The sequence below is a fragment of the Humulus lupulus genome, chromosome 8 (genome assembly GCF_963169125.1).
Source record: "Humulus lupulus chromosome 8, drHumLupu1.1, whole genome shotgun sequence".
In the NCBI taxonomy this organism is placed as follows: domain Eukaryota; kingdom Viridiplantae; phylum Streptophyta; class Magnoliopsida; order Rosales; family Cannabaceae; genus Humulus; species Humulus lupulus.
This window is the reverse complement of record NC_084800.1, coordinates 74,260,682-74,332,770: the sequence shown is the minus strand read 5'-3', so window position 1 is coordinate 74,332,770 and position 72,089 is coordinate 74,260,682. Positions and strand designations below refer to the sequence as shown.

Genomic DNA, 72,089 nt, shown 5'->3' with positions numbered 1-72,089 from the left:
TGGTGGTGGCAATAGTGCGGATAATCAATTTGATGACCTTAATCGAGAGGTTGAAGCTGAGTTATACCCTGGTTGTACATGGTTGTCTTCCTTGAACTTCTTGGCGAAGATGATGCACATGAAGGTTATGAATAAATGGACAAATAGTTAATTTGATGAACTTTTGAAGTTTATGAAATTTGCATTCCCAAAGGAGAATAAGATTCCGACTTCATTCTATGAGTCTAAGAAAAAAATGAGGAAGTTAGGGTTAGGTTATCAATCAATCCATGCTTGCAAGTACGACTGTTCTTTGTTTTGGAAGGAGAATTCCAAAAAACAGAGTTGTCCTGTATGTGGTGAGAGCCGATGGGTTGACAAAGACACAAAGGGGAAAAAAGTCACCCACAAAGTGTTGCGGTACTTCCCTTTGGCTCCTAGGCCGAAACGTCTTCATGGTTCAAGGCATACAACAAATGATATGACCTAGCATAGTACGGGACGGTCGAAAGAAGATGGTGTGATGCACCATCCTGTTGATGGGGGTGCTTGGAAACAATTTGATTCCAGATATCCTGATTTTTCCAAAGAACCCAGAAACATTCGATCGGGTTTGGCTGCTGATGGTTTTAATCCATTTGGTAACACTAGTCTATCTTACAGGATGTGACTGGTAATATTCTGCACGTACAATATGCCTCCTTGGTTGTGCATGAAAGAGTCATCATTCATGTTGACCTTATTGATTCCTGGTTCGAAATCATTTGGGAAGGACATGGATGTCTTTTTGAGGCATGTGGTAGACGAATTGAAGGAGTTGTGGGATGAAGGAGTTCAAACCAGAGACGTTGCAATGAACAATGTATTCAAAATGCGTGCAACACTATTATGGACTATCACTGATTTTCTAGCCTGTAGTAGTTTGTCTAGTTGGAGTGGCCAAGGATATATGGTATGTCCTTCATGCAACGAAGACACTCCTTCATGTCGGGTAATTGGCAAGACCACTTATGTTAGTCATAGAAGATTCTTATCTTCTACGCATAAGTGGAGGAAGAGTTGCTTGTTTGACGGGAATTATGAAAAAAGACGTCCTCCAACTCGAAAAATTAACGCATGTTCCAGATCGTTTTCCGGGTAAACATGCCGGTTTCAGGGGTGTGAAAAGAAAGCGAGATCCAAAAGAGCTCAATTGGAGTAAAAATAGTATTTTCTTTGAACTTGAGTACTGGTCCAAATTTGAACTGAAGCACAACTTAGATGTGATGCATGTAGAGAAAAATGTTTGCGACAATTTACTCGGTACTTTTCTTATGAATGAGAAATCTAATGACACCACCAATGCACGAGTAGACTTGAATAATTGAGGTATCCGAGAAGAGTTTCTCCTTAAGGAAGACGGTACGAAGTTGATCAAACCACATCCTATGTACTCTTTCACACCAGATGATTGACGCTTTTTTTGTTAGTTCGTAAAAGGAGTTAGATTTCCTAATGGATTCGGTTCAAATTTCTCTAAGAAAGTAACTCACAATGATGGCAACATTGTTGGATTGAAATCTCATGATTGTCACATTCTTATGCAACGTCTGTTGCTGGTAGAAGTTCGAGGCTACTTGGATAAGTCTATTTCGAAAACAATCATTGAGCTTTGCAAATTCTTTAAGCAAATTTGTGCTCGTATATTGGTTGTTAAGGACATGGAGAATGCAAAAGATCAAGTGATACAAATTTTGTGCAAGTTGGAGTTAATTTTTCCTCCAGCCTTTTTTGACATAATGATTCATTTAATTCTTCATTTACCGCAAGAAGCTATCCTCGAAGGACAAGTTTACAGGAGGTCGATGTATTCGTTTGAGCGATATATGAAGAATTTGAAAAAATATGTCACGAATAAGGCGCGCCCTGAAGGTTCTACAACGGAGGGTTATGTTGCCGATGAAGCTTTGACTTTTTGTTCACAATATCTTCAGGGCATACAGATTAAATTTAATCGTCCGGAAAGAAATGCGGACATTGTTATTTCTAAAAGACAGTTGTCAGTTTTTGAATCACAATGTCGTCCAAGTAGCAAAAAGAAAATCATATCCCTTGACTATCTTCATCGGAAAGAAGCAGAGTGGTTTGTACTCAACAATTGCCCTGAAATCCAGCCATATATGGAGTAAGTAGCTCAACACATATATGAATTCATTAAATTTAATTCATGGAAAACTGTTATCTTACTTTAATCCTTGAGCTATACAGTGAATGCATTCGAGAAAATTCAAACATAAATCTTCAAAAAAATTTCCCTATCTGGTTTAAATTGAAGGTAAATTATTAAAACTGTAGAATTCTTACGAAATTTGTAACGATTAATATTATCTCATTGTGTTTTTTTTTTGTGGCATACTCTATAGATGGGTCGTTTGTGGCAAGTATAGTCAACTGAGTGTACTGATGAATTATTTGCTTTAGCAAACAAGTCCAATCAGAATGCATACTCCTACGCGGCTTGCATTGTTAACAGTGTGAAGTTTTTGGTCCATAGTCGTGACGAAAGACGTACCACTCAAAATAGTGGACTTTTGGTACTAGGAACTGATGGTCTCACTTTCTATGAACAACTTGAGGAGATTGTAGAGTTATGTTATTCCCATGGTTACTCATTAGTATTGTTTCACTACAACAATTTCTACTTTTGATGGCTCCCTATGATGTCATACACCTATGGTGTAAGACATTAAAAACTAGGAGAGATTTTTAAAGTCTTATGAGGGGAGTCATTGAAAGTTTTTATTTATGAGCACAATTTTAAGTCATTAAAACTATAGGGAGACATTAAAAGTAGGTGTATGGCACGTCTTTTGGGGGAAGATGTTAGGGAGACGTTAAATGTGTATAAAAAAACAAAATAAGCTCTATCTAGACGTTTCTTTTTCTATACATATAGCTAGTATTATCATTATTATTAAAATTTAAAAAAATGACAATACATTTCTCTCTCTTCTTTGAAACACGTTATACTCTCTCACACACACATTAATTTTGTATTTTTTTAAAAATAAAATAAATCAATAAAAATTAAACAAAACCCTAACATATCTGTCACTTTCTCTCTTACCCTACCTGTCGCCCCTCTCTCTTTATTTTTTTTTCTCTTATTCCTTCATCTTCTCTATCTCTTTCTTTCTCTTCTTTTCTCTTATTCTTTCTTCTTCTCTCTTTCTCTCTAACCCTACCAGCTGCCCCTTTCTCCTTCTTTTTTTTTCTTTTTATTTTTTGGTAAATCAGAAATTCATTAATACCAACAGAACCTTACAATTTAAAGGCACCTAAAAACAGGCCCAAATATGACAACTTTTACAATATAAGTCTTTATATTTACAAAGCTTCAAACCATTCCCATTCTATACATTTGACTTTCCCTGGTTTAATGCTGTATATTCTACTCTTAACATCATGTATAATAGTCTGCATTACTAAATCCACTCTCTTGACCTATTGAAACCACAGCACTTCATTTCGGGTTTTCCAAACCTGGTACACACCAGCAGCAACAAAGGCAGCAAGGACTTGCTTCTTGAACCTGCTTACTTTAGCCTTCGAAATCCATCTTAGCAAGGGATAAATGGCCTCTGTTTTAACTCTCCATCCCAGCTTCTCTTTGAGACTTTTTATACACCTGTTACTGAAAGGGCACTTAAAAAATAAGTGCTCAATATTCTCTTCACTTTGCCCACATAATAAACAGCTGCTATCAGGAATCACTCGAATTTTATGAAGTCTCTGCTTTGCTTTCAATCTATCCAGCCTGGTCAACCACAGTATGACACTGTGGTTTGGAACGTTAAGTCTCCCCCAAATCTCATTGCTCCATGAAACCCGAGTTTGAGGAGGACACAGCAGCAAGTACCCCTTTTTTATACTGTAATCAAGTTGAGTAAATTGGCCAGCATTAATAAAACTTTTAAATTTCTCTTTGACAGCCACAATCTTCTTCCAATACCAACTGCTTTGCATCGGGGCAGTGTATGCCCACCAATCCTCATCTTTAATGTACACATTGTGCACCCATTTTACCCAAAGGTTGTCTTTCTTACTAGCCACGACCTAAATGTATTTCCCAATGGCAACAATATTCCAATTCATAATGTTCCTAAATCCCATTCCTCCTTCACTTTTTGGTTTACAAAGAGTGTCCCAAGCCACATTTCCCGGGCCCATATAATCCCAAGCACCCTTCCAAAGAAAGGCTCTACAAATAGAGTTAATGCTCTTCAAAATCTTCTTAGGAATTATCATGATCTGAGACCAGTATGTATGAATTGAAACCAGCACTGAGTTAATCAATGTTATTCTTCCACCATAGGACAGATTATGAGTACTCCATATTCGGATTCGAACAACCATTTTCTCCAAGATACTTTCACAATCCTTGGCTGAAATTCTCTTGGCACATATGGGGATCCCCAAGTATTTGAAAGGCAGCTCACTTCTACTGAAACCAGAAGCTTCTAAGACTCTTTGCACCTCCTGCTCTGCCATACCACTGTAGTATACAGCAGATTTAGCCTCATTTGGGTTAAGACCAGATGTTCTGGAAAAAAGCTTCAGACCTTGTAACATATAGTATATGGATTTAAAGTCCCCATGACAAAATAGAAGCACATCGTCTGCAAAACTCAGATGGTTTAACTGCAAACCTTCACAGCGTTCATGAAACTTAAAAACTGCTTTCTGCCCTATTTTCCTCATGATGCGAGAGAGATACTCCATTCCCAACACAAATAGAAGGGCAGAAAATTATCTGAACTTTCTTTGAGTTGACTTCTTCTTTGCCTGTTTTTTCTGGGCTTTACAATTATACTCTCTCTCAGCTCGGAGAGCTGGTGCCATGGCAAAGGGAGTGAAGATGCAGGGGAAGGCTAAAGCATCGGTGTAGAAGAAGAAGAAAAAGGGCCCTACCTCATCTGATGGGGTTCGGAAAACTAGGTCCATGACGGAATTGCGGGGAGTTGAACCAATAGAGTTTTTGGAAGGGGAATTAGAACCAGAAGCAGATCTGGAAATCGATCCGCTTACAATGCGTGATTTACTCCAAGCACACGAAGAAGCGATAAAAGCGGTTTCTCCAAGATCTTCGCTGGAACTGCTGCAGAGGAGAGAGGAGGTGAGGAAGGATTTCTCGACATTCCTGCAAGCTTCTCAGAAGTGTTTTGGGGAAATTGCATCAGGTAAAAATCATATTCCTCCAATCTTGCGATCTGACCATTTGGTGCAAAATTTGAATGTAAAATTTCAAAGGGATAAGGAGCAGGAGGGATATCAAAATTGGATTGGAAGATATTGAAGATGAAATAGAGTTTTGGAGCTATTCTATTGTCTGTTATGTGCTAGGAGCTAATCCTCTGTTGTCGGTTCTGGAGGGATTTGCTCGACGAGTCTGGAAGACTAAGGGTGTGGATAAGGTGGGTATCTTGAATCATGGAGTGTTTATCATTAGATTTGATTCCATAATTTCCAGAGATGAAGTTTTACAGGGAGGGTATGTTTTCTTTGATAAAAAACCTGTTCTTATGAAGCCTTGGGATTTTGTAACAGATTTTAGGAAGGAAGATGCGAGGGTAGTCCCTACTTGGATTCAGTTGACTGGTCTGGAATTGAAATATTGGGGTGAGAGGTCTTTTTTCAAGATTGTGAGCCAAATTGGGAAACCTCTTCAGGTGGATGAGATAACAAAAAACAGGGACAGGCTGAACTATCCTCGAATCCTCATAGAAGTTTCTCTTACACAGGACTTTCCTTATGAGGTCTCTTTCACTAATGAATTTGATCAGAAGGTCATTCTTTATGTTTTTTATGAGTGGAAACCAGTTCTTTGTGGACATTGCAAAGGATATGGGCACATCACTGAGAATTGTAGGAAAAAAGATGGCCAGAAGAAAGAATGGGTGATTAAAAAGGATAACAATATGGCACAAGAATTGGAGAAGGAAAAAGGTGTAATGGTGGATGAGGAGGGATTTCAGCAAGTAACTAGAAGTGGAAAATTGAAGATGGCAGCCGCTCCTCCTACTATAGTTGCTAATAGTTATGATGTTCTTAGTTATGAAGCTGGAGAATGTTCGAAGGTTGGGGATGTTGGTTTTTATTGATCAAATCAGAGATTATGCGCAGCGGAACAACAATCAAATTGTCAGATTAATCTCATAAGATTTCTAGATCTACTTCTTCACACTCATATATATATTGAATCAAGGTCAAGAATAGAAACATTACCTCAGGTCCTTCCTTGCTGCTATCTTTTCGAATGGCTGAATCCTTGAGATCTCACACCAAGATCTTCCAAAATGTTCTCAGTCACCCAAAGAACGAGTGTGGGCTCGCTATACAAATAATAGGCAATAACTATTTATCAGATATTCTCAACACATGAAATCTGATAAATTTTGGACCTAGGTTTTGTGAAGAACAATGACCTTTGTTTTTGTCACTGTTCTCTTTTCTCTGAGAGAATCCTAGATATTTTTCTATCCCTGAAAACTTACGTTCTGTGAAAACTGATATCCCATATTTAATAATATCCAATATATTAAAATATTTGTTATTTTAAACAAATTCAAAATAACTGATCAGTTATCAGATTTTTGTTTAAATAATAATATTTTAATCATATTAAAATATCTCATTATTTATTTAATATTTAAATAACTAAAATTGTGGAATCAAGAGACCAAGTCTCTCTCTTATGCGTGTAGCACAGTGCATGTGCACTGTGCCACACGTGTACCACATGCATGTGCAGGCATGTGATTTTTCCCAATTTTATTATTATTTAAATACCAAAAAATCCCAAAAAATAAATTAATTCAAAATTAATTATATTTTTGTTAAATCAAATAATTAATTAATTCTTAATTAATTAATTACACATAATTAATCAATAATTATGTTTGATACATAGAAAAATATTTTACTTATCACATAAGTCATTTTTGCCCATTTTTGTATTTGCCTTTGACAGTGATTATTTGAGCCATTTCGGGGACCATGGACCTATAACATTAAGCTCCAATAAATTGAAACTAAATAATTAAACTCTTTAATTATAATAGTTAATTTATTAATTCTGATATTACTCCACTATAACTTCAGAATTGCACTCTTTATGTTATAGATATACTTTTACAGAAATCTTTTTCTTAAGTCGTCCATTGATATAACCATCTTACAATAGTTCAACCCTCTAATTAATTAGTTCATAAATTAGAATGGAAGAATTACCATTTAACCTTTCTAATTTACTTCTTATTCCTTAAGTACCATTAATTCACTAGTGAATAATTAATCTATAATCTAATTATAGATTTGAGCTCAAAATCACTCAGTTCCAGAATTAATCCTTAAGGGAACTAATATACGATCCGTTAGGAAAGATTAGATTCCGTATTGTTGATACATGTTCCCAGCCATCCATGATATTAAATCTCCAAAACAAAAGTCATTAGCCTCATTCTTTGAAGAGACCTTAACGAATGAATCAAAAGATTTAATAAACATGAACAGGAGTTCATGCACACTCAGGATTCAGGTTGATCTATAAATGATCATCAGTTATGATATGAATTACAAGTCTTTATTGTTAAATGGTTTTTGGATAAAGACTTTAATTCACATCAGTCCTTGTCATATATAATCATATTATATAAAGCACCTTTACCGAGATGTCTTTCCACATCAATAATCCGAATCTAGATTATTTGTATCATTATGATACTCAGTAAACCGTACTTACAACTCCAATTAAAGGATACCATAACTTTAATTTGTTGTTGTTGACTATTTTTATTCATTCATGTGATCTTAATTCTCTCGTACTAATACAAGATCACACCCTCAATAATGAATATGGAATTTTTATGATATTTACAAAATTATTCAAACAATAATTAAACAATCTAAATACGACAATAATAATAAACCATTGTATTTATTTATTCACAGAAAAAACAAATGTCTTTACATGCTTTTAGGACACACTCCTAACAGGGGAAGCATTGGATATCACAGGGGGAGGGGGGGAGCCTCCGCCTCCTAATGGATAGGATTATTTGTTGGAATGTCAGGGGGATCAACAATCCTAACAAGCAAAATGAGGTTAAGAAATTAATCTCTGCTAAAAGGATAGGATTGGTTGGTCTCCTTGAGACAAGGGTCAAGGCTTCGAACTTAGGGGCCTTGTACCTTAGAATGTTTGTGGGTTGGTGTTTTACAGCAAATAATGCGTGGTATAGTGGAGGGAGAATTATTTTAAGTTGGAATCCAAGGATGTTTGATGTGAATATTTTGTTTTGTTCGAGTCAGATTATTCATTTGCTTGTTAAGCCGATGAATGGTGGTGGTTTTCTAGTAACCTTTGTTTATGGTTTTAATACGGAGAAGGAGCGTAAGGTGTTATGGACGGACTTAAAAGTTGTTAATACCACAGAACCGTGGGTAATATTAGGTGATTTTAACGAGATTTTGAATTCTGAAGAGCGTATTGGGGCTCGGGTGAAGTTTCAAAAACCTGTTGACTTTAAAGATTATGTGGAGCATCGTCATTTAGAAGATGTTAAGTACATGGGCAATTATTATACTTGGAGTAATAAGCAGCAAGGGGATAATCGTATTTACTCCAAAATTGACCGAGTGCTTGCTAATCAAAAGTGGCTCGATTGTTACACAGAAGCTGAAGTGTTTTTTCTGAATGAAGAATTATTTGATCACTCTCCTGCTTTGCTTTCGATCTTTCAGGGAAGGAATTATGGGAAGAAGTCGTTTAAGTTTTTTAGAATGTGGAATCAAGCTGAAGATTTTAAAAAGAAGCTGGCAAGTGTTTAGAGTAGAGAAATTCAGGGGACAGTTATGTTTCAGCTAGTTTCCAAGTTAAAGCAAGTGAAAATGATGCTTAAAGAATTGAATAATAAAGACTTCCATGACATTCCTAGTGCTGAATTGCGTTTGAGGTTGAACTTTCAGGACTCTCAAGTAGCTTTGCAGCGAGATCCTTTGAATAAGGATTTAATTCAGAGAGAGAAGGAGGCTAGAGATCAGTATGTGGCAGCAAAAAAAGCTTACCAATCGTTTTTACAGCAAAAGGAAAAAGTTCATTGGCTTAAGGAGGGTGATGAAAACTCTACTTTCTTTCATGCAAGCATCCGAGAAAGAAGAGCTCAAAACAGAATTTATTCAATAACAGATGCTTCTGGGAGGTGGCTAGATCAACCTGAACAGGTTCAAGAAGCCTTTCTTAATTTTTATGGCGGGCTGCTGGCAACTAAAATGAGCAACATAATATCATGGGAGATTTATAGCCCATAATATCATGTTTTGTCAGGACCTTGTTAGGCATTATGGGAGGAAGCATACAAAGGCCAATTGCATAATCAAGCTTGATTTACAAAAGGCCTATGACACTATAGAATGGGAATTCCTGGAAGAAATGCTTGCTGCTTTTCAGTTCCCTACAAAATTCACAAACTTGATTATGCAATGTGTGACTACACCAAAATTTTCCTTGATGTTTAATGGATCATTACATGGCTTCTTCTCTTTTTTTTCTTTTATTCTCTCATTTTCTCTATCTATCTCTTTCTTTTTTTTTCTTTCTTTCTCTTCTTCTTTCTTCTCTCTTTCTCTCTAACCCTAATAATCACCCCATCCCTCACATATTTCCCCATCAGTGACAACACCCATTCGACCCTAACCAAAGTGACAGGTCCAAAGGCGACGACACATTCTCACCATCCCTGACATCCTTCTCTTGTTCACAGTAAACTCTCTCTTTCTCTTTCTCTATCTCTACATCTCTTCAATGCTCTTTCTCTTATTATCTTTGTTTTGATATAGGGGTAGCGAGTTTGGGAATGGGGTGGTGGTACAACAGAGTCATGGTTGTGGTGGTGGTACCGACTATTTTATTTAATTTTATTATTTGTTGAGTTCTTGCTGTGTCAATTTTACATCTTTATTGGTGGTAATATGTGTATATATATATATTTTGAACATATTTGGATTGTAACAATCTGTACTTGAATAAAGATTTCCATTTTTTTATATGTGGAATTTTAGATTCAATTCATATTGGTTTACACATTATAAAATAACTAACAAATCGATAATAATAATTCAATTTAATTTATTCATTAATATATTAAAAATATTAATTAATTAATTTTTGATTTAAAAAATAAATAAAAAACCCTACGATGACTCGCAGGGGGAGACATTAAATACATTAAACGTCTCCCCCTAGAAGATGTCGTAGGGTATCTTTTTACACCCTACGACATCTTCTAGGGGGAGACGTTGAATGTATTCAAAGTCTCCCCTTAGAAGTCATCGCAGGGTCACATAAAATGGCTCCCTGAACAACGTCTCCCACTAGGGAAGACATTAAATATCTACAATGTCTTCCACATGTAGTAATAAAACTCATTATTTGTTGTAGTGTTTCGATGCAAATGGTTCAACTCCGATGCAAGCAAGGGTCGAAATATGTGTAACGACTCAACTAATCTAAGACTTAGACCATTAAAACTACTAGACATAACTACTACTTTGAAGAGACATACATAAGAAATAATCATAACTTTATTGAAACTTTAAAATAATATTTGTAATACATAAATGAGCTCATTGTTTTAAAATAAAACATATCTTTAAATGAAACTGTTTACAAAGTTAAATGCGAAAAAAATACATAAAAAAAACGTTGTCCTTGAATCGACACGCGGCCCATCCACTCCATTCACCTTAACACACACGCCAAGCTTCCAAGAATCCTTCCGCCTTTGTATCTATTTTCCTGCATCAAACTAAAAGTAAAGGAGTGAGCCTAATGCCCAGCAAGGAAAATCTACTAACATATATATAACATAAAACGTAAACATAAGACTATAACAAAACATATACTATAAAACATATATCATAATTATAACTCACGTACATGGTAAACATTGGGGTTTACTAGCTAAGCAACTATAAGCCTCAAAATACATTGAGGTTTCCTAGCTAAGCAATTATAAGCCCCAAGAAACATAAAAGTATTGGGGTTTGCTATTTAAGCAACTATAAGCCCCAAAAACATATATATCATAACATATAATAACATATCATAACATAACATATTTTAGCATAATCATAACATATAAGCATATAATAACTATCATATTTTCCTTACAAAAACCAGGATAATTGAGAACAAATACGGGACTTGGAACACTCCTAAAACCAACAATAAGAATGGTGAGTATTTCTAAAGAGTAAAGAATAAATGTGGAAACTTATCAAGAAAGATCTTTAAGTTTCAAGAGCCTAATCAAAAACCAATATCAAAAGTTAGGATCTGAATAAAGGACTAAAGAAAACTAAAGAGTTTTAAAGGATTGAACTTAAAGAATAAGAGTACCTTAGTTGACCTTATGGATTGGTCTAACTCCAATATCGAAATACACTAAACCTTACTTCCCAAGTATTTTATAAAGCTTAAGAATGGCAAAGCTTTTTCCCAACCCAAGTGTTTATCACTCTATGGTAGTACTAGCACCTTGGAGTCTGATCATAGCTGAAGAGTGAGTGGAAGGGTTGGGTACTAGGTCCTATTTATAGAGTTCTAGGAATAAAATATCTTCTTTTTGGCTTGAATAAAATAATGAAGATTAAATGAAAATATTTGAATATTCGTCAGTCAAAGGCTTATGACTCGGTCAAAACATTCAGAGGTAAGTCTAAGTAGCCAAGGCTTGATTTTAAAATTAAAAACAAATTTTTAAAAAAAATATAACTTAGGGCGATATATCGCCCCTATGTGGTGATATATCGGCTCTGCCTCCGTTCGTACGTTCGTGCAACGTCGACGTATTTTCTGTATCCTTCTTCAGGAAACATATCGGCGCCAATGCTGCGATATATCGGCATGCGTGAATATTTTAAACACGTAATTGCACTTTTTCAGCATAATTAAGGTTGGATAATTGCTTTGACTGAGTCAAACTATGACCCTAATAGTTTATGGTGAAGACTAAAGCTTATATTTCCTTATTTTATCATGAAAATACTAATTCCTTAATAGCCGTGCTTATGACAAGTGTCATATTCTTATTGGCTCCATCTAAACCTTAGGTTATAATAAGAAATATATTTAGGACCAAAAATATTAATCAAACCTTATGTTATAATTAATATTCTTAAACTATAGGTTAAACTTATAAAATTCATAACTATTACTAGGAGTTTCCAACTAAGTCCCGATTTGAACCAAAATCCACGAAATCTAAAATACTACAACTACTACTATCTATCTAACTAAATAAACATCCTGGGACTCTACAATATGACTGAGAATAACATAACTAGTATCATGATTAATTCTGAATGGTACAAGAACGATCAGTTTATTCTCGCCACTCAAGCAAAAAAAGTTTTCTACTTGGAACATCCTTCAAGAAACAAAAATTGGAATGTAGTAGAATAAGTCAATCATCGAAAGATCTGGGATCATCCAAGAATCGATGATGATAACGAGGTTGATGTCGTACACGATAGCACTTCATCAAATTTTGTATTCACTGTGGAATTAGGAGAGTTCAAGATTATTCATTTGGATCGACCTGGTCACACCAGCATAATTGGAGAAACGTCTCGATCTGTTCTGGATGTGGATGATGATTTCATCAATGACGATGATGATGACGAAATTAGTGAAGATGATTTAGAAAGTACAGATGATGATGTAGGAATCGACATTGATGAGGAATAATATTTTCTTATGCACATTCATATTTGTATGTTTAATGTGTATGTTTAATGATGTAGGAATCGAAATTATTTAAGTTATGTAATTAACCTCCAACTATAACTGAATTTAAGTAAATAATTATTTAAACTGCAAAGATATGTCTGCTACTGATGCTCATTCTCATGGCGGTGATGGAGCGGATCCTCCTCCTCCAGATCCCACGTGAGTTCCTACTTCCTGTGAGACAGGTAATATACTATAATTAGTCTATCTTTTATCAATAAATGACAAATTGTTATTATTTTATTCAATTTAATTGTATTGTTTAATTAGCATATGCAGCAGCTGCCGCAAAAAGAAGAGGTAGGTCTCGATCCAAAAATTTGCAGCAGCTCGTCAACGACAATAAATGTACGTTGACTCTACAATTTGATCGGAATGAGGGAACCTACAAAGCAGTTGGTGATTTTGGGACATTGTTCACACGACTTATTGGCAACCTTATTGGTGACCATGTCTCGTTATATTATGACTCGTGGCAGAGTGTTCCGAATGAGCACAAGATTGGTATGATACAAAAACTTGAGGTAAATTTATCTACTTATTCACATGTAATGTTTTTTTTATAATTTAAAAAATCTCACCATTTTTTTAAGGAATTTTTCACTCTTCCCCGAGCTCTCCCTGAGGGGCGACTGATAGAGACTGGGATTAAGCGAGAGTTTCAAGATCGCTACAAGGATAGAAAATGTCGCAAGAAAAGACACTTCGATGAACATGGAGGGTATGATGATATCGAGATAGCCAGAAAGAATCCCCCGGAGGACATTGACAATGAGAGTTGGCAGAAGTTGGTTGACCTTTTCACCACTCCATAGTTCATGGCACGCTCAAAGGCAAATGCTGCCACCAGAGCAAAACAGAAGTATCCAAGTCTTCATGAATCGACATCTTATGCTTCTGCTCGATATAAGAAGGTAAATAAAAATATATAGATAATTTGAAATATTTTAAGTTATCTTAATAATAATTTCAATATTTAACTGAGATTTTGTTAATTTTTGTTTTCTAAAGGTGAATCTTCAGATCAAGGAACTGCCCAGCATTATTGATACGTTCCATGGCATGCACAATCATCCGACACGAGGATGGGTGAACACGAATGCTAAGGATGCATAGGTAAGTAACTTTCTAAGTTTTGTATCTATGTATATTATTTAATTATATTATGTAATAATTATCTTGTTTCTAAACTGCAGGATGCCTTGCAGCAAGAAGTCCAGACACAATCCCAATCTCAATCTCAATCTGAATTTGAAGCAGGAAATGCCACTATCAATGAGACACAACTCATCTCAAAGGTACTTGGTCAACGACGTGGCCACAACCGAGGTATTGGATGGAAGTTGAAGGGCACTAGTACCTTTGCCTCAAGCGCCATCAGATCCTCTTCACAATCAGAGGCATCACCGTTTCCTTCCACCACAGTTGTCCCTCCAACGATACCACCTGAGGTTTTCCAATCCATGATTCAACACTTCAGTCAAGCCTTTATGACCCAGAACAACAACTTCCAGCAAATGCAACAATATTTGGAAACAACAAATCCAAGCATCCAACCTCCACAATTTCAGCCTGTCAACTTGCACATGAACATGATACAATCCATGATGGCAAGCTTTCAATCACAACAACCACCACAGCCATCACAACAACAACCACCACAACTGCCCGACGATAATGACTTTGGAATTGATTTTGATGACATTTAGTTTTGTTATATTACTATTTTTAAAATGTTAATATTTTGGGGTTTTCTTTTTTATTTTGGAGACAATACTACTTACGTTTTCTTATCTTACATTTTGGAGACTATGGATATTGTTAAATTAGTTTTATTATTTAATTAAACAATTGGTTTTATTATTTAATTAAATAAGTTGGTTTTATTTATTTAATCAATATTTCATATTTTATTAAATAAATTTTAATCAATATAATTAATTAAATATATATATTTTAAATTGTATACCTACAGTGACGTCATGTCATCGCCGTAGGGTGAACGCTGAATAAAAAATTATGAGTTTCCGTGACACTATAGTGACGTCATGTCGTCGCTGTAGGCATATAAACCAACGCACTCTGCAGCGACGACATGTCATCGCTGTGGATGATGCGGTTGACGGACCTACAGCGACGACATGTCGTCACTGTAGAAATTTTTGAAATTCAAATTGTGCAACCACCAATAGCGACAACATGTCGGCGCAATATCCCAGTCCAACCGAAAAAAATATTTCCTACTGCGACCGACATGTCGTCGCTGTAGTAAAACACTATTGCGACGACTGCGTTTTGTCGTCGTCGTAGATTGCTACACATACAAACCTACAGTGACGCCGTTTTGGCGACGTTATGTCGTCGCTGTATACCTATAGCGAAAATTTCTTGGTCTACAGTGACGACAAAAGTCATCACTGTAGGCTCTTTTTCTTGTAGTGATAGTAGTCTAGTTGAAGTAGAAGTGTGGACATTCTAGTTAACTGAAGCCTTTGATGATGAGACCCAGTCCAACTAGGTTAATATAAGCTAAGTCTCTTCCCTAACTCTATATATATGAATAGTCTCAACGCCATTCTGTAATCTGATAATCTGCTTCAGCAATAGAGGTCCTAGGGAAGAAGACTTAGTTAGTTAGTATTGCACTAACAATTCACGTTTTTCTCATGGCTGAATCAAGTATGTTTTATGTATTATTTAATTATTTATTGTGTTCTAAGTTGTATGCAAAATTATTAATAAGATGTTGTATGAATATAAAACAAAACTTACACATGTAAGTTGTTGAAAGTGATTATTGTGAAATTCAGGCTTGGAAGGCGTGTCTCTACCTCTCTTATAGAGAGAGATGTGAAAGGCTTCACACGTTTGCCATTATTGGGAAACGTGGGATATGTATAGTAAAAAATGTAATTAATAAAATGGATTATTCCTTTTTAGACCCTGTGTTTTGTAAAATGGTCCAAATAGGCCCCTAAACAAAAAATTGAGTATAATAACACAGTTCTTAGGCAGAATGACTATATTTTTATTCTGAGTTGTTAGTTTGATGAACTATTTGTGATTTTAGTTAAAAAAAAAAAATTTGATCAAAATTGAGTTTAGGTGTCTATTTGAACTATTTCAGAAAACACAGGGTCCAAAAAGTAATTTGTCAAAACACAGGGTCTAAACAGGTAATGAGACAAAACACAAGGTCTAAAGATGTATAAACACTTAATAAAAAGTCAAACATATATGAAATTCCCCCTCTTCTCTCATATTACATTTTGCCACTTTTTATATTAAAAAATAAAGCCCATGTATCTCTCTCGATCTCCTCTCATATCACGTTTCCCATTTTTTATATGAAAAAAATAATAATTAAAATAAAAACAAACCCTAAACTTTCTTTCATAACCTCCCTCTCTCCTCTATGAGTCATGCCTTCATCTTTTTCTCTCAAAGTTTTTCATAACTTCTCCTTCTCTAGTTTCTTCAGTCTATTCCGTCCTTTCTATCTCTTTGTTTCCCTTTTATTCTCTCTATGTTTCGTTTGCACACTACTACACAAAAGACTTTTCTCTGCAGTTTTTTTACTTAATATACTACAATTTTTTGGAGTATTGTAAAATACACTGTATTCGACCGCAGAGAAAAGTACTACGAAAACCGCACAGAAAAGCCACATATTTCTCTGTGGTTGTGTTGAAAAATCGTAAAGAAAGATTTCTTTTCTCTGCGGTTGTGTTAAATAAACCGTAGAGAAAGAACACCTTTCTCCGCGGTTTTTTCAACACAACCGCGGATGAAGGTTTTCTTTCTTTTTGGTTTTATAATACAACCGCAGAGAAGTTTTTTTTTTTTTTTAAATAATTACTAATTATATATATTCAATAATTCAATTCTGATTATATATAATGTTTTTTCAATAATTCAATTCCAATTATATACAATTATTCAATTCCGATTATATATATATATTCAATATTATATAATAATAACCTAATTTAATAAATTATTATCTAATTAAAAAATTCATTATGTAAATAATAAAAAAAATTATGCAAAAAATAATATTATAATATAAAAAATTAAGTAAAATACAATATATTTTAAAGATATAACATAACTAACATTAACATTATTAAAATACAAATAAATTAGGTAAATAATATAAAAGAAAACCAAAATCCGAAAAATTAAAAAAAATCAAGTTTTAGTGATCAATACCTATTTCGAACAATAAAAAAGTCTTCTAATCTTCTACAAACATTAAAAAACATTATAAAAAAGCTTGAAAACCACCCTATATACATACATTAAAATCGCATTAAACTCACTCAATATTTCTTAATTTTTTCCCTAAAACTTCAAAATAAATAAATATTATGTATATTTACATGATTTAAAGTGTTAATATGCAAGAAAATGACCAAAAAAAAAAAACAATGAAAATAATGAAAATGGACCTTACCGTGGCTGGGGACGAAGGCTGCACCTTTCCATTCTTCGCTTCCGTGAAATGAAAAATGAAGAGGGAAATGAGGCTCAGGTTCATTTTGTAGGGTAAGTGAGACTTTTCTCTGCGGTTTTTTCTATATAACCGCAGAGAAAAGTAGTCAATTTTTCTATGCGGGCTTTTCTGTAAAACCGCGGAGAAAAGTCTCCGCCTGCCCAATCTTCGAACTTTAGACTGTGTTTTTTTTTTTAAAAAACCGCAATAAAATGGTATTTCAGACTCATAGGAATCTTTTCTCTGCACTTTTTATATAAAAATTTGCAGGAAAAAAAAGTAAAACTACTAAACTACTACATGATAAACCAAGTTAATAATTGTCTAATAAATAAAAAAAACCAATAGAGCACTGCATCTAAACAAGCATGCCAAAGCTTGATAAAAATGATTGATCCTCCACAACTATCAAATAGGACTTGGACTCAGACTCGGAACTGCGATTTCATAATCCTAAAAAAGAATCAATAATAAAGATATTAGTTAAACTACTAATAAAATCAAATTTATAATTAAGCTAATAATAAGAAAGAAATATTATAACCTGGCAATATTTATGAAAGACTGATATGTTTTCACCCGTCATCATAGCTATTATTGCTATGGCAAATAGAAATATGATGATTGAAAGTATAGAGTAATGTTCCAAATACTTGTACTTAAGTGTATTTTTTTAAAAACATTTTTTTTCCATTGTAAAATGGAAGGTGTAAATAACCTTTTATTATCTCGAAAGATATCACTAATAATTGTTATATATATTTTTCCAAATGTTTGCAACATTTTTCATTTGTATTAATATTGCAAGTAAGACACCTGCACAATCAGCTGCAAGCATTGATAATACTGACATACTAATATGTCAGGTCTAGTTAGTATAATGGTAAAAAGACAGCTTCTATAGTTTGAAAAAGTCTTTCTATATCTAGTATTTTTTCTTCTAATTCATCAATTCGACTCATTTCCTTATTAAGTATTTCAATTAAGTTTTCTACCTGAAAAATAAAATAAAAAATAAAGGTAAGTAAATTATTTTAAAATATATCTAAAACTAATTTAATTAATACTTATATATATATATTAGTTCACAAGTGCCCATATATATATATATTTGTTTTTGTAATATATCTAAAACTAATTTAATCAATGCATAACTTTATCCAACAATGATTTCTTTATTTTATTGTGAATATCAACAAACTATTAGAGATTGTTGTTATATATATTTACTTGCCAATCACTTATTTGTTTATATATTTTTTTCTTATATATTAATATGAAAGTAATAGTTTAAATTTCTTTGAAAATATATTAAAATCTTACAACTCTTTTGCTTTGTTTATTTAACATTGATTAGACTACTTTAATTTTTTCCATACCCATTAAAATTATCATTTTAATATTGAGGGGCAGTTGAATTTTGATGAGCTTGAGTGTTACTCTCGTAGCCAATGGAAAACAGTTCTTGTAAATAGATATGTAAATAGATAAGTAATGATGTATTTATATATATATATATATATATTTATATATCAATGCAGAATCAATTCATTGACAACACTACTACAGAAAATGTTTTTCTCTGCGGTTTTTGGGAGTATTGTAAAGCGTAGTGTATTCGACCGCAGAGAAAAGTACTACGAAAACTGCAGAGAAAAGCCACATCTTTCTCTGTAGTTGTGTTTAAAAAACCGCGGAGAAAGATTACTTTTCTCTACGGTTGTGTTAAATAATCCGCAGAGAAAGAACACCTTTCTCCGTGGTTTTTTCAACACAACTGCAAAGAAATGATTTCTTTCTCTGCAGTTTTTTTAATACAACCGTAGAGAAATTTTATTTTATTTTTTAAAAATTAAGTACTCATTATATATATTCAATAATTCAATTCTGATTATATATAATTTAATTCAATTCCGATTATATACAATTTTTTTCAATTATTCGATTCCGATTATATATATTCAATGTTATATAAAAATAACCTAAGTTAATAAATTATTATCTAATTAAAAAATTCATTATATAAATAATAAAAAAAATTATGTAAAAAATAATATTATAATATAAAAAATTAAGTAAAATACAATACATTTTAAAGATATAACATAATTAATATTAACATTATTAAAATACAAATAAATTAGGTAAATAATATAAAAAATACCCAAAATCCAAAATATTAAAATAATCAAGTTTTAGTGATCAATACCTATTTTGAAATTAAAATCTCATTAAACCCACTCAATATTTCTTTATTTTTTCCCTAAAACTTCAAAATAAATCAATATTATGTATATTTACATGATTTAAAGCGTTAATATGCAAGAAAATGACAAACAAAAAAAATACAATGAAAAATAGTAAAAATGGACCTTACCGTGGCTGGGGACGAAGGCTGCGTCGTTCCTTTCTTCGTCTCTGTGAAATGAAAAATGAAGAGGGAAATTAGGCTCGGGTTCATCTTGTAGGGTAATTTGGACTTTTCTCTGCGGTTTTTTCTATAGAACCGCGGAGAAAAGTCTCTGCCTCCCAATCTTCGAACTTTTGACTGCGTTTTTTTTTTTTTTTTTTAAAACTGCAATAAAATGGTATTTCAGACTCATAGGAACCTTTTCTCTGCGCTATTTATTTAAAGTTGAAAGAAAAAGTGCAGAGAAAGCTTATATTTGTAGTAGTGGCAGGTTGTAGTGGAGCTAGGCTTGCGACGAGGATGGTCGCGGGGGATGCTGCAAGATCTGTGGTTTGGCTTCTCTTGATTTTGAGTATGATTTTGTGATTATAGGTATTTGTTGTTATTCATGTTTATGAAGAACATATATTAAAACCTTTATATAAGAATAACTTTGAGACCAAACTAATTGTATTCTAATTGAGAGACTATAGCTTAATAGAGGTATTTGTACAAAAAAAATTCCAAATACCCAAAAGTATCAACTTTAACAACGATAATAACAAAAACATCCTAATAACTATTACATATTTAAAAGTAATTCAAGTAATTTAAATGTGGAATAAATCTTTGATTTTCTCCTTTGAGTAAAAATAAATAACATAATATACATATTTATTTGACTGTATACATAATTATATTACTATATAGAGGTCTACTTTCTTAATACGGGACTTAAAAACGTAAAACTAATTACATTTCAGAGATTATTCTTATTTATAATTGGCCCAAATTGGGATCAAATTTTTTTATAATAAAGTAAAGGTTATTCTTATATAGAGTATTCTTATATAGATGTTTTACTATATATAGATTGTTCATGTATAGATTTAATTTTCTATGTTTTCAAAATATTATTTATTATTTGTTGTTTATGTTCTACAAAAAAGGAAAATGATTTATATGTTTTAATAGAACTATTGGGTATGTAATTACTTCATCGATTCTTGAAAATATAAGAACAAAAATTGTATTTGATCTTCTTGAAAAGAGAAAAATTGAAATGAATTAATTGCATTTGGTCTTGAAAGAGAGATTTGTTTGGTTGACTACTTTTTATTTTAACATATTTAATTTTATATCAAATAACAAATATAAATTGAAAAAAAAACACATTCCATATCTCTTTATGTGAGATATTGTAGTCTCACATACTACATCTCTTGCAATAACGTCTCTCAATAAAAATGATCTAGAAGACTTTCTATGACTCTTTAAGGAAGTCATAGAATCCATATTTTATTGTAGTGTACTCTCATTAAATTGCTTGATCGTTCATTTCTGTGGTTGAAGAAAATTTATGTCATTAAAGAAATATATATATATTTCTGATACAAGAGAATAAGAGAAAAACACCTAAATAATATATACAAAATAATAATTATAATATTTGTAAAAATGTTTTCTTTAAAGTGTTTATATATATGTGATAGAATAATTGGTTAGTTAAAACGTGTATTTGGAAGAAAAATAATAGTTACATAAAATCTATAGTTTATATACAAGATAAAAGTCAAATATATATTTCGAAAAAACAATAATTAAGACCAAGTAATGTATATATATATATATATATATATAAAGTACCAAAAATAGTTACTGAGAAGTTTCCTTTAAATAAAAAAGATGGAGAAAAAATTTATTTTGTTTTTTTCAATTGGTAATTTTTTTCTTTGAAAAAAAAATATAAATTTGTATTCTTTAATAAACATATAATTAAAAACTAAATTTCAAATATAAAACATATTACAAGGTATCCAATAATACTTTACCATATGAAGATATCAATTTATAATATATGTACAGAAAAAAAAAACTACAACGAAAGTTCTTTGTACTATATATACGACCATCATCACTAATTAAACGTACCAATGCTTTAGTACTTGTATGCATGCATGGTGACTATTATTTTGAGTACGTTACGCATGAACATACTACTAGTAGTCACATTTTATATTAATATAATGATTAGTATTAATAACAAAAAAAAATATATTCTATAGTGAAATACTACAAAAAAAAATATATCATCTCAAAGGCCGCGTTAAATTTTATTTATTTATATTAAATGTTATATACTAGTAACTAGTTTATTGAAAATGAGAACGTTAAAATAATTACACTATATTTAAAAAAAATACAATTCAACTATTTTTTTTCCCTTCCATTTTACGGTTTTGCCTAATTTAATTGACGTTTTGAAAATTTTTCAATATATACTGTTTTTTTTTTTGGAGTGATTGAACATATCGATCAACTATTTTCTTGAAAAGAAAATTGAAACATCATCAACTGTGTCTGACAAATGGTGAGACATCAATTGTCTTTCTAAAAGATAAAATAAAACATCAGTTGTTTAAAGAGCAAGTGGTAAAATTGAAAATCCAAAAAGAAATTATTGATGTAGTAATTCAAAAATAAAAACTATAAATAGTAGGGATTTTTACATTTCTCATTACATTATATTTTTATTTTACTATATTAATACTGAAAATTTTTATTACATTTTAACATATAAATCGTACCCTTTTTCAAAAATTATATATAATGTTTCCTTATTTAACTTATTTAATGAATATTTTTTATTTCACTTGTTAATATTTTTTAAATGGATAACTGTTTTATTTTTAGTAACTTCCTAATATAGATGGTGAGAAGATATTTGAATTTTAATATCCCTTAATTTTCTGCATCTATACTTTTCAAAATTCTATTAAGTTTTTTTTTTAAAAAAAAAAAAGAAGAATGCTCTCTAGTTTCCTAAGAAGAAGAAGAAGAATGCTCTCTAGTTTCCTAATGGTGAGTACTCGGATTGGAGGGGATACCATTCTTCTCAGTCGCCGACTATGGATGAGATTGAGAGCAGATGGAGCTCACCGGAACCATGACTTCATGGCCCAAATCTGAACACCATGGGTGGAGGTGAGTCTCATCGCCGCCACCACCGCATTCCTCAAGTTTCGTGCATCAAATCTAGTACCCCACGCCCCATGCTTGCTATGGCCTGATGGAGCCACCATGGTTGTCTAAATTAAAGGTATGATTTTTATTTAAACCAACACATATATGCCAAAAACTAAATAAATAAGACCGTGACCCTTTCACATTGTCATTCATTATTTTCTAATGTTAGCTTATTTCAAGACTGTATGTTTTATTGATCATTGATTATTGTTCATTGTTATAAATGTTTTTTTTTCTAAACAAATATGTTTATTATTATTTTTAACGTGACTGTTTGTTTATTTTTATAAACTGAATAGTATATTTTTATTTAAAATTTAATATATTGGTTATTATTAGTAGAAATTTTGTTTATTTTTATGTTTTTGCTCATGATGTCATTTTTAATTTTTGGGATTGTTTTGTATGTTATTTTTTTTTTCCTTTTTATGAATATAAGTTATGCTTATATTTATTTTTATGAATATTTCTTGCTATGAATATACAGCTAAGTTTTCTTTATTTTGTCAATGTTGAATGTGATAAATTTGCAAATAGACAAATGAGATTTGAGAGAGAATCAAAATGGAGGCTAGGTTTTCATCATATAAAAAAGATAGTGTTGACACGGTTCTTCGCCAACAGGTAATTAAGAGAAGAAGAGAAAGAGACTAGTACTGAAAGTAGAATCATCACAGATATGAAATCTTAGAGAATGAACTAGGTGACTCAAGACACGTTTTTAAGTGGTTCAAAGGTTAAAATCCTTCTACTCCACTAGTCAATATTATTGATCTATTCTGGGTATTTGGTTACAAAGTATATATCTCTCCAGAGACTATTTTTTCCAACCCCTATCAACTCCCAGGGTCCCCATATTTATAGGAGAAGGCACCTGGAAGTTGGTAGGGAGGTCATCTCTTGACCTTACCATTTGTCATATCAACTCTGTAATATTTATGATTAATTCCTAAACCTGACACATAAGTGTGGTCTAATCAGTATGTAAGGAGATAATGGGCCGCACGGCCCAACCCAGCCGTGGGTATCTGAATGCGCACGTTCCTACTGCGTGTCCGGGAAGTCAGGGAGATATCGGACACGTGATGTCAGATATAGGCACGTTTATCTTGCGTGTGTTGACTTTACAAAGGGTCAGAGATCCACGAGCAGCAGCTCGCACCACGAGCTGCTTCACTGACCCAACCTTCAGCCTTAAGGATTCCTTCACCCAGTCTTGGGCAGCCTTGGCGAGTTCTTGAGGATACCTCGAGCTAAGTGGGTACGACCTGGAAAACAAGATCTCCGACCTGGGGAAGTTTACGGACTAACCTTGATTAGTCCGAGGCTCGACCTGCTAATCAGCCCGTGGGAAAACCAGGGCGTACATCTGCCCCCCAAGCTCCTGCTCGTGGTATATGACGTCATATATAGAAGACCACAGTAGGGGCTTTTAGACTTCCCCACAACCCTTCACATTCCACTCTTTGTGCAGGCGTCTGACACGTGGAACACCGTGGGTGGTGACGGTACGTTTTACGAGAACCGCATTTAATGGCCTAGCCTATTGCCCAGCCGTCGTTCCATATTTCGAGTGGAAGGCCTCGGATCCCTCACTAGGGCCATCCAAGAGCCTTCTTCACGTGATCCTTCCCTTATATAAAAAGAGGGTGGCCATCCTACGCACGGACCACCCTTTCATTCAAAAATTTCCCAAATCTCTTTCTTTCTTCCTTCTCTGACGTTCAGAAGAACGAAACCCTCGACTCTACTGCCACCATTTTCCTTGTTCACGAAGCTTAGGCGCACGAGTCCTCCAAAGCTTTGGAAGCTACTGCACCGAAGAGGCTCCTATCAACGCAACACTCTCGTTTACCATCCAGCCATATACTGTAAGTTTTCTGACCCTGTTCATTTTGAAAACATGCCACTGTAGCTTAGGTAAATTTTTTTACTGTAGCCGCATGCAAGGGTTTTCTGGGTTGCGTGGGTAGGAGGGTGACAGCCCCTTTTAGGCGAGGGCACACTTGTTGTAGGAAATCGCCTTAGAGTATGGGTTTGAAGATGCTTCTTCAGGAACAATTTCTGGTTAGGATCTTTAGGAATTTTGGGTGCAAAACCGGGTAGCTTAGGGGATACGCTTCAAAAGAGGTTTTGCAACGTTCTGCCTGTTGAAACTTCCCTCCCAAGGAAAATTTTTACTCTGAACCCCCTGACACACGAATTCCGAGTAATCTGGGATCTGTTGGGAGCATATGCGTGTGTTCATTGAACCGCGTGGTTCCACTCTCCACGAGCTGGGCTTACCTCAGCTCGTGTAAATAATAATTGCTTCGTCCTTCTGCTTGGGTCACCTTTTCTAAAGTGTTTTCTTTTGTTCGATAGGCGACTAGATGGCTCCAAAAAGGAATCTGCCTCAGAAGAACGTGGGAAGCTCGATCTCCCAGCAAGAGAAAGGAAAGGCGGTGATGTCAAGCTCGCCGATCCCCCACTTCGGGCCGGCCGTGGAGAAGCAGGTCGAGGTGGCCCCCCACGCATTCTTTGAGGCGGAGAGAATCGTCTCAAAGGTAACCGATCAGGTGAAGATCAACAAACTCTTCCTCACCCACAAGATCCCATTGGGGAAAGCCTCAGTCATAGCCCGACCTGCTGCGGAGGGCGAGCGGAGCTGTACGCCGCTAGACAAATCGTTTGCGGCCTGGAGTGATGAACACTTCAAGGCAGGGGCCTTCCTCCCCCTGGATCAGTACTTCGCTGACTTCCTGAACTATGTGGGGTTGGCCCCTTTTCAGCTCCCCCCCAACTCCTACCGTCTGCTGGCGGGGTTGAGGTACCTGTTCAAGAAGCAGGAGTGGGAGGTCCCTACTCCTGCTGATATTTTATATTTCTTTTGCCTCAAAGCCAGCCCGGATCAGTGGGGGCGAGGTGACGGGTTTTACTATTTAAACCGTTTTCCTAATACGGCGGCGGTCATCGAGCTGCCAAGCCATCCAAATGACTTCAAGGACCAGTTCTTCATGTCAACTGGGTTCCGGAACTATGAGCACCACTACTTCAACCGTCCTCGTAAGTGAACCCTGACCCTAGCTCGCCTTTTAAGTGTTGTTTGATTTTAGCTTCTCCCATATTCCATTCTGATTCCAACCCAATCTTGCAGCCATCTACGCGAGGACCGAGAAGTCTGCGACCCTCGGGGGTCAATATGAAACACTGGCGGGCTTGCCCCCCAGTGAAAAGGACTACCGCGTGCTCGTGACGGACGAGACAATGGTGTTGTGCAAACTGATTTTTCCAAATCAGACCCTGAACCTGAAGAGGCTTCGGGGGCCGCCCCTAGCTCGCGCAAACAGACCTATCACCGTGGAGGAGGTCGCGGAAGAGGAGGATGAGGAGGACGAAACAGTTGAAGTTCCGCTCGTGAGGAATAGAAAGAGGACCTTGGAGGTCGCTCAGGGGATGGACGAGGAGAGGATCCAAACCGGAGCAGCCGCGGGTCCTTCCGGCCAAGGTAACCCTTATTTGTTTAAGAATGTAGATAGGGCAACTGCAGACCCCCGGCTGGTTAGGTTCAATCCTAGGCAGATCGTCCATCGTCACGGGAGGGACCCGGACCTGAATACACTTCTGCTCCATTGTGTTGACCGGCTCGTGCTGGATCACCAAGAGAGCCGGCCTAGGGGTACCGTAGTAGTAGATAACACCCTAGCTTTTAGGTCGATCCTTTTTTAGGAGTATGGGACTAACTTACGCACATGGCCATCACTTCAGAGGGGTGCCTATGCTCCGGGGTTTAGACAGTATGTAGAAGAGTCAAGCCCCGAGTCAGAACCGGACCTAGAATCCGCGCCAGTTCGTGAGATAATTGTCCTAGGCTCTTCCAGCTCGGGGGGTAGGGCTCCCTTAATATTCGTATACTTTTTTGCTTTGACCCTCTGCATGTTTGCTAACTTGTAATAACCATGTTTTTGTTTTTGGCAGAAGAGATGTCTCAGCCCGGGGGTAATCTGCGGGGTGTAGTCTTCGGCGGGAATCCCCCAGCAGGGCCAAGGTTGAAAAGGCTCCGAGAATCCAAGAGCGTGGTCGGGGCCTCCACCAAATCCCCGGCTAAGGAGAAGGAAAAAACCCCGCCATCCCAGGTCGAGGGGCAATCCTTCCTGCTGCCAGAGCAGGACACATGCCCCCGCCGCCCCAGCGATCTCCGTCCGCCACCCAGGACGTGGTACTGGAGGTCGGGACTCCTGCTGTGGCAGCCCCGGACGTACGCATCCCGGTCGACCCCCAGGATCTAGGAAAGATCCCAGAAGCATTCCGGGGGACGGTGTACGAGTCGGCGAGCTATGCCGTCGGCCGCTTCTACAAGCTCAAAGAGAAGGATCTCCGGGCTATCGAAACAACGAGCCCGGTCCGAGTCATAGAGTCTTCGATGGACATGACCCTAACGGTAATCTGCCCCACTCTTTTAAAGCTTTAACACTTACACAATACCTTGTTTTTCCACTTATCCAACTTATCCTTCCTTTCTTGCAGGGCATTGCTGCCGTACATCGAGGTATCGCCAGGACCAAGGCTCAGCTCGAGGAGATGGAGGCTGAGCGCCAGGCCGCCCTTCAGGAAGCTCAGGCGGCGAAAGATGCGTTGGCGGCCTCGAAGGCCGAGCTAGAGAGGAGCCGCTCAAAGAACCGAGAACTTGAAACGTCCCTTGCCACTTCGCGAACAGATCTCGAGGCAGCGAAGACCGAGGCCCAGGCCGCCCTGGAGGCCGCCTTGGAAGCCGAGCGGGCCATCTCGGAGCAGTCCATGCAGGACCTGTTCTATCACTGCTGGACCCATAACCCGGATGCTGACTTCTCTTTTATGCCGCCGGATCTCTGGGCTTTTTTGCTGCCGAAGCTCCAAGCCCGCCTAAACAAAGAGGTACCGCCCTCGGAGACTGGGGAAGCCTCTGGCGCGGCGGAGCAGGGCGAGACCGCGACCTCCAAAGGACCAGCTGATGGGGCTTAGGGCACTTCTCCTTATGCATTTTTAATTATTTTTATTTTGTCTTTGTAACCTTTTCATGAGGTGTTTTCACCTCGAGATGATTTACTTGGCCATCTTAACTTATATATATATATTTTATATAAGCTTAGTTCATGCTAACCGTTATTTATATCCCGAGCTCTTTAAGAAAGAGCCACGACCAATAAACTTAAGTTAACTTCTAAGTTTTATGACCCGGTTAAAACCAGGAACTTATTTTGAAAACTTAGTTCGTGTTAACTTTTATCCATATCCCGAGCTCTTTAAGAAGAACCACGATCAATAAATTTAAGTTAACTTCCAAGTTTTATGACCCGGTTAAAACCAGAAACTTATTTTGAAAACTTAGTTCGTGTTAACTTTTATCCATATCCCAAGCTCTTTAAGAAGAGCCACGATCAATAAATTTAAGTTAACTTCTAAGTTTTATGACCCGGTTAAAACCAGGAACTTATTTTGAAAACTTAGTTTGTGTTAACTTTTATCCATATCCCGAGCTCTTTAAGAAGAACCATGATCAATAAATTTAAGTTAACTTCTAAGTTTTATGACCCGGTTAAAACCAGGAACTTATTTTGAAAACTTAGTTCATGTTAACTTTTATCCATATCCCGAGCTCTTTAAGAAGAACCACGATCAATAAATTTAAGTTAACTTCTAAGTTTTATGACCCGGTTATAACCAGGAACTTATTTTGAAAACTTAGTTTGTGTTAACTTTTATCCATATCCCGAGCTCTTTAAGAAGAACCACGATCAATAAATTTAAGTTAACTTCTAAGTTTTATGACTCGGTTAAAACCAGGATAGGACTTAGTTTGCGTTAACCCTTATACATTGATAAGAATCAACACCTAAGTCGTTAAGGAGACCTGGTTATATCCAGGTACCATATGCCCCCCAAGTAACTGGGAAAGGGTCTTTCGTGGTTACTTTAAAATCACACTTGCAAATAAAAAGAAACATTTGATTCTTATTTATACATAGAAAGTGGCCTTCCAGGCCTTACAAGTGGATCATTGATAGTATTTCTTTAAGTGGATGGCATTCCAAGTCCGCGGGATCACCCCTCCATCAAGTCGAGCTAACTTATAAGTTCCCTCCTTAATGACTTCGATGACCTGGTATGGTCCTTCCCAGTTTGGTCCCAAAACCCCATCTTTGGGATCTTTTCCGGCCAGGAAAACTCTCCTTAGGACCAAATCGCCAACGCTAAAGGCACGTTTTTTGACCTTAGTGTTGAAGTAGCGAGTGATCTTCTGCTGATAATGGGCGAGTTGGAGTTGCGAATCCTCCCGCCTTTCATCAACTAGGTCTAGGGAATGGCATAGGAGTTCGTGGTTCCGATCTTGGTCGTAGGACTAGACTCTATGCGACAGAACTTTAACCTCCACGGGGAGGACTGCTTCACTCCCAAAGGTTAGGGAGAAAGAAGTGTGACCCGTGGGAGTTCAATGCGAGGTCTGGTATGCCCACAGGACCTGGGGGAGCTGGTCTGGCCAGACCCCCTTTGCCTCATCTAGCCTCTTCTTGAGGCTTACCTTTAGAGTTTTGTTCACAGCCTCGACCTGGCCGTTCGCCTGGGGATAGGCCACGGACGAGAAGCTTTTCACAATTCCGTGCCATTTACAAAATTCGGTGAACAGATCGCTGTCAAATTGGGTGCCGTTGTCGGAGACAATCTTCTTAGGTAGGCCAAATCGACAGCTGATGCTTTTCACCACAAATTCGAGTACTTTCTTCGACGTGATTGTCACCAATGGCTCTGCTTCGGTCCACTTGGTGAAGTAGTCAATGGCTACCACGGCGTAACGGACCCCGCCCTTTCCGGTGGGCAGGGCGCCCACTAGATCTATTCCCCAAACGGAAAATGGCCAAGGAGCCGAGATCATTTTTAGCTCGACCGGAGGAGCTCGGGCAACCACAGCGAATCGCTGACACTTGTCGCACCTTTTCACATACGAGATCGAGTCTTTGGACAGAGTCGGCCAATAATAACCTTGCCTGAGAACCTTTAAGGCTAGGCTTTACCCCCCAGTGTGGTCTCCGCAGAATCCTTCGTGAACTTCCTGCAGGATGGCCTTCGCTTCACTTGGAAGAACGCAACGGAGGAGAGGTAGGGAGTGCCCATGTCGGTACAACACTCCTTCGACTAGCGTATATCTAGGAGCTTGATAAAGGACTCGTCGTGCATCGTTACGCTCTTCGGGTAACCTGCCCTCGACGAGATACTCAAGAATGGGAGTCATCCAGGTCGGCCTAATATCAATCATCTCGATCTCTGCCCGATCTCCTTCTATACTTGGTTTTTCCAAGAATTCTATTGGCACCAACCCCAGGGTTTCTGTCTCTCCCGAGGTGGCGAGTTTGGCGAGAGCATCTGCGTTGGCGTTCTGCTCCCGAGGTATCTGTTCGATCGACCCTCGCCCAAATGCGGACAGCTCGACTTTTACTTTTGCCAAATAGGCAGCCATCTTGGGTCCCCGCGCCTGATACTCTCCCTGAACCTGGTTCACCACGAGCTGAGAGTCACTGAAGCACTGGACGGAGCTCGCCTTTAGCTCCCTAGCTACCCTCAGCCCAGCCAACAAAGCCTCGTACTCTACCTCGTTGTTAGACGCCTTGAACCCGAACCTTAGCGCCGAGTGGAATCTATGTCCCTCAGGGGATATCAGTATGATTCCGGCCCCGGAGTCGTTCTCGTTAGATGAACCATCAATGAAGATCTTCCACGACGAATGTGGGGAAGCGACCTGAGGCAAGCCTTCTGATGGATTCTCCTGGAATCCCGCGCACTCCGCCATGAAGTCGGCCAAGGCCTGACTTTTTATGGCAGTTCGTGGAGTATAGAAAATCTCGAACTAACTGAGCTCGACCGCCCACTTTAACAAACGTCCCGATGCTTCAGGCTTTTGGAAAACCTGCCTTAGAGGCTGATCGGTCATGACGTGTACCGAGTGGGACTGGAAATATGGTCTGAGCTTTCGCGAGGCTGTGATTAGGCAAAACGCCAATTTTTCCATCAGTGGGTACCGTGACTCTGCTCCGAGGAGTCTCTTGCTGATGTAGTAGACTGGCTTTTGAATTTTTTCCTCTTCTCGTACTAGCACGGCGCTAGCTGCATCCTCAGTGACGACCATGTAGAGGAAAATAGGTTCTCCTGCCCTGGACTTGGACAGCACGGGCGGTTCAGCCAGATGCACCTTTAAGTCGAGGAATGCGCTTTCGCATTCTACTGTCCACTCAAACTTCTTGTTTCCCCGGAGCAGGTTGTAGAAGGGCAAACACTTGTCGGTTGATTTGGAAATGAACCGGTTGAGTGCTGCCACTCTTCCTGTGAGGCCTTGGACGTCTTTCCGCGACCTGGGGGAAGGAAGCTCGAGCAGTGACCTGATTTTGTCGGGGTTTGCCTCGATTCCTCGGGTATTGACAATGAACCCCAGGAATTTACCTGATGCGACAACGAACGTGCATTTCTGAGGGTTGAGCCTCATGCCGTATTCCCGCAGTATTTTAAAACATTCTTCCAGGTCGGGAACATGGTTGTCGGCAGTCTTTGATTTGACAAGCATGTCATCAACATACACCTCCATGTTCTTTCCGATCTGGTCCGCGAACATCCTGTTTACTAGCCTCTGATAGGTAGCTCTGGCATTCTTCAGACCAAATGGCATGACCTTATAGCAATAGACATTCGTTGGGGTCATGAAGCTGGTATGCTCCTGGTCCACCGGGTTCATCTCGATCTGATTGTAGCCTGAGTATGCGTCCATGAAGGACATGAGCTCGTGCCCCGCCGTGGCATCCACCAGCTGATCGATCCTTGGCAATGGAAAGCAATCCTTGGGGCAGGCTTTATTCAGGTCGGAGAAGTCAATACAGGTCCGCCACTTCCCGTTGGGCTTTGGAACCAGCACGGGATTAGCGACCCAAATTGGAAATTTGGCTTCGCGGATAAAGCCGCACTTTTTGAGCCGGGCCACTTCTTCTTCAAGGGCTTCGGCTTGGGTCGTTCCTAAACGCCTCTGCTTTTGGGATTTGGCAGGAACACTTTTATCCAGGTGGAGTGTGTGCATGATGACACTCGGGCTGATCCCTATCATGTCCTCGTGCGACCATGCGAACACGTCCAGGTTTTTCTGTAGAAACGTAGTCAGCTCCGCTTTTCTTTGGTCACAGAGGTTCTTCCCAAGCTTAACCGTCCGTGACAGATTTTGTTTATCAATGTTCACCTCCTCGAGCTCTTCAATAGCCTGGAGCTCGGATCTGTCCTCGCCTATACGGGGGTCAATGTCCTCACTTAAGGCGAGCTTTTCCTCTTCGGAAATCTGAGGTTTTTCAATCTCAGGAGCCGCCAAGGGTCCCTGAGATTCCTCCTCGCCCTGAATGGCCATTGCCAGCTGCCCGGGTTTAGACTTTCCCTTCATGGAAATGCTGTAGCATTCCCTGGCAGCGAGCTGATCGCCCTTGATGGCACAGATTCCTGTTGAAGTAGGGAACTTCATGGCGAAGTGTCGAACGGAAGTGATGGCCTCGAAAGCTATGAGCGCAGGTCGGCCCAAAATGGCGTTGTAGGCAGCGGAGCAGTCAATGACCACGAACTCAAGTAGCTTGGAGACTGTCAGAGACTCTTCTCCTAGGGTGATTACCAGCTCGATTGTCCCTATCGCTTCTGATCCTTCTCCCGAAAAGCCATATAGCATCATCGAGGTTGCCTTTAGCTCAGCGACAGCCAGACCCATCTTTTCTAAGGTGGATCGAAATAGGAGGTTCACAGAGCTCCCATTGTCCACCAACACTCTCCTTACTTTCCGGTTGGCGAGCTGGACTGCTACGACCAAGGGATCGTTATGAGGGAATTGGACGTGGCTTGCGTCTTCCTCCGTGAACGTTATCGGTTGTTTCTTTAACCGTTGCTGTTTTGACTGACGTTGCTCCGGGATGAACTCCGCTCCGTTGTGGGCCTTTAACTCATTCACATACCTCTTCTGGGCGCCTCTGCTCGTGCCAGCCATATGCGGTCCTCCAGAGATGGTGGATATCTCTCCCTCGACCGCGGGGGGAAGGACGTCCTGACCTATCCGAGGCCCGGGCTGGATGGCTGGGACCTCCTGAACGGGTCGACTTGCTGGGACCCTGTTTCGCGAGTATTGCGCCAATGGGCCTGCTCGGATGAGAGTTTTGATCTCATCTTTTAGATGCCTGCAGTCGTCGGTATTGTGGCCGACGTCGTTATGGAAACGGCAGAATTTTGAAGTATCTCTCTTTCCCTTGTGGTGCTTTAATGGCTCCGGCCTTTTCCAAGGGACCCGAGCAGCGTTGGGCAGGAAAATATTTTCCTTGGACTGGGTGACCTCGGTATATGTTGTGAACACGGGCTTGAATTTATCCACAGACTTATTCTTCTTTTGACCGTGCTGGCTGTTTTCACCGTTTCCCTTTCTTTTTCCACCGCCGGGCTGGTTGTTCTGTGCGACGTCGGGAATCGCCACTACGATCTCCGTCCCCGCTCCAGCGGGCTTCTCGGGAACCTGGCTGGTCCCCGCGGCTGAAGCTTCAGCTTCTTCTAAGTTTATCCACTCTTGGGCTCTGTTAAGGAATTCGTTAACCGAGCTGACTCCCTTCCTCTGAATATCTTTCCACAGGTCTCCTCCGACCAGGATTCCGGTTCTCACGGCCATGAGCTTAGAGCTATCGTCAGCGTCTCGGGCTCGAGCAGCGACATTCGCGAATCTGCTCAAGTAGGCTTTTAGCGTTTCACCGGGCTGCTGTCTCACGTTAGCTAGGGAATCGGCTTGGACTCGGGTGGCCTGGGAGGCACGGAATGCCCTTTTGAAGTCAGCTGAAAAAGTCTTCCAGGAGCTGATTGACTGTCTTTTACTTTGCTTGAACCACTGCCTGGCAGGTCCGATTAGTTTGGAAGGGAAGATCAAGCAACGCAGCTCCGGGCCAATGTTATGAGCCATCATTAGGGTGTTGAACATCCCCAAATGATCCGACGGGTCCCCTTCTCCGTTGAACTTTAACAAATGGGGCATACGGAAACCAGATGGGTAGGCCGTCGCTGCTATATTGGGGGCGAAGAGTTCCATTTCGTCGCCCGAATCATACTCGTCTTTTTCTTTTTCTGTTAGGAGCTGTCTCATCAGCTCCTCCATCTGAGTTAGGTGCTCGAGGGTTTTGTCCTAAGATCCTGGGTTATTCCGGGGCTGTTCCACAGCTCCGGACCCATTGTACATATTAGGTGGGTTGTTGCCCCTCCTATCTTGAGATAGGTTATTTGGGACATTCCCTCCGTTACGTACTTCGGATCGGACTCCCGCCGAGCGGGTCTGCCTACCATCCCCGGTTCGATCGTCTCTGTGAGAGTTGAGGCGATCTCGAAGGTCACCTCCCTGGGTGGTCTGGTGGCTTTGTGCCGAACTCAGTCGCTGACGTAGGTCTCCTCCCGAGAGATCATTCCGGCGACTACCGGTCCAGTGGCTCCTGCTGGATAGGCTTGGAGTGCGTCTTTGGAGGTTACAATCTGATCCTTCCCCTGGCACCCTGCTGCGCTAGGAAGGCCCAGCCGACGGCGGGTCTCTCCTACTACTCCCGTAGGCCGGGATGTCCCAAACGGGCTAGGGAGATGGGTATCTGATTGGAGAAGGAGGATGCCTGACTGGGGAGGCGATCCTAGTTCCGTCCGGACGGATCAAATTTGGCGGGGGCCTTTCGGCCCTGCCAGCTTGCTGGTCCCGCCCTGGGCGAGCTGGACGAGGCGCAGGACGGTCTTCTGGGACGGGCTGGCGCTGCTGGCCCGCCCCGGATCTCCTTCGGGAGTTTCCTCGAGCTCTCCTGGGCGCCCTCGAGGAAGGTTGAGAGCTAGGGGTTGACGTCCTAACCGAAAGGCTGTATTGCTGTTGTCCGACCCCAGGCATTTCCCTGAAGTTTGCCTCTTGATGGTGTGATGAAGGGGTGGAGTTGGTTGCATGAGGCCTATCCGACCGGCTATGCCTGGGCCGATTACCCCGGTGAGACTTAGGAGCCTCACCTTGCCTCTCTCAAGCGTTAACGTTGGTTGTGAGAGGGGGTAGTCGGGCCAGAATATCCTGGATTTGCCGACCGGCTGTTGCTAACTGGCTCCTTAGCTGAGCATTCTCCATTTCCACCGCAGTATAATAACACGGATTCGGATTAGGTGGCCGGGATGCTAAGCTACCAGTGTCGTCTTGGCCCGCTAGCTGCTTTCCTGGCCTCTGCTGGACTTCAGGAATTTACTCATCCGGGATGGCAACATGGTGGGCCTCCTGCCCATCATGTTGTTCTGTTTCGTTGCCATGCCTGGATCGGGTGGTCACCATAGTTGGATGTTTATGGCAGCACTAGTTGAACTAGCTCTCAATGAAAGCACCAAACTGTTGACGCGGTTCTTCGTCAACAGGTAATTAAGAGAAGAAGAGAAAGGGACTAGTACTGAAAGTAGAACCGTCACAGATACGAAATCTTAGAGAATAAACTAGGTGACTCAAGACACATTTTTAAGTGGTTCAAAGGTTAAAATCCTTATACTCCACTAGTCAATATTATTGATCTATTCTGGGTATTTGATTACAAAGTATATATCTCTCCAGAGACTATTTTTTCCAACCCCTATCAACTCCCAGGGTCCCCATATTTATAGGAGAAGGCACCTGGAAGTTGGTAGGGAGGTCATCCCGTGACCTTACCATTTGTCATATCAACTCTATAACATTTATGATTAATTCCTAAACCTGACACATAAGTGTGGTCTAATCAGTATGTAAGGAGATAATGGGCCGCACGGCCCAACCCAGCCGTGGGTGTCTGAATGCACACATTCCTGCTGTGTGTCCGGGAAGTCAGGGAGATATCGGACACGTGATGTCAGATATAGGCACGTTTATCTTGCATATGTTGACTTTACAAAGGGTCAGAGATCCACGAGCAGCAGCTCGCACCACGAGCTGCTTCACTGACCTAACCTTCGGCCTTAAGGATTCCTTCCCCCAGTCTTGGGCAGCCTTGGCGAGTTCTTGAGGATACCTCGAGCTAAGTGGGTACGACCTGGAAAACAAGATCTCCGACCTGGGGAAGTTTACGGACTAACCTTGATTAGTCCGAGGCTCGACCTGCTAATCAGCCCGTGGGAAAACCAGGGCGTACAGATAGAGATAAGAGTACAAGAGCAACAAAATATATAGCCAAAATAATGAGAGGCTAAAAGACTAAACTACCCTTACATATTAATAAAACTTATATTATTAACATCCCCCCTCAAACTCACGATGCATTTGTGGGAAGCATCGAGAGTTTGCTAACTAAGAAATGAAAACGAGAAATAGAATGAGCCTTCGTAAACAAGTCGGCAGTCTGCATAGCGGAAGTGACAAATGGTAAGGTGATGGTCCCATTTTGATAGTGGTGACGAGTAAGATGACAATCTATCTCAATATGTTTCGTGCGCTCATAAAAAACGAAGTTGTGAGTAATCTGAATAGCACTAACATTGTCACATCGGAGTGGGATTTGAGAGAATAACACCCATGTCGGCAAGTAACCAACGCAACCAAACAATTTCAGCGGTAGTGGAGGCCATGGCACGATATTCTGCTTCTGTAGACGAACGAGAGACAACAGTCTGATTTTTACTCTTCAAAGAAATAAGAGAATCTCCCAAAAATATACAAAAACCAGTGGTAGATTTGCGATCAGTACAATCACCACCCCAATCTGCATCTAAGTAGGCACGTAACTCTAAAGTAGACGTAGATGGAAAAAGCATACTCTGAAATTGAGTTCCCCAAAGATATTAAAGAATACAAAGCACAACTGCCCAATGAACGATAGTGGGAGATGCAACAAAATGACTGACAATGTGAACTGCATAAGCGATGTCTGGCCTGGTGATAGTAAGGTACACTAAGCTACCAACTAGAGTGTGATATAGAGAGGGATCTGACAAGGCAACACCATCAGATGAAGAATACCTGGCATTAAGCTCAAGAGGGGTATCAAGAGTGTGAGCATCAGAGAGACGAGCCTGATCGAGAATGTCAGCAATGTACTTAGATTGAGAAAGAAGATAGCCCCGAGGAGAGTAAGTTACTTCTATCCCTTAAAAGTATCATAGGGAACCCAAATCTTTCATCTCAAATTCACGAGCCAAGTGCATTTTCAACTCCATTATCCCATTCGCATCATCCCCAGTGATAATCATATCATCAACATATAAAGAGAGTAAAGTGCGGCCCGAAGAAGTACACCTAACAAAGAGAGCTAAATCATGTGCACTGGGATGGAAGCCGAGAAAAGTAATCACGATGGAGAATTTTTCAAACCAGGCTCAGGGAGCTTGTTTAAGCCCATAAAGAGCCTTCTTCAATATGTAAAATTCTTCTGAATTATGAGGAACACCTGGTGGAGGAACCATGTAAACTTCTTCTTGAAGATTCCCGTTCAAGAAGGCGTTTTTAACGTCCATTTGATAAATGGACCACTGTGGAGCAGACGCAGCAGCAATGAGAGTACGAATAGTGTTATGTTTGGAAACTAGAGCGAAAGTTTCCTCATAATCCATCCCATACTCCTGAGCAAAGCCTTTAGCAACCAAACGAGCTTTGTACCACTCTACTGACCCATCAGACTTAGTCTTGATCTTGTAAACCCAATGGGAACCAATAGCACGCTTCCCCACAGGAAGAGAACAATATCTCAAGTACATGTCTTGTACAATGCAGAGAGTTCTTTAATCATTGTCTGCTGCCAAAGAGGGTCAAGAATAACCTCTTTATAGGAAGAGGGCTCAGAGAGTTGGTGATAGAAGTCAAAAAAGAAGAGAAAGAATCAGAATAAGTGGAGTAGACAAAATCAGGTAACTGTGTGGACTTACGAATTATTTGAGGGTAGCGAGGAGGAGGAGGAGCAAGATCCACAATCTCATAAGCATCTTGGGCAGTAGTAGGGACAGAAGGGACTTCGACAAGCTGAGAACCGACATCTGCAGAGTTAAGAGTATCAACAGTAAAAGAATCAAATGGATCAATACAAGTGAGGTCATATTTGTGGAGATTGGGGGTATCTGATGGAATGGAGTAGAAAGGTATATTCTCAAGAAACACAACATGATGAGAAACATAGAGTTTCTGACTAACAGGATCATAACATCGATATTCTTTTTTATCTTCACCATAACCAATAAATACACAAAGAGTGGAACGAGAAGTAAGCTTACTACGTTCAACATGAGGATAGAGAAAAAAACAAGTGGAACCAAAGACTCTCAATGAAGAATAATCAGGAGCATGACCATAAAGTTTTTCAAAGGGAGACAGACCTGAAGTGACAGATGACAGAATTCTATTGATTGAATAAACTGCAGTCAGAATGGCTTCCCCCCAGAACTCACTAGGAACTTAAGCGGACAATAAGAGAGAACGAGCAGTTTCAACAATGTGTTTGTGTTTTCTTTCGGCAACCCCATTTTGCTCTGGTGTATCGGTACAAGAGGTTTGATGTAAGGTACCATCAAAAGCAAGCAAGTTAGAGAAACGATTGGAGGTATATTCACCACCCAGATCACATCGAAAACATTTGATAACAACATTATGTTGAGTTTTAACAAAAGCACGAAACATATGATAAATCTCGAGGAAATCAGAACGATGTTTCATAAGATAGACCCAACAAAAACGAGTATAATCATCGATAAAAAAGACATAGTAACGTGATCCACCTTTTGTTAGAACGGGTGATGGCCCCCACACATCAGAGTGAATCAAATCAAAAGGTGGAAGAGAAACAGAAACACTCTTATAAAAAGGTAAAGCAGAAAATTTTGCCAATTTGCAACCACGAAAATCTGAAATATTATGGGTTGGTAGCTTTCCTAATGCTCCTGTGAAAGCTAAGACGAGAATGCCATAAATAAAAACTAGACGAAAATGAACTTAAGCGAAATGAAGACAAATCGACACTAGAAGCTGCAACATCAGGAACTCTCAGCTCATCTAAAATGTAAAGCCCCCCTGCCTACAGCCTGTCCCAATCAGATTTTTGGAATGAGGATCTTGCACATAACAACAAGAATTGGAGAAAATAACTGAGAAACCAGAGTCACATAATTGACCAACAAAGACAAGATTCAAAGTAAGATTTGGAATATGATATACATAAGATAATGACATTTTTGGAGTGCAAATCGAGCCAATCCATGCTAATGGCATCACTACTACAAAAAGGGGCAATTGTGTCAGTCAAACGCGTCAGTCAACGCAGTTGACTGACGCTGTTGACCAAGAATTAGCATTTGTGGTAGTTGGACACTGCCACAAATGAGGGCCCAATTGCGTCATAACGTACACTGACGCTGTTTAATGGGACCATTTGTGTCAGTGGGGCACTGACGCAAACGGGCCGTTAACGGTGTCAGTGGCCCACTGACGGTAACAGAGCGTTTGCGTCAGTGGGGCACTGACGCAACTGGGTCTCCTATATTAAAACCCTCATCGTCCCAGCTGAGCCCCATTTCACTCAAACCATAATTTCAGACTGCGTTTTCCTCCCAAACCAGTGGCGCCCAACCGAGGTTCTCCACATTTAGGTACGTTTTCAGCCATTTTTTTTTCAATTTTAATGTTAAAATAATGATTTATATATGTTTATGAAACTTATATATAGTTTTTTTGGATTTTTTTGTATTGATTTTGATTTTTGAAGATTATAATTTGAAAACCCATAATCTTTATTGGATTTTTGGGGTTTTCTACATCAAGAACCCACATTGCACAATTACCACAAGTAAGCGTAATTTTATTAATTTTTATGATTTAAATATAAATTTTGTGAATTTTTTTTTTATAAATTGACTATATTTCGGATTTTTAATTTTTAGATAGTTTTATTAACTTTTTTTAAAAAATTAATTAAATTTTGAATTTACTATGTAAATGAGTATATATATATATATATAGATTAATGTATATATTTTGTATAAGTTTCATTTTATTAAATGTTTAGTTTGATTATTATTAGTAAATTTTTGTTTATATTTTGTTAACTTTTTAAAATTATTTTTAAATTTTGGGTTTAATTGGTTAAAGATGTATATATTAAAATTGTTTGTTTTTTTAAGTTATATTTTGTTATTGATTTAGTTAGGATATTTATAATCAATTTTTATTTATGTGAGTTGTTAACTTTTTTAAAAAAAAAAATTATTTCAGATTGAAGTAAACAAATGAGTACATATAACAAATTATTTGTTTTCTTTAAGCATTTTATTGTTTATTTAGATACAATATAGCTTTATGATATTTTTCTTTATATTTTGTTAAATTTTTTATTAATTTTTTGTATATTGTTATATTTGAGTAGGTATTTTGTTGACAACTTTATTGGTGAGATCAAGCTTTGAAGGATTTTATATTAGAGGTAATATTTTAAACCTTAATGTATAATTAATATATTGAACTTAGTAGCATGTACGAATTATAAAATAGTGGAGATAGGATCTGGGACTGTGTGCTGCGGTGATATAAGGCTGTAATTGTGCATGTTTGATTGATTACTTGATTTGTTGTATTTATGTGATGAATATAGGTTTATTTAAATTTTGGGAAATATGATAGAAATAGGGGAAATGCTGTCCAATTTTTTTTTAAGATTTAGTAATTTGGGAATTATGCATGTTTGATTGATTAATTGGTTTGTTGTGTTTAAATTTTGGGAAATATGATAGAAATAGGGGAAATGCTGTCCAATAACTTACTAAATATAATACTTAACTTTGGATAACTATGTTGTAATAGTGTCGAAACCAGACTGGGCCAACCGAGTGTGGCTTTTACATTATGAAATTTGCTAGAGACTTGATTTCACAGCCTAGACCGAAGGCCTACTTGAAAAATGAGGTATTGTTTTGCTTTTTAATTTTCATTTAAACTATCGTTCATGATTTTATTTGGATGATTATTTCTAACTTATTATTTTAAATATTTTCTAATTAGTTTACGAATACGAGTCCATATTCGGCTGACGAAATCAACGAGATACGGGATGAGTGGACTGAATCAATTATGGCGTATCTCAATTAGCAAATGAGCAAGTGGGTGAGGAAATTTTAGTTTAAGTAGGTTTGACACTTAGAAATTTAGAACACTAGAGTACATATATTAACTTTGATATTTGAATTACTTTTATAGTTTTGATCACAAATGTTAACTCTAGATAAATGTTTATAAAAACTTATACTGTTGTTTTTCTGTTCATACTGCTGTTTTTCTGTTTCTGCTGCTGTTTTTTTTGTTTCTACTGCTGATTATTTTTATCAAAACAGGCCAGGGAAATTGGCATAAACATTTGCAACTTCCCTGGTTAATACTTTATGTGACAGTGCCTAACTGACGCAAAAAATACTCGTTTTTAACATTTGTGGCAATGTCCCACTGACGCAAACCAGAGTGCCCCACTGACGCAAATGACACTATGGTTTGCGTCATGGGCAATTGCGTCACATAGTACACTGACGCAAAAACTCAACTGTGGCAGTGCTAAACTGACGCAAATGGCCTTTTTTTGGTAAATCAGAGAAATTTATTAAGCTCAAAACAAATTACAAACACCAATTAATTACAAATATAACTGCCCCACCCAAGCTAAATCTGTTTGATTCATCTTCTTTTTATTCAGATAACCAACCCTATTACAGACATCTTTTTTAACCTGTTGAACTACACTGCTAACCATTGGCACCCAATGATTCCACAAAGCATCATTCCCAGCTTTCCAAATATGGTATATGCAAGCCACTAACGCACAGCAACGCACCTTCCTACAACACGAAGACTGCCTATTCCTTCTAATCCAGTTCATAATGCCATCAGCCTCATATTTATTAGATCCTAAGCCTAACCATCTCAAGATCTCAGAGATACAGAGCTTACTAAACTCACAAACAAAAAATAAGTGTTTATGAGTTTCCTCTGCCTTTCCACAAATGATACACCATTTATCTTTTACACAACCAAATCTGAAAAGACGATCCTTTGTTGGTAATCGATTTTTTAAAACCAGCCAGGTCACAAATTTGTGTTTCGGAACTCCAAGTCTGTCCCAAATGAAAGAAAAGTGCCACTTCACATCTGAACTGTCCTTCTGCAACTTGTAGAACTGAGCAATGGAAAAGGCAGGCCAAACATGAAAATTATGCATCAGAATTTCCTTGAATTCATTCTTTATGCTAACTACTTTTTTCCAATACCAACTACTAGATGTAGGAGCTATATAGCCCCACCAGTCTGCCTCCTTAATATACACCGAATGCACCCACTTCACCCAAAGGTTATCCTCCTTTTTAGCTATAGCCCAAAACAAATTTCCCAATAGCACATCGGTTCCAAAGACCAATGTCTGAGAAGCCCAGACCTCCCACATTCTTATTCTTCTCAATCTCAGACCAAGAAACACGACCTAGCCCTTCCATAAAATCAGAACCTTTCCAAAGAAAAGCTCTGCAAATTTGCTTGATTCTTTTAATCACCATCTGGGGCAAAATAATCATTTGAGACCAGTACAAATTGATAGAAAGCAGAACAGAATTGATAAGAGTACATCTCCCTGCAAAGGAGAGATTTCTTAAGCTCCAAATCCTAACTCTTTTAACCATCTTCTCAACTAAACACTCACAATCAGTTGGAGTTATTCTAGCATTACTAATGGTCATTCCTAAGTATTTGAAAGGAACCTTACCTCTGCTAAACCCAGTCATATCAGTGATTCTATTCCAATCTCCACCATTCAATCCAACACTATAAATGGCTGACTTAGCTTTATTAGCTTTTAAACCAGAAGTATCTGAGAACAACTGAAAACCCCTGAGTAAAATATGTATGGCTTTAAAGGTTCCTTTGCTAAACAAAAGCAAATCATCTGCAAAGCAGAGATGATTTAACTCCAAATACTCACATCTTGGATGATATTTAAAATCCTTATTATTCCCAACTGCCACCATTATCCTCGACAGATACTCCCTACCGATTACAAACAACAGAGGGGATAGCGGATCCCCTTGCCTAAGACCTCTCCTAGACTTCAAGCAACCTGTTTGAGCCCCATTGATCATGAAAGAGAATCTTGGAGTAGTAACACAGACCATAATCAAATTGATAAACTTAGATGGAAAATTTAGAGCAATCATCATTTCTTGCAAAAAATTCCAATCCAAGGTGTCATAAGCTTTTTGAAGGTCTATTTTAATCATACAAGATGAGCTAGTACTTTGCCTCCCATAACCCTTCACTAAATCTTGGCAAATCATAATATTATGAGCTATATTCCTGCCTTGCACGAAACCACTTTGACTATCAGAGATAATTGTCAAATGGCCTTTTTTGTTGTAGTGCATGGGAGTGCCATCAGCGGTCATGACAGATACAGAGGGTGCTGATTTAATGGACAAGAAAGAATTGGAATTAGGTGACATATGATGTGAAGCTCCAGAGTCAAGGACCCATATAGAGGAAGATATACCTGGTGTGCTACTAGAAGGTAAACCTATGTGTGAGGGGGCTGACATGGCATGTGGCTGCGAGGCAATGAACTTCTAAAACTGCTCTGTGAGTGTAGCAATCGAGGTACTAGGAGTGCTTCCAGAATCTGCAGGTGGAACAATAGCTGCCATGTTCAAAGACATAGAATGAAGAGGTCGGTGAGCTTGGTTTCCAGATTTCCAGTGTGGAGGCTGATCTGGTGATTGCGCCCTGTTCAGCAGTTTGGGACATTGAGCCTTCCAGTGTCCCCTTTGCTTGCAAAAACTGCATTCGTCGTAGCCAACCTTGGCTTGAGTCATTTGTTGATTGTTGGAGGCTGGCCGATGAGGAACTGCAAAGATAGATGGATTTGGAGAAGGAAGAATCCCCTTTTCCGCCACCCCCCCCCCCCCCCCTTATCAACTCGAGACTTCAAGCGTATCTCTTATGCTAACAACTCATTAACCACCGAATCAACCGACGGAAGAGAACTGCGATGCAAGATTGTTCCATGAAGACCTTCAAACTCATCTCAAAGAGCCATAAAAAATGGAACCAGACGCTGTGCCTCTCTCCAACACTACTACAAAAAAGGTTTTTTAGGACTAGCATTGCGAGTCCTAAAAAAGTTTTTAGGACTCGCGGGGTGCGAGTCCTCTATTTGAGAGCCTTAAAAATTGAGGTTTTTTAGGACTCGCAAAGGGAGTCCTAAAAAATCTGGTTGAGTGCCTTTAATTAAGTTTTTAGGACTCACAATGCGAGTCCTAAAAAATCTGGTTAAGTGCCTTTAAATAATTTTTTGGGACTCGCAATGTGAGTCCTAAAAGATCATGTTGTGTACCTTTAAATTAAGATTTTAGGACTCGCTTTGCATGCCTTTAAAAGTAATTTTTTTTATTTTTTTTAAAATGCAGCTACAATTTTCATTTAGATTTAAAAAAAAATATATCCCTTTTCCAAAATGTAATGTATTATATATGTTAGATTTCTAAAATTTTCAAAAGAAAATACAAAAAAATAATTTTTTTATTAATTACTCAAAAATATAATTTTAATATTTAGTCTACTCAGCTTACAAAATCATATTACATGATAGTTATAGTTGCATATGGATATTTTGGTCAAAGTAATGTTAGTCCATGCCATTCCAAACAAAATTTCAACCAAACAATAGAATTGATATTTCTTTCCCATTCTATTTCTATTCTCACATAAACACTATCATTTCAATCCCAACCAAACAAGATTTTATTAAAAAAATATGATAAGAAATCACCTATACTGTATTACAGTCTAGACAACCTCAGACTAAGATAGTACATATAAGACATAAAACTACAAACAAAGAACAACAAAGACAGCAAAGAGGCCCTCATGAAAAACTATCAAAACTACAACCACAAGTGCTAGTCACAAAGAAGCATTGAGTATTCCTTAAAGCAAGGAGTGCTACACCAAAAAAAAATGCTTTCTTTTCAAGCAAGGAATGATTTCACAGCAATACAATTTTTTATTATTATTAGAAGGTCTCTGAAGATAGCTTAAGGATTTCTTCATGAGGAATGAACTTAACTTTACCAGTTTCTACTGGCTTTTTCTTCTTGGAATGAAGCTATGAAATTGACAATTGCCCCTTGCTCATTGCTATTGTGACAGCTTCATCTCTCTTCCCAGATTCACAGACCCAATCTTCAGGGACCTAGTGCTTTATTTTTCTTCCCATGCAATAACTGAAAATAGAGAGATATAAGAATCATTTATGATTGATTATTATCAATACTTGTATCATCACACACACTCAAAAAGACATGGAAAAAATATATATGAAAGTTAGAAGCAATAAACACGTGCAGAAGAATATCTTCATGTTGAAAACAAGAGCATCATAGAGTTGTAGCACACCATAGCTTACAAACATGAAATTTAGGATCATTGTTCTGAGCTAATGTATTAGCAAGCATACGACTTTGCTCCATATCAGCTAAGTTTGCAACATTTACCCCTCTCACATGATCCATTGACATCAACTGAGACTGCTCCTATGAACAAAATTACAAAACCAAGCTCAATGTATGGATGACTATTTTATAATTCTTCAAAAGGTTGAAAGAGCAGCCAAACAATCAATCAAAGAGATACAACCCTTAAGTGGATGAAGTTGATGCAAAAAAGAAGATAGAATTTATAACAAAAATATATATTTAACTACATTGTAAATCAAAACTTAAGTGATCCAATTTGGATACACGGCCCAAGAGAAATTTTTTACTGTAAAGGCTTACGTGCCAATTATCTTTATGGTTAGTCTTTTAAAATCCTATAAATGAATTAACATTATAAGTGTATATCCCATCCTGTGATATTTTTTATAAGATAAACATAAGAAAATATTGCAGCTTTTATATCTAGAAAAGTTAAAACATAAAAATAACAATGAAGCTATACTATTCTGATTGACACACCACAAAATTGAGCTCTACAACTAGTGTTAATGGTACTACTACAGACCTCAAATAATAATGCAAGCTTAAGATATTTAGAGCGTTGGCACCGCAAATCTATTATTAGTACAAAATATATACATTAAGTTCAGCAGAACAAATATTTCAGCAGAAGTCATAATCATGAGGCTCAAACATAATAAAACTAAGCAATCTAGTAATCTACAAATACGCAAGATTAAAAGAAGAGAAAAATATCTTGAAAATTAAAGTTGCATTTTCTTTCAAGTCACCAAAGTTGTTTATTTTATTTACTAACAATAAAACCTCTCAAACCTTGCAAAGTAAGATTTAAGATTGGTACCAATTGACTAAAAAACAAAACAAATGAAATAAAAGTCACAACTTTATTTAGAGGACATACATTCTCAATTATTTGGAGCCCATTCACATATGTTTTATCCTCTCTTCATCAAGAATCAGAATTCGACAGCGTAGAATTTATCAATGGCCAAATATGTGTCATTGTTACACCTCACATTAACCCAATTCAGCTTGAACAAACAATAATGTAGAAGAAAACTACAAGGCTACACTAACAGTATCATTGAAACATATTTGGAAACAGATGTTGTGCAACGTCAATATTCTTAGAGAAATAAAAGACTATACTTAAACCAAATAAGAATCAAACCAGAAATAATGTTTAATAAATAGCATGATACTGAACAAGACCCAAAACAGAGAAATGAAAAACAATAATTCAAGGAAAATGAGATATGATAGATTTAGAAATGCATACCAACCATTGTTTTTTTCCTAAAAATTGCCTCATTTCTACTTTATAAATGCATACCAACCATTGTTTTTTTCCAAAAAATTCATGGAAAATAGTCTTCTCCCTAGCCATCCCGAACAATCTCCTCTTGACTATTTCCTGCATTGATCCTGAAGATCCCTTCTGCCTAAACATGAGAAAACTGAGAATAAGTCCCTACAGATACTAAAATCAGCATAATTTTTCATCCAACCATGAATGTAAGAAATGTTTCAAGCGCCTTCTACGAAGTTCTAAACAAAATTTTGCACGTATCACATTCAAAGATTCGAAATCAGGAATGAAAATTGTTGAGATGAACAAGAGAAGTGGCATACCCTTAGGCCTCCTTGAGCATATAAGTGGCCTTGCATAAGCAAGGGAATTGTTGGTACACTATTCCCTCTAGAATCATAAGACAGTTGCATAGATTCTGTGGAAACTCCAAACACAGTTGTGCTACATAATAGAAGCTTTATTAAATTAGAAAACTATTTAATGATTGTAATTAAATCCGTAAATCCACAATATGTTGAAGCTAGAAATGTCTTAACTAATTGAGTTTTTAAATCCTAAACTTGCAATCCAACAAATTCATCTCAATTTTTCAACATAATAGTCATAATTGTTTTACATAAACACAGTAAATTCATAAGCCAAATGAACATTTAGAAACAAAAGAAGCAAGAAACCCACCAATAAAAAAAACTCAAAATTAACATACAATTTCTGAATTTCAAGAACAATAAAACCCACATTTTCATTTTGAATCAAAATCTCAACAAAAGCCCTAAAAAAATGGTAGTGACAATGTACCTGGCACTAGGGGCTCTACTGGACACCTCAGGCTCGAACTCAACAATGTCCCTGCCGAGCCTAGCCACCGTCCCTGCTGAGCCTCCATGTCGTCCAGCCCCAACGAGCCCCCAAGCCTCCGCGTCGCCCAGCCCCTCGCAACCCTCGAGTCTATGTCGGTCCAGCCCCTCACAACCCCCAAGCCTCCGCGTCGTCCAACCTCTTGCAGCCCCGAGCCTTGTCGATCGGTGAGAGAGAGTGCGACTGAGGGAGTTCGTTGAGGCTGAGGCTGAGAGAAAAGAGAGATAGGCTGAGGCTGAGAGAGAAGATAGAAGGGGCGGCAGAAAGAGAGTGGGAGAAGGTTAAGTTTTTAGGGTTTTTAATTTTAAAAATAAAAGTTCTTTAAAAATATTTAAAAAAAATTAATAAGTATTTTTTTTACTTGAATAAGTAGTTTTTATTAGTTTAATAAATATATTATATATTTTTGTATTGGTTACAAGATTTTCCAGTTCAAAAAATATTTATATATGTAAAAAATATTTAATTAATTATATGATATAATAGATATTTTATTAATAGATAATATTATATATTATTAATAAATTTGGAAAATTATTTAAATAACTTTTTGTTAACTTATTACAAATTATTAGGACTCTCAAAACTAGTCTTTAAAAGTCTTTCAGGACTCGCAAAATGAGTCTTTAAAAGTCATAATTCCTAATTTTTCAGCCCATGTGTTTTTAGGACTCGCAAAGCGAGTCCTTAAAGAATATTAAGGACTTCCAAAAGTAAGTCCTTAAAATTGTTAAGTAAAACACTCATTTTTTAGCCCATATTTTTTAAGGACTCGCATATTTTTTTAGGACGCTCATTGCGAGTCCTAAATTGTATTTTTTCAGGACTCTCAATGAGTGTCCTAAAAACTACATAAATATTTTTAAAGACTTGCATTTATGTGCGTATCCTAAAAAAGTGTCCCGTAAAGGGTATTTTGTAGTAGTGCATGCAATGTAAGGGGCAAATGCCCGTAATTCCGCTAATTTAGTCAAAGCAAGCTGATCCCACAGATTAGACATAGCAGAATAAAATTCCTGAACAGTCATGCTATTATGTTGAAGGGCCCGAATGTCATCAATCTCCAATTGATACTGCTTTGCGAAATTAGACTGTGTATACAGCCTTTCCAAGTGCTCCCAAACTTCCTTCGCCGTCTCATATTTCGCCAACTGGATACCGATTGATTGTTGAACCGAGTTGTTGACCCAAGTGATGATTTTTGAATTGTTGGCATCCCAAAGATCCAACTGTTCTGCAAAGCTCTCATCCTTATCGTCCTTCGATTTCGTGGAAGTTCCAGAAACATAACCCCACATACGTTTCCCTTTCAGAAAAAATTTCATGACATAATGTCAATACGAATAATTCTGCCCATTCAATTGCACATTGATGGACTGAAATGAATCATCTTTTGCGCCAGCCAAGATCGTAATCCTCGCGCAACAAAATCGAGGGTATTCAAGAACCTTGCTCTGATACCATGATAATTTTGCAAATAGACAAAGGAGATTTGAGAGAGAATCAAAAGGGATGCTAGGTTTTCATCATATCAAAAAGATAGAGATAAGAGTACAAGAGCAACAAAATATATAGCCAAAATAATAAGAGGCTAAAAGACTAAACTACTCTTACATATTAATAAAACTTATATTATTACCAGAATGAATATATTGTACTTTAAACAGATTTGTTTATTTTTTAATTGTTATTTTTTGCTTTAAATTGGTAGATATGGTAAATGTACACAATTATCATATGTATTATGTTTTAATAAAAAGAATTCTTTTCAACTATTTGAAGCATCTTTAGTTTTAAAAGAAGCTTTGCATTAATTAACTAATTCATTTGAATATAAAAAAATATTAATAAAAATGATTTTAAAAAAAAAACTCTTTGATTTTGTGGTCTTAGAAATATCGATATTGATTAATAAGATTATACAAACAGCAAAACTCAGTATTTTGTAGTTGGCATCCCCATGTTTTTCTCTGTCATTATTAGAGGCTCTCCTTTTTTAAAAGTTCAACATGATGATAAGATCTCGTTAGGTATAGACCTTTTTGTTTTTAATTGAAACCTGCATTAATTCAACCTTTATTATTAATAGAACGCACTTTTCGCTTTTTATTATTATGCCAGAAATATCTTTCTGGAATATATTATGAAACAAATTTATGATGTCTCTTGGAAGTGATTATACCTATTTCAAGTCGATCGCTTTTATCGAATTTTTCTCTAATAAGCAATCCAATGAGCAAACTCTTAATTCACTTTTATTAAACTTGTCTAGTGTCATCAAAATAAGCAAATTTTTAGTATGCTTTTATCGTACTTCTGATCTTGTGCGTTTCAAGTTAGAGTGGCCATATCTACAATATAGAAAAAGCAGAACCACATGCACTAATACACGTAGAATGGGATAAAGGCCTCTATACAATTACATTAAAATATACATAGCTTTAGTTTTTAATGTAAATTAATAATTAGTAACTAATCACACCCCCCCCCCCCCCCCCCCCCACCCCCCCCCCCCCCCAAAAAAAAAAGAAAAACTCATTGGCCTGGAAGAACATTGAGTTTGGATTTTATTAGAGCAAGAAACTTGGAATCTGGTATAGCGAAATTGAAGTTTCTGGACAGCCACCTTTTTTCAAACAAAATGATAATCAAATACAAAATGTTTGGTTCTAGCATGAAGAATAGTATTAGTTAACAAATAAATACTGCTATAATGTTATCACAGAAGATGGAGCAGAGGTCAGGGCAAGCCATTCTAGCTTGGAATCACCATATATATTTTCAACAACTTCTCGATAGCCAGACTCAGTACTCGATTGAGAAACGACTTTTTGTTTTGAAATAGCCTAAAAGAAATCAGAGATTGCATTTAAAAAAGACATAATCACCACTAATTTGCATCAGTGTAAAACAATAATTAAAGTTGGAGTAAAAACATCTTCCATTATCAACCTGTGATTAAGAGTACCACGAAGATATCAAAGAATTTGTTTTACAGTCTGCCAAGCCAATGAGTGGCAGTTGGAGAATGCATGTCTTGACACATCGATAGCAAAAGAGATGTTATGACGTGTAAACATACAATATTGCATCGAGTGTTGTGGTACTCAACACCATTTGAGGTGGCTGCTCGCAATTAGTTAGCGATACTCAATATTAATTATTAAATTAAATTGTGTGAATTCTGATATCAGATTGCACTAATAACAATATGATACTTTCATGTGGTGTTGGACACCACTACTGGTGCCCAAGAACATTTCTCATTTGCAACACCCCAACTATATGTTTATATGTATGTAGTTCGATCCATCATCAAGTAAGTGCCCATCATACATAGATAGAGCAAAGGAAGCACAGCCATGGTGTGTCCAAAGACTTGGAATCATACATGCCAACTTTTCGTAGGAGATCTGTCCCATATTTTGTTTGTCTCAAATGTAATCCATTGGAGGTGTGATGGGCATCAATGCCAAGAAAATAACTTTGCCCAACCATTTAACAACAAAGTGTTTGTTAAAAAGTGTCTCAAGTAAAACTTGAATGAGTGTATTATAGTAGTGCTGTATACCTGTCACAATGAATTTATCAACATAAATAAGAAGAATGAGCATCGCCTGTGTAGATTGAAACCGGAATAGTGATGTATGCCTTCAAACATTGAAATTACCATTGTAACAAAGCATGACTCAGCTTGGTGAACCAAGCTTGCTTAAGTCCGTAGAGAGACTTTATGCAAGTACTTTTACAAACAAAATCAAGTTTTGAAGAGTCAACAAAAGCTTGGGGTTGTTCCATGTAAATATTCTGTGTGAGATTATTATATATGTGAAAAGACGTGATCCCCATATGGTTGTAGGGTATTGATATTCTCTATGAGATTATTATGTAAAAATGCATGATCACCATATGGTTGTAGGGTTTTGACATTCTCTATGAGATTATTATGTAAAAAAGCGTGATCACCGTATGGTTGTAGGGTTTTGACAGTGTTATAGTCTTAGGATCACCATATGGTTGTAGGGTTTTGACATTCTCTGCGAGATTATTATGTAAAAAGGCATGATCACCATATGGTTGTAGGGTTTTGACATTCTCTATGAGATTATTATGTAAAACGTCGTGATCACCATATGGTTGTACGGTTTTGACAGTGTTAGTCTTAGGATCACCATATGGTTGTAGGGTTTTGACATTCTCTGTGAGATTATTATGTAAAAATGCGTGATCACCATATGGTTGTAGGGTTTTGACATTCTCTGTGAGATTATTATGTAAAAAGGCATGATCACTATATGGATGTAGGGTTTTGACATTCTCTGTGAGATTATTATGTAAAAAGGCGTGATCACCATATGGTTTGTAATGTTTTGACAGTGTTAGTCTTAGGAATGTATTGCATTAAAACATAAAGTTTAGGGACTAATTTTTTGAAAAAAAAAAATATGAAGACCAACTTGCCAAAACATATATAGTTTTGATCTATTCATACAGGTAAATCTTTTTTTTTTTCAATCAATTATGATTGAATCACTCTAAGGAAAAAAATCAAAATTCCCTACAACCATATGGATTTCTAAAATAGCTTAAATCATGTCTGAGTAAAACAAACATAGAATTCACTAATTACAATCAATATGATCACTCTTAATAAACTAACATAAAGTAAGATTATTGTTTCCACTTGTTAAGACTAAATCTTAAAACATGTATGGATCTCATGCTTATATCAAATTATAAGATCAATAAATGAATAAAACAACATATCTAAATCTATGAAGTATAGGATTAAAGAACGAATACGAATATGTAGCTTTCCATACTCTAATCTTACTATTTCTATGGGATCTCACTTAATAGATGAGAATAGATAAGGAAAGGTAACGAGAGATTAGTCTTGGACCAAACTTTATAGTGTTCATAATTAAATCTCATTATTTCTAATTAGGTTTACTATTGGGTAATACACTCTCATATTGCATAAAATATTTAATTGGACACTTTAAATTGGAATAACTTAATTAGTTTAATTTAAAATATTAGCTCAAATAAACTTATCTTAATTTGTTAGCATGTATTAATTAGGTTATTAAAAATAATCCATTATGGATATTATAAAATTATCTTAAATTTTTTAATGGGATTAAGTTGGTAAATGGACTAATATTAGATTATTGTTGGATTAATTTTTTCAACATTCTTTCTGAATTTTTATTATCAAAATTATATGATATAATTATCTAATTCACTCCTAAGAGCATAACAAAAGAAATACGTACGTAGTGATCGCTACATTAAAAAAAATATTCAATGAGATTGGTAAGTGAGTTAATAGTAGAATGTTATTGGCTTTTAATTTTTTAACAAAATTAAATGATAAAGTTATTTAATTCACTCATAAACATAACAAAAAGAATTATGTACTTAGTGATCGCTATATAAAAAAACATGGGATCTTCCTAAAAAAAATTAATGGAATTAAGTATGTAAACAAATATTATATTATTAGATTAATGTTTTCAAACATTTATCTTTCTGATTTTTTAACAAAATTATATGATCAAATTATTCAATTCACTCATAAACATAATAAATTATAAGAATTACGTACTTACTAGTGATGGCTACATTAAAAAATAGATGGGACCTTTAACTATTCACAAGTCAAACAAATTAATTAACAAAATACGTACACATATATAAATATGTATATATATACATCATTCGAGAAGAAAGGGAACAAAACATGTAATGTGTATGTGTCCTCCTTTGGGACACTAGAAATTAGAGTTGGACCACTTCAAGAGCAACCCAAATTAATTACAGTGTAAAGTATACTTCTTGACTTACACAGTCTGAGATGCCAAATTCTGGCATTATTAATTCCACCGACAAATTATTCGAAAATAGCAAAAGTAACTTTTTTTAAAAAAATAAAATTAAAGTGACTGATGCTTATTATCTAATGAGTTCAAACAAGCACTCCACACATTTTTATTTATTTTTTGCTAAGAAGCACTCCACACATTTTAATAACAATAATAAGCATCAATCACTTTAATTTTTTTTACACTGTGGAGTGCTTTTAATAACACACAAGTGGAGTAATACATAGAGGTCAACATTTGACTCGTTAAACCCGCAAAACCTGCAAACTCGCCCGACTTGTAACCCGAAAACCGATTTTTGACAAAACCCATCGAATTTGGATTAAATCCGGTCCGAACCCGACATGGCTCGCATCAGGTTCGAGTTTTGAATGTTCGTTGTCGCGGGTTCGGGTTTAGAGCACAAACTCGAATAGCATTAAAATTTATGAATTTTTGTTTTTTTTGGTATTTTTGAAAGTGTAAAAAAATGGTATTTTTGAAAAATTTGTACCAAGGTCCATTTTCGGTCCAAAACCTAATTGGCCCAGCCCAACCCAAAACCCGACCTCACCAGATCCGACCAAACCCGAAAACCGAATTTGAACAAAAACCTAAAAATTCGGACCGGATTTAGTACTACTTTTCTCTACCTGAAACCCGCAAAACTCAAACCCAATACACCCGAAACCCGGAAATCCACATGTTTGCACCCGTAGTACTACACTAACACTTTTCTAAGAAGCACTCAACATGTTTTAGTTTTAGATGTTTGGTATATTTGTAGGATTTGTCCTTTAAGAGTCCGACAGACTTAGCGGGTCGTTACAAGTGGTATCATACATCATAATATATGTACAATTTCTTAATCGGGATGTCCACTGTCGAAGGGATTCAATTAGTGTGTCTTAATTTATATATTTTTATATAGCCTTTATATTTAAGGTAAATTATACATATTTACATATAGTTAAATTGTATTATAAATTTTAGACTTGGTACACTACATTTTTATTTTGAATTAATTTGTTTGTCAGGAAAATAATATCTCTATATTTTTTATTTATTATTTGAGTCTTTCTAATCTCTAAAAATTATATAACAACATAACAATAAAAAAAATTACATAAATAAATGTAAGTTTATTATACTTTTTAATGAATTTTTATAAATGTATATTTGAGATTATATTAGACCTTTATACATAGTTTTTTTATTTTAGTTATTTATTTTACTAAGAAATTTCAAATTTTAATTTTATATTTTCAATAAATAAGGCACATGATTTTATTTTATTTTTATAAGATAATTGCAGAATTGAAAAAATATATAAAATAAATGAAGTGTAATAATATATATATATATATACACACACAACAGGGTGTATTTAATTTGGGATGTACTTGTATATTTATATGGGGAAAAAAATATCTCCCCATAATAATGAAACAAATCAGATCAAATAAAAGGACACATGCCATTACTACTCAGCAAGCAGGGACACCACAAAATCTCCCACACATTCTTATGTGCCATTTATATATCTGAAATTACACTTATTATATAGCAGAAAATGCACAGTATGGCTATATGTGCTTGCATAGTTTGCATGCATCCAAATAGGGAACCTAAATATCACATTATTATTATTATTATTATTATTATTATTATTATTATTGGGTTTTCAAGTTGTTTAAATTTGTTCAGATTAGGCTTAACACTCCCAACGAATTATAACAGTATTATAATAAAGAGTTTATATAAATATATATATATATATATTTGTAGTTTTATTAACCCTATAAAAGGTTGCTTTAATTTCTTACATATAAAAATATATATGGTATGCTGAAGGAAACAATCTACAGAAACTCATTTTCACCTGCATATATTTATAGAACTATCATCATGAACATTATAATTGTGGGTACTATAGCCTGTACATAAAAATTTGATCTTAATTAATTACCAAAGCAGTTGTATGTAGTAGAAATTAATATGTTGTAACAGGTATAACAAGTGTCCCTAGGCATATTTATATTTTCTTCGGTCTAAATTATATATATTGGCTGAAACTGCACAAGATCACAAGTGCTGTGAGTGAGATATAAAACTTGTTGATTATTTAAAGGGAGAAAGGGCAATTTTCACCTATATACAACAAAAGTAATAAAATTACTGTAATAATATCAATTAAACCATTTAAAAAAATATATACAATCTATACCATTTTAATATATAAAATTATAAAAAGACAATCTCATAACTTCAGCCACTTCCCTTATATGTTTTAGTTTTAAAATTTGTAACTTCCCACAAATAAAAAAACATACACAGAAACGTATTTTTTGAACTAAATGAACAAATCAAACAATTAATGTATAATATACACAGATAATATGATAAATAAATAAACATAAAATATAATCAGGCGCCATTTAAAAAAAAATTAATATATATCTTCAAATAATCTGCATTTGTTCACAATGTGATGAGTAGTATAAAAAAAAGGTTGGTTGAAAGGAAAATATATATGTTTATAATTTCATAGAGGAATTGGGGGTGTTGATCTAAAGTATTCTTCTTAGAAAATTGATGTAATATCTACTTTTGAAGTTGCCATTTTGAGACAATTTTTTCCATCAAGGTAAGCTTTTCACATGATTTATATCTCATTTTTGTTTTAAAGTATATATATATATGTTAGATTTAACATTGTGACATGCATAACATATTTGTTTATATGCTTTTGTAGTAAAATCGACTAAGTTTAAAACTGAAAAGTTTGAATAATAATGGGTCTGATTAGCACATTTAAATATAATTATCAATTTAATTCGTTTTAAAAAATAAACTAATATGTTTATTTTGTAAAACGTTCACATGAACAAATAATTTTGTTTTGTTGCATTGTTAGGAATAATTATATGAACTTAAATAACGATTTTAAAAAAAAAAAAAAACTCTGATGTAAAAAGAAAATAAACAATATTATTGTAAATCTAAACATAAAATTATTAAATATAAAAGTATTCTTTGAACAAATAATTAACAAAAACTTTTACTTTTATAAAACTATAACCTACTATTGTTATGTCTTTTTTTTTAATTTATTTATTTAGAGATGTTTTTTTTAAAAAAAATAATATATGAAATTAAAACACATCTGTGTAAATTAAAAACTTTTGTTTATTTTCGATATCATGAGAAAAAAAAATGAAAACGGTCAATAATACAAGGGTTATTATCTAACATATATATGTTACTGTTTATTTTTTTAAAACATGATACACAAATATGACAACAGTATATAACTCTTATAAAGAAAAAAAAATAAACAATGCTTTTGTAAATCTTAACATAAAACTATTTTATATAAAAAAAATCTTTGAACAAAAAATTAACAAATTTTTTTATATAACTATAAATTGCTATTGTTATGTATTCTTTTTTATTTATTTATTTATAAATTTTTTAAAAAAATATGTAAAATTATAACACATCTGTGTAAGTTAAATGTTTTTGTTTATTTTTCGATATGATGGGAAAAAAATGAAAAGGGTCGATAATACAATGGTTATTATCTAACATATAACTTACTATTTATTTTATGAAAACAAGATACACAAATATGACAACTGTGTACATTTACTACAATGATATTTGGGAAAATCTTGTACTTATAAAGATTTTGAGGTAACTGGACTCTTAATTCCAAGTGATTGTACTTTTCATCAATTGAGTACAATGATCACTAATAAGATGAAGGTACAAAGTAAAAACACTGCTGTTAAAATTAAGTTTCAACCAAATCCAGTATTACCATTAATGATAATAGATGATGATGACACGGTAAATTTTTGCATGGAACTACATAAGAAGCATTTTGATGAAACAATATACCCTTTGCTGGTAAGTTTCAACAATACCCAACTACAAATCACACAAGCGTGGGAGAATGTTTAAGACAAGACAATCAGGTTATGTTTTTTTAAAGTTTTTTTACCAAAAAAAATCCTTAAAATAAACATGACAACACTTTGCAATATAAAATGGTATTATTATCAAACATTTAACAAAAATGTTTGCCTTTTGATAAATCAGGTTAGTATGGGCGGATATCTAATACATGAACCACACTGGATTGGGGTAGCACATAATCTACCAATACAATAATAGACAATGATGAACAAATACAGGCTACAGCTGAAAATGATGATGATCCATTCTTGTTTGGGGATCAGGACATTAAGAACATCAAAATCGGGCATGTCTTCCAAGACAAGCAAAGTATGATAACAACAATGAGTTTGTGGTCCATACGATCAAATTACCAAGACAAAGTTAAAAGGGCATCAAATAGAGATTATGTGCTCGTATGTTTGGATGAAAAGTGCAAGTAGTATTTCTGTTCATCAAAATTGCGCCAAACAAGTTTGTACAAGGTACGTAAATTTAACCCACAACATTCATGCTTCTGAGCATCATTGTTTGGCTGTTTGATCTCTCAAAGTAAAACCTGGTGAACTACTTGAGATTGATATTCAAAAGACTGAATATCAATAAAATGCCCAACACAAGACTTTCTAAAAATTTCCTCTTGAGCATGAGTCAAGGTCTCGTTAATAAGCTTAATTACATCATAATGAGATGTGTAGACTAACCTCCCACCCGGTCTATTCTCAGGCTTGAAAAAAAGCTTCCAATCCTATAAAAAAAATATAACATTGAATACATAAGAAAAAAAAAACATTAAAAAAAAAAAAAAACATAAAAAGATGATTTAATAAAAAAAAAAGGTGGCCATGAACAACATTTAAAAACCAAAAAAAAATAAAACTAAATCAAAATATAAAAATTAAAAAATAAACAAATTTGTTTAAAATATAATATAATTGAATATTGATACATTGTTAAGTGCTAAAAATCATGATCTAAATACAATCCTTAATCCTAAAAATATAAGTCAATTTGTAAAATTTCCTAAAACAAATAAAATAATAAACAAATGCAAAAATATTAAAAAAAAAAACGCCTCATAGAACAATTTCAAAGTAATACCTACAAACAAAAACAAAGGAAACAAACAAAAACAATAATTTCTTGTTCAAAAACTATAAAAAATAAACATAATAAAAAAATTGATGAAACGTTTATGATCTTTATTTCAGAAAGAAAAAGCTATATATATATAAAAAAAAAAAAAAAGCAAACCTTTATCAATGGGGATTCGGTCGGAATCAGACAACGTGTCTTGAACAACCTCCACCTCATCAACCATTTTCATCTTCTTGTTAGTTCGACATTTAACAAAGGACGGTGATCTAGTTTTCTTCTTTGAATGAGAAGCATGCATCTTAACACTCGGTGGTGACTTTCTTTCATTGTTGGTCTCCTCGGGTTCAGACTCAACCTCCATCTCTTCTTCCTTCTCCGGCGAGTCTATGGAAAAAGTATCATCGATGCTCCTCGTTGATACTATCAATTTGGAAGATGAAGAATAGAAATGAGTTTGGGTGTATGAGTTTTCGGTTGGGAATAGAGAGAAGAAGAGGTTTGGGTTTTGATTTTGAATTTGAATTTGGGAAAATATGCATTGTTTGGAGAAATGTATATAACATGTGCTTTATGAAGGTTCATAAATTTTTTGAAATAAAACAAAAAGATGAAAGATTTTAAAATGGTAAGTTTTAAATACATACCCTAATATCACGTTTCTCAATTAATTATGTAATATTTGTATAAGAAATAATAAATTAATTAGGTAATATTTGTATAAGAAATAATAAAGACAATTTTAGTAAATAAAATGAAAAATTGGTTAAAATTTATATATATATATATATAAATAAAAATATATTGATTAGTATTAATATAGTAATTAAATATAATATTATAATGAATTGTGTAAAAACCCAAATCCTTATTTAAACTGAACTTAGTATTACAACTTATTGGGCCAATATAACTTCTCAAGCATGTTTGGCCCAAGTAACAATCTTATATAGCTTCATTGCTTTAATTAATCTCATAACAGATTTCCTAATAGAAAGGCAGTAATAAATCATTAAGAATTTCATTTTTATTATTTTTGTTTTTTGTTTTTCTATTTAAAACAAAAATTCTGGAAATTTAAAAATTATTGGATTATATTTATATGCCCTACTTTGGTTGTTATATGGTACTTTTGAATTCTTAATTTCTTATCAGAAATAATCACATTGCCTTATTCATATATGATACATATTTTTTTTTTAACAATATATATGAAATCTAAAATATATAAAAAATGGGTGATCCGACAAATTAAAAAGTTTAATGATTTCGACGACCAAACTCTTGAGACAATATCTCTCTAGATCTTGCCACATCTCCAACAACAAAAACAAACTAACAACATTGACTCATCCAATGAAACTAAACAAATCTTTTACGATATCTCCAAAAAATGCCAGATTTGATACTAAAAGCAGTCTATTTTTATTTATATATATATATTTATATATTAAAAAAGCAGTCTATTAAATTGTATGGGAAAGCGAAATATCATCAACTGAACGAGTGGATACGGATAGTGCCTAGTACCCATTGTTTATGACTGGTCTTATTATTATTTTTTGTTGCAATGAAAATTTTATTAAAAAAATATATAAGGTATAATATAAGAATCAAATAAGTTTTATATCCAATCAAAGAGTATCAACAACTAATCGACGAGAATAATAGTTTTGAGACACTCTCGAAAATTGGACACCAAATACTCATTTTTTCGCCTTACAATATTAATGTCAATGTGTCGGTCAAGCAAAGTACTTTGATTTCATTGTTTGTGTTCTTTCGAACAATTACACTAGAAATTTTCTACCCTAGATTCAATGGGAGATTTGAAAATTTTCACTTACAAATGCATTACACCGATCATTCTGGATAACATATCCTTGATGACAAGGTTAGTTGATGCTTATTCGTCTAGATTTCGTCATTCTATCTTCTTTGAGAAAAGGAGTTCATGCACTACAAAAAGAACAATTTTTGCCAGTGATTTAGTGTTTATGCGCTGGCAAAACTACTTTTGCCGGCACGTTAGTGTATATAGCGCTGGCAAAAGTGTCTATAGTTTGTCGGCGCTTTTTTGCGCTGGTATAGTTGGCCTTTGCCGGCGAGTTACCCAGAAAGCACCGACAAAGGTTAGAAATATTTCCCACCAGGCCGAGCAAAATTTTTGGTGGGAAATCCAACATTTTGCTGGCAAAAGTTTTTTTTTGGGACGGGGGGGGGGGGGGGGGGGGGGAATTTCCCGTGTGCTATAAATAGAGCCAAAAATTTGGTGGGGAAAGCTTTTGCCAGCGCAATAGTGTGTTGCACAAGAAATGTTGCATTTCTACTTATTTTTTAAGTGTGGACTTTTGCCGGCATATTTTTAGCTTTTGTCAACGCAGCAAAATGCGCTGACAAAAGTCTCTCAGAATAAATCTCTAACCCGAGCCCCTTTCTTCCTCCCCTTTTCTCTTTCTCTCTCCACTGGTCTGAAAATCTCCGCCTCCACCAACGGGTATGTCCCTCTAAATGCTATGTTCTCAATTTTTCTCCCTCTAAATCTCTCTTTCTTTGTCTCTATTTGCTTATAAATCTCTTTAACAAGTTTTTTTATGCAGAAAATTGTTTGGGGCCACATTTTTTGGGTTTTTTATCCTCACCATTCCGACCTTGTTGCTGCAATTCTCCACCCCTATACATTTTTTTATAATATTTGTTAAAAATCAATATATTTTGTTATTTTTTTTGTAAAAAATCAATATAGTTTATTTTATTTTGTTAAATGTGATATATTGATAGATTAGGTTGATATTGAATAAGTTAATAATATTGATAGATTTTATTTTTCTAAAATTTATTTTTTATTTGTCAAATAGGAGATTGTAGTTAGAATTGAATTTGTGGTTTAATTGATTTATTTGTTTTTGTTTAAATTTAATTAGATTTTTTATAAAAAGGAACAAAGTTTGCATTGGATTTGGAGTATTCGCAAATTTCATTTGTGAAAAAATATGTTTCTATATGTATAATTTTGTTTATTATTGTGTTGAATGGAAATTACTAAATGAAATGTTAATATGAATAGCATGAGATAGGTAATATGAATCACATGATCATATGTAATATGAATAGCATGAGATAGGTAATATGAATAAGTAATATCATGTTAATATAATAATAGGTAAATTAATAGCATAAGATAGATTAGGTTTACAATAAAGTTTTAAGAAATATATCTATTTTTTTTATTAAAAAGGGAAAATGTATATTGAACCACAACAATTATTACAAACACAAGCTTACAAAGAGCTCTAAAAACAAAATAGATTACAACTGGCAAATAAAATCAAACATAGCCTTCTCTTTTTTCACAAGAATATTCCTAGCAAGGCTAAACATTCTAGCCTTCAAGCAAGACTTAATCAAATGATCAACTCTAGGAACAGATTAAGCATAACAATTAAAGATACAGGAGTTACGATTCAGCCCAATGAAGTAAAGTGACGCAGCAAGAGCAGCTCCAACAATTCTTTGCACCAGCCCTTTAGGTCTCCCAGCCATCCAAGTGAGCCAATCAGCGAACTTGGAAGGCCAAATGGCTGCTCCCAGCCAATCTTCAACCCTGTGCAGAATTTGTTGAGAATAAACACAATCAAAGAATAAATGGGCACGAGTCTTCGACTCTAACTCACAAACAGGGCACAAGTTAGAGTCAATTCAAACATGGCAATGCACAAGCTTGTCCCGAGTAAGCAAATGACCTTGGACTGATTGCCACAATATAAATATGTGTTTCAGAATAGAAAGATTACACCAAAAAATGTTAGAATAGTTAACATTTTCCTGCTGCAGCAAATAGTTATACAATAAACTCAGATTGAGTTTCCTAATGGTGATCGAATCCTCTAAATCATCAATAGACAAAAAAGATTTCGGGTTTAACCAACTTCCTCCAATGCCAGCTCACATCAACCTTTATATTGTACTCCCAAAAATTATGTTTTTTGAGGTAAAGATCATCAATCCACTTAACCCAAAGCAGGTCTTGCTTGGAAGAAAGCGCCCAAACATACTTAGCTAACAAGACTTTATTCCATTTAGAACCTTCCTTGAACCCAATACCTCCCAAGCTTTTCGGTAATCAAACTTGGTCCCAAGCTATAAAGTGCATTTTGCTTCTATTTCCTTTCTTACCCCATAAAAAGTTCCTACACAACCAGTCATTCTCAAGAGTAACACTTTGGGGGAGAAGGAAAATGCTCATCCAATAAGATTGGGTGCCTAACAACACAGAGTGAATGAGCTGAGCTCGACTGGCAAAAGAAAGGTGAAGACTAGACCACGTATGAAGCCGAAGATTAATCATTTTAATTATTAGCCCACAATCACCAGCCTTCCATTTAGTAGGACGGAGAGGGACACCAAGATACTTTAAAGGAAACGAACCCTCCTCAATGTTAAGACTGTCCAAAATGCTCTACTTATCCTCAGTTTTCAAACCACCAAAATAGATATGAGATTTTGTCATATTAGCTGTCAGACCAGAAGCTTGACTAAACTTTGTGAATCCATCTTGGAGAATTTGGACCGACCGAAGAGACCCTTTGCAAAAGATCACAAGGTCATTCGCAAAACAAAGACTAACTAATTCAACTGTTTACAATGGGGATGAAATCTGAAATCCTTGTTGTGAGAGGCTTGAATAAGAAGTCTTGTGAGGTATTCCATGACTAGCACAAACAGTAAGGGAGAGATAGGATCCCCTTGTCTTAGCCCTTTCCTCCCAATAAACTTCTCTTGCACCCTGCCATTCATCATAAGAAAGTAGGAAGTGCCCTTCAAACACACCATAATCCAATGTATAAATCAACTAGGAAAACAGTACGCTTTCAGAAGATCCTCCAGGAAAATCCAATCAATTGTGTCATAAGCCTTGCTAAGATCAATCTTCATCACACATCGAGGGGAAATATTTTTCCTAGTGTAGCCTTTAATTAGATCCTGGAAAATGAGAATGTTGTGAGCCAAAGAACGATTTTTGACAAAAGCTCTTTGATTCTGATTTATTAACAGCGGCAGCACCTTAGCCAACCTTATGCAAAGTGTTTTCGAAATGCACTTGTAAATCGTATTACAACAAGCAATCGGTCTAAAATCCACAGCTCTAGAGGGAGTCTGTACTTTAGGAATAAGTGAGAGGGTAGTGTTATTTATTTCAGTAGGAAGCTCTCCTTGATAAAAAAAAACCCCAATATCGCATCAGCAATTTCATCCCCTAAATCTTTCCACATAACTTTGAAGAAGCCCGAACCAAATCCATTAGGACCACAACTTTTAATAGAATTAATACTGAATAAAGCTAACTTCACATCCTTCCTGGTAAACGGTTTTAGAAAACCCAGTTGTTGATCCAGGCCAAAGTTTCACCATGAATAAAACAGGCTTTCTGAACTGGAGATGATGTCGAACTAGGACTGCCCTTGAAACTTCTAAAATGGTTAATGAAATGAGCAACAACATCTTCAAACTTATCATTTAGTTGACCTTGATCATTCATAAAAGAAGTGATCCGATTTGCAGCTTTCTTCTACTTAAGACAGGCGTGAAAATAGGCAGTATTTTCATCTCCAAACCGAAGCCATGTGATCTTACTTCTTTGCCTAAGAAAACTTTCATAATTCTGGATTAACAAGAAAAATCCATACAAGCAGACCGTTCATCATGTTGGAGCTTAGCTGAATGAGGGTTCTGTTGAAGATTAAACTGAGCTTGTTGATATTGATCTTTAGCTATTAAGTAATTGTGAGTGGCATCACCAACCGCCTATTTATTGAACTTATGAAGAACATGTTTGAGCCTATCCAATTTTCTCAGAATTCGCACTAAACCATGAGCTTGTAAAGGCTTGGATTAGTTATTCATCACAGTATCTCTAAATTCAGCATGCTCAACCCACATGTTATAGAATCTAAAAGGTTTAATCCCTGAAACAGTAACATTCAAGGATTTGATGATGTAGTAGCAATGATCGAATAAGACATCCCAATTAGTTAAGACTTTAGAACTAGGAAAAATATCCACCCAAGCTTCATTTTTGAACACCCTATCCAATTTGGAGAAGATTCTGGCCCCAGCCTCTTGCTTATTAGACCAAGTGTAATGGTAGCCAACTAAGCGCAACTCATCCGCCATACCAAGAGCCCTCCACTAATGAGCATCTTCCATTTCCAAATAAGTAATCACACGCCCTCCAATTCGATCATCATAATCAAACACAACATTAAAGTCACCAGCCAGGAGCCAAGGCTGCACAGGGAACACCAGCAAAGCCAAAGCCTGCCATAAATATTGTGGTTCCTCTATCGTATTCCTCCCATAAACAAATGTCAAACAAAATTCCTGAGCTTTGCCCAATATCTTCACTCGACAATGAACAAATTGCACACTTTCCTGAAGAACAGTAATAGACACTAAACCAAGATGCCAAACCAGTAAAATTCTACCTTTAATAGCCTGGCCATTATAACAATTCCAGCCTACAAAGACATTCTTCATCATCTCCTCAACCTTATTATCCATAAGTTTGGTTTCAAGAAAAGCTCCTAATCCAACCTTATTGAATCGGCAAAAATCAAGAAAAGACCTCTGTTTATTCCTTTTATTCAAGCCCCTAAAATTCCAGCTAAGTATGTTGAAACCCTCCATTGAAAATATTGGTAGAAGATAGTCCCATATTTGTAACCTCCACTAGACGATCTTGTAAAACACTATACGTATTCATCATCGTAGTCTGAGTAGCTGGAGCAGTTTGTTTAACTCCCCCGAGATGTTTAGGTGTAATCCAATTCGAATCTTGCCCTGTCTTATTACTACAGACCTCCTTTGGAATAATTTTCTGTGTATCAACTATGGTTGTAACACCAGCATTTTCCTTTGGAAATGAATCAGTAGGTGGCTTAGCAGAGGTCGGAACTACCACTTCTTTTGAGTTCACTGGTCCTTTCATCACCTCTTTTTTCCTCCAAACAACTCCCTGGTCTTGTTTAAAATTAGTAGCAGTATGGCCCAAAACTTTACAGAATGAACATTGATTAGGCAACCATTCATATTAAAGAATCTGTCCACCAATTGACCTCTCTCTTTAAGGAAACTAATAGTTTTAGGCAAATTATCTGAAATCTCCACATCCACTAACACCCTAGCAAACTTCACCATTGACCTATCCTTAGTAACCTTATCAATGAGCATAGGTTTGCCAATGGTACTAACAAGAGCACTCAAACACTTAACTCCCCAGTATTGCAGCCCAAGACCAGGTAGTTTAACCCAAACAAGAACAAATTTCACTAACCTTATAGTGTCTAAATCAGTTGACCAAGGTCTCAGTATAACTGGCTTCCTATCAAAATGCACTACCCCAGCTTCCAGAACCATATCTCGCGTTGCTTCATCTTGAAACTTCACAATAGTATAGCATGCATTCATTCGAGCTATCCTTTCAATACCCAGTTTTCCCCATAATCTTTTAATAAAGCCTTCAAACACTGCAAATGGGGGATTGGCTCCAAGAACGATACATACCATTGCTGAATTCGAGAAAGAAGCTTCCATTTCTATCTCCTCCACATCCACCTGAGCAATCAGTTTCCCTTCTCGGGGCATTGGTTCCGCATAAGTTAGACGAGCTCCACCCTGGTGAGCAATCGACTCTCAAAATTGGGACCATTTGTCCTTGGCTAGATGCTGAAAATCCCGCTCATCAGCTGCCTCCTCACACAATTTCGAACCAGAGTACATATTGCCAGTATTCACAATAGAGGCTTCAGTTGTGTGGCATTCCCCAATCTCAGGAAATTCAGCAACTGAATCGGTGAAAACCTCCTCCATAGCAATCAAAATCGCATCTTCAGCACCTCCCAAACCCTTCTCACTGGTGATCTTGGCCGAAGGGTTCTCATTCGCAGGAGATCGATTGCCAGGGTTCTGAATCGGTTTCTTGCGTCTCACCATGGAGAAAAAAGAAAGCAAATCGCACGCCAATTGTTTATAATATATATATCTATTTTGTGTTTATGAATGTCTTAATCTTATTTGACTTTAGAAATAAGAATATGAATATTATTCTTTGTTTAATAATGTTATTCATTTGTTAGAAGAATTTGAATATCTTAAATACTCATTCGTAGTGAAGTAGGTTCTGAGATTAAATATTGTGTGATGCGGTGATAACGGAAGGTTTATAGCTTATGTGTTATAGTGAAGTAGGTTCTGAGCTTGTTTGTCTGCTGAGAGATATAAGGAGAAAATTTATAAAATTTTTGTGCTTGTTGTTCGTTGAATTGATAGGTACTTGTAAAATTGGGAAATGTTATGATAACAGAGGAAACTCTGTCCAATTTTTTTCTTAGGTTTGTGAACCTGATAGTGATGGAATGACTAGGTGAATTAGGACACATGCACATTTTTCCAGTTTTTGATCTTCGATTAATTGTTATGTTGAAAACTATGTCAAATGATTGGAGTTGGATGACTGCAAGCAAATGGTTCGCTGAAGCTCACCTTAATTCTTCTGGAGTTACTTGATGCCCTTGTAAGAAGTGTCTCAATGATAAATTTCATACTCCACAAACAATTAAGATCCATTTGTTTGTAAATGGAATTCAACCACCGTACACAGTTTGGTTTTATCATGGGGAATCTTTTTCAAACCCGGTCGAGGAGGATGTAGAGAATGACAAAGAAGAGATGACATATGTGTTGGTAGATTTATTAAGACAAGATCCAAGTTTTGATGAATCAACCAACACACCTTAAGGATCTTTTCATGATCCCCCCATCGATGATAGTACCTAGAATGAGAAGTATGATGATCTATTTAAGGAAATGGGCACTGAATTTCACCCAGGTTCCTCGAAATCGACCCTCAATGCGTTGGTGAAGCTGATGCATTGGAAAGTTCTAAATAGGTGGAGTAATCATTCTTTCAATCAACTTCTCAGTATATTTATTGAGCTATTTCTTGTGGGAACAAAATTACCAAAGTCTCATTATGAGTTGAAGTTGAAGTTGCGTAATTTTGGTTTAGGTTACGACTCAATTCATGCATGTAAGCATGATTGTGCAATTTTTTTTTTGAAGGAGAACGAGAAGAAGGATGTATGTCCTATTTGTGGGGAAAGAAGAAGGCAAAACAACAGCGGTAAAGACAAAAATATTCCTCATAAAGTGTTGCGGTACTTTCAGGTCACCCCGAGATTGAAGAGGCTCTACAGTTGTAGACATTTAGTAGAAGATATGCGGATGGTGAAGAATGGAAACAATTTGATAACCTATATCCATCTTTTGCAGCTGAACCAAGAAATGTGAGACTAGGGTTGGTGTAACGTCCCAAATTCCCTAATGTGGCTTAATGCTTGGATTAAGGGACCAGAAGGGCCATAATTGATTTAATATGCAATTATGCGATTATATGCATGGTTATGTGAGATATATTATTATATGATGATAATTGCATGCATGTGGGCCTACTTCTTATTAGAAGGACATTTTTGTAATTTTGGCCATTGAGAGCATATTTGTATATTTATGTGCATGTTTGTGAGTTATGGGTGAGACCACATTATTATGTGGATATGTTCGAGCTATTCAGTATGAGATGATCCTAGGATGCAAGTTGGCGGTTTGGTCATAACGAGGTTAATTGCCGGGCTCGGGGTGAGCCTGGGGGTAATTTGATGCTTAGTACATTACTGGCAATGAGATGGTAATGGGATATGATTTAATAATTATTTGGGGATATTGGGAGTAACAGAAATTGGAGGACGTTAATTATGATTAACGGGATAGGTGGTAAATGAAAATTTTTCCCTTGTTGACTTGGAAAGATTAAATTTTCCCTAGGGGCATTTTGGTCATTTTGATCATGGGTTATGTTTAGCCAAAGGATGGCTGTAGAAGGTTTAAGGCAGCAAAAACAGAGTTTCCTTCTCTCTCGCTCTCGATCATCTCTCTTTTTTCTCTCGGGTTGGAATTTTGCGGCAAAATAAGGAGATTCAAACTTGAGGTTTTGGAGGCTTGGGACTAGGAATTGTGTTCAGCAATTGAAAGGAGTTTAATCCATAACTAGGGTAAGAATTCTAAGCTTTGATTTCTGAGTTTTTACTCTGTTTTGAGGTTATTTGAAAGCTTGATATTTTGATCTTAGAGGTGGATATTTGTTGGTGTTTTGGGTGTTTCCAAGCTTGGGTTTTGCTGTTAAAGTAGTGATAATGTTGTGGTGACGATTAATTATAGTATTGGGATTGGTTTGATGAAGATTTGGCAGAGTTTGAATTGAGAAAAATGCATTGGAGCTGGGTTCGTGGGGTCAAGTTGCGACCGAGTTCATGCAAGTCGCGACCTGAATTCATCCCAGAGCCTCCCCTGGGTTCTATCTAGTAGGCACGTCGTGACTCATAGGGGAAAGTCGCAGCCCGCTCCTGGCACCCCAAATAGGGGCTCTCTGTCTTGGGGGCACGCCATGACCCTTGGGGGCAGGTCGCAGCCCGCCTGTCCCTTTTGTGCCATGATGGGTTTTAGCGAGTTTTAAGTGTGGGTTTTCAATTCTCTTGACACGAGATCGAATCTACAAACCGTTTTAGTAGGATTCGAGGTCCCAGGAGCGAGAACCAAAGGTAAGAAAACTGCACCCAGTATGTGACATGCATGGTTATTGATGAGGCATGTTGAGTGCTCTATACATGGACATTGATTGTATTGTAAATGTCTGGCAACTTTGCTTACCTATGAATGGAACTGACTTATTAGTCAGAAATGACAATGGTGTTTAGTACTGGTCACGAAGCTCTGACTTATCATTCATGATTGGCAATAGTAATGAGCGTTGGTCGTATGGTTTTTCCTTATGAGTCAAGAGCGGCATTAGCATGTTTAACGCATGCCGAAAAGATTAGATCTAATCAACATGAGCATTAAATGCTTGACCGACCTATTGGTAAAAAAAACTAAAGCGCTTGGCTAGTCTAAGGCTAGTTACTCTGAGCCAAGGCCATAAAGGCTCAAGTGACTGAAATGTTGCTTGGCTTAGGGCACAGGGCCCCAGAGAGACTTATTAGTCATCTATCCTAAGAAACTTATTAGTCATATATTCAGAGAGACTTATTAGTCATCTCTTCACAGAGACTTATTAGTCATCTACTTCAGAGAGACTTATTAGTTATCTACCTCATTAAGACTTATTAGTCATCATCTCATTAGGGTTGCAAGCCCCAGAATCATTTAATATAATTTGTATACTTGCAGTAATAAGTTTTTTTGATGAGCCTTGGCTCACAGGTGCTATGTGGTGCAAGTAAAGGGAAATAAAAGCTCACCCAACCTTGAGTGGAGAGCTTAGGCGGCGACGTGTACATATGCGGCTGCTTAACCACCACGGCTGTAATGACCCAAATTTCCTTATAAGGCTTAGGGCCTTGATTAGGAGGCAGGGATGACCATAATTGATTTATTATGCAATTAAATGATTATATGCATGTGTTAGGTGTATTAAATATGCATGTGAACCCATTTCTGATTAATTGGGTGATTTTCATATTTTGGCCATTTTGGGCATATTTGGCATATATGTGGTATGTGTGTGGTGCTTCATTATTATTTGGTTATGCTAGGGTTACTCAGCACGAGACGTTCCTAGGAGGTAAGCTAGTGGGAAAGTCACAACGGGATTTGTAGTTGATTCGAGGTGAGTCAAGTGGTATTTAGCACATTACCGGGATATTGGGTAATGGGAATAAATATTTGATGATAAATTGGGAGTTAGTGAGATTAGGGGAAAATTCTGGGAGTTTTTACTATTTTACCCCTAAGGGCGTTTCCGGGACCCCGAGCATTAGGATTTGCTTGAGGCTACTTAAGCTTGAAGTAACCTATTAAGAAATAAAAAAGAACGTTCTCTGTCCCTCAAAGTTCCATTTTCGACACCCGATCACATTTTCGAAGGAAACTTGAGTTTTAGGACTCAAATTCAAGCAAGGATCGAGGCATATAAATTCTTGGAAAGATTAGAAGCTTATTAGCCAGAGGATTTAGTTGGAAAATGACTCAATCAGAGGTAATTCAAGTTATAAGTTCTAAGTTTTTAAAGATTTTAAGCTTGAATTGGATTTTGTGTCATCAGGGAGAATGTCAAGCAAATGAATGTTTTTTATGTGGAATGGTTGGACATTTCAAGAAGGAGTGCCCAAGGTGAAAGAAGGATGAGCCAAAGGGGGTGGATAGCTCGACTCTAGGTCGAGTGTTCGTTCCGAAGCAGTGAGAGTCGGAGACTGAGGCTGGTTCCTCAGGGGTGGCAGGTCAGCTTTCTAGTTTTATTTTTGTATTATGCTTACTAGTTTTGGTGCCATGTTGTTCTTTGCATGTTGCATACAGAGAGGCATAGAGTTGTTACGCAAATTGCATGGTTATGTTGAGATGAATTAGATTATGGTGGAGAGAAGACTCATCAGTTGATATGATAAGGATTGATTATGACTGACTTCAGGATGATCCTGAATATGGATTGGTTAACCAAGTGTGGGGCAATGATAGATTGCAAGGAAAGGATAGTAACTCTTGGGTTTGAGAGTGAGAAACCCTTGTAGCAGTTGGCACCGTGTTTATGATATCTATATTTAGAGCTAGAGATCTATTGCAAGAGGATGCATAGAACTCTTAGCTAGTGTGATGGATACCACTTAGATCGTGCCAATGGGACCAGGACAGACTGGATTATTCTATGAGTTTCTAGATATGTTTCCAAGGGATTTGTCATGATTACATTTACATAAAGAGATAAAATTATGATTAGATTGGTGCCAAGGACAGATACAGGTCTAGGGTACTATATTGAACGGATTCAACGGAGTTGTAAGAATTAAAAGTTCAATTATTGAGTAAGATGGTATGCTCCAAGGGGGATCTTTGATCTGGTTAGTACCAGCTAAAGATCAGGGAGAAGGAAATGCAGAAGACTGTTTTATATCGGATATAGGCACTGGGAGTGCTAAGTTCTGTTTTGAGGAATTGGTTAACGCTAAGTTATGTTTTGATGAATTAGATAAACAGAATATTCAAAGATTATCTAAATTGGATTTGTGATCATCTTGATCGATGGTATTATGGTATACTCTCAGTTGGAGATTTGGCGAGGTCAAGGAACGCCTTAGAGGTTTGGAGTTTCCTTGGACGGGCAGGATATTACATGTGCTTTGGGAAAGAGTTATGAGTCTTCTTACATATCAGAATCAGTTGTAGGTTGTTATGACACCTCAATGATAGAAAAAAGGATTGCCTATGCATCATGCTAGTTGAAGGATATGACCAGAACTAGAGTAGAGTTATTGGTGGGCCAGGTGGCCAACATTATGTTTGAGTTACTCTTGTAGAGAGGGTCAAAGGGAAAACAGTTAAGTGAACCATAGATGAGAAGAATTGAGGGGAATGTCTTAGATGGATTAGCTAAGGACTATGCAGTGTCAGGTGTGAGTTTATTGTGGTATAAGGACCGGACTTGGGATCCGATGGACACTAAGATTAAATGGGAGATTCTGGATGAATCTTATACTACCTCTTATTCTCTTCATCCAGGTATCATGAAGATGTAACAGAGTCTGAAAACTTTATAGTGGTGGCCTGGGATGGAGAGGGACATAATGGAATACATGACAAAGTTCTCAACCTGACAGGGTATCAGAAACCAGTAAGGCTATTGTAGCCTCTGAGTATTCCATAGTGGAAATAAGGAAACATCACGATAGGTTTCGCTGTGGGGC

At 36.4% G+C, this 72,089-nt stretch overlaps 1 protein-coding gene and 1 long non-coding RNA gene across 3 annotated transcripts; both read right to left on the bottom strand.

Moving 5' to 3' along the window:
• Positions 1–3,462: 3,462 nt before the first annotated feature.
• LOC133795635 (uncharacterized) lies at positions 3,463–3,984 on the bottom strand. The gene has a single exon (XM_062233089.1). The coding sequence runs from the start codon at positions 3,982–3,984 to the stop codon at positions 3,463–3,465; it is 522 nt and encodes a 173-aa protein (XP_062089073.1).
• A 40,771-nt stretch (positions 3,985–44,755) lies between these two features.
• On the bottom strand, positions 44,756–47,362 carry LOC133793887 (uncharacterized). 2 transcript variants are annotated; one of them, XR_009875008.1, is made up of 5 exons: positions 47,318–47,362; positions 46,840–46,960; positions 46,545–46,649; positions 45,156–45,282; positions 44,756–44,973 (listed from the first exon to the last, which is right to left on the bottom strand). It is a non-coding gene; the product is annotated as an uncharacterized LOC133793887 (long non-coding RNA). The 2 variants fall into 2 exon arrangements; XR_009875007.1 differs by lacking the exon at positions 44,756–44,973 and having other exon boundaries at positions 44,989–45,282.
• Positions 47,363–72,089: the final 24,727 nt, after the last annotated feature.

Bases quoted from the DNA above. Each gene is read 5' to 3' on its own strand.
- LOC133795635 (XM_062233089.1), bottom strand. From the start codon at position 3,984: ATGCAAAGCAGTTGGTATTGGAAGAAGATTGTGGCTGTCAAAGAGAAA.